The sequence below is a fragment of the Moschus berezovskii genome, chromosome 3, assembly GCF_049115385.1.
Source record: "Moschus berezovskii isolate FMDL1 chromosome 3, NW_MosBer_1.0, whole genome shotgun sequence".
NCBI lineage: Eukaryota > Metazoa > Chordata > Mammalia > Artiodactyla > Moschidae > Moschus > Moschus berezovskii.
Window position 1 is genome coordinate 55991783 of NC_142462.1, and position 72089 is coordinate 56063871.

Below are 72089 nucleotides of genomic sequence, written 5' to 3' on the forward strand. Positions count from 1 at the left end.
AACTTAGATACAGCAGACACTGTCAATGACCTAGTCATACACTCTTGCCCACCCCTGAGGTCTTCAGGAAATAGTTCCTACACACACACAACAGCTTCCAACCACAGGCACCTGTGTCTTTCTGCCCCAGAGCATGCTCACCCCAAACATAGCACAGGCCTGAAATGCCAAAGAACTTATGTGGCCAGGAGCAACCCTCAACCAATGAGGGATAAATAATCAACTTCCTCTCCTATCAGCAGGATGGCTTGGGGGCTTGTTCTATACATTTTCTTGGAGTAAGGGAAGGGAAGGCCAGTTGCCCTGTGTGTTGGCCTCTGGGGTCCTCTATGGTCTTTGCTGAGATGGACTCACCTGTTCACCAGCATCAAACTGGAGAGACAGTTTAAAATGCAGATTCCCAGTTTCTTTTTCTGGATGTTTTGATTCAGAGAGACTGGAGTGAAGCTAAGAACCCATATTTTGAACATGTCTCCCGGAGAGTTCTGATGTTGTCTGACCTTTGGGAAACACTAGCATAGCCCCTCCTGTTTCCTACCAAACACTGAACTTCCTGCTGTCCTGTGAGATAGGAAAGCCTCATGACCTACTGTCTCACACCGAGGTGGATGCACACAGCTTAGTATCGTCATCACTTTTGTTCATCATGAGGCATGTTGGGGCAGAGGATATAAGGCATCCGTGGTAAATCTTGGCACTGGTGGCGAACAGACTGATACAGCAATTTAAATACGGTAATCATAGAATTTTCAAAGCAGAACTGAGAAAGCAAAAGAAGAAAAAGATCTTTTGGTATTAATTCTAGTTATTTCAATACCATTAAAAAGGAGGAGGTTCTAAGAAAAGCCGCACAAAATCTCTGAGGGGAAAGAGGAACAGTAACATGAAAAAAGACAGAAAAGAATTACATGTAATCTTTTACTAAAATCTACATCTAAACCTCTGATAATTATCTTACTTTAAAACAGTTGGAAAAAGAAATTAGCAAGTATTTATCTATAACTGTGCACCTTAAACATTAGGTAAAATGTTTGCTCTTTGATGTTTTATATAATAATGCATTTTATAACATCACTTTTGAAGCATTTTCAAATTGAATATTGTATTTTAATGAATAAATGTGATTGATCTGTGTCACTTAAAGTTGATGTCAGCAAAATCTTCCACCCAAAGCAATTTTAGATTTCCAATCTCGTAAAGTTTAACTTCTTAAAATCTGATGTGAAATCTTATGTCAGCCTATTTTTTTCAAGAAGAACCTTTACCTGATGTAATAGTCAGAACATACCGGGTTGGACTGCAGTTACAAATCATTTCAAGATTTCAGCGGAACACATGTACACCCGGGACGGATTCATGTCAATGTATGGCAAAACCAATACAATATTGTAAAGTAATTAGCCTCCAATTAAAATAAATAAACTAAAAAATTATATTTAAAAAAAATCATTTCAAGATTTCAGCAGCTTGACCCACCATATACATGCTCATCACAAGTAACCAGGGGAGTTCTGCTCATCCCAGTCTTTCAGGGGCTGAGCTGACAAGGTTTCATCTCAACATGTCCTTCCAAGTTCTCCACAGCACAGGGAAGGAAATATGGGAACTTGTGACACACTCCTGCCCACATTTGATTGGTCAAAGCAAATCAGTGATCATCCTAACTTCAAAGGGGGTGGAAGTATTGTCTTACCATCCAGCTGGAGTGTTTGTCACCAGCCCTAATGACTATCATATCTAATTTTGCATTTTACCTCCTTTGGACTTTTGCACCACATAACAGTTGACTTTATCTATCCCCCTGTTTGAAATTCATAGTATCAATTCAATAAACTTATATTATCAGTCCAACAACAACAAAGCATTTCAGTCTTTTAGAACCACTGTATTCACTCAAGGTCTCCATTGTTTCTTAAAACCAGCGTCCCTAGTACATCTCCTTTTGGCAGACCCAGGGTGCTCTATGCAAGTTTAAAGAGAAGCTGGTAGCCCCACTGTGGCAGAGACAACTCACTCACCGACTGATGACTCTACTTACACCACATAGGAGAGAGTTGCTGAGTTGCTACAGAGCCTGTCTTTCTCAGACCCTTGCACTAGGTGTGGTTACTTGACTGAGTTCTGATCAAAGAAATGTAGATGGAAATGACCTTTACCACTTTCAGGTCCAACCCACAAATATGTTCTGCACCATCTGATGCGCTCATCTCCTGGCTGGATGTTGATGCCTAAGGCAACCTAAAAAGCCCCATGTTGGAGATGGCAGAGCCTCTGTCAGTCTGCTCTTCAAACGACTACATGACCCAGACCTTCCACCAATCCCCTACCCTGTTAATGATACATATAAACTTTTATTTAAAAATACTTTTCCTTTTGAAGTTTATACAAATAAACTTTTATTACGAGAAATAAGCTTTAACAGTGATGGGGTAGTAGGATAAATGGACAAAATACTTCAAACGTGAACTTTTTGGTTGTCCTCAACAATGACAAAGTCAGCTAATATAATTCCTTAGCAATCTATTAATCTCTGTTCTCTTCTGCATAACTGCAGGATTAGTGTGTAACTGCTGCCCTGTGTGATTACAAGAGAATTTCCCAGTCAGTAAAGGGGGTACTGAATTATTATAGAGAAATTTGGAGACAGCCAGAGGGAGAACTCCAGTTTCTGGTTTTGTAAAAGTCTTCAACTATCAGTAACCACACAACATCAGTGACTGCCTAAGGCTGACGGGCCATATTCTAAGCATCTCATGATAAAAATAACATATAACGCATGAAATTAGACACACGATAGCATTGAAGCTTTTTATCATGCTCATCAAATCCTAGCCTCTCTAATATGTCATTGCAAATGTAATGTTGTCTTGGCCAAACTTATGCTCCCCCTCACCCCACAACCTCCCCGGGCACAAGGATAGGCTGTATTTCCTAGCCACCCTTGGCATAAGGCGGGTCATGTGACAGAGTTCTGCCCAACGAAATATGGGCGCATGAGATGTGAGCCCTTCTCAGACCCAGTGGAGGACTCAAGACCCGAGAGGAAAGCAGAAACACTAATTGGAAGTAGCTGTGTCCTAAAGGAATGCTTAGAATATCCCCTCCCCACCCAACCAGCTCGGGGCTATGAAGTGAGAAAGAAGGAAGCCACTGAGGTTTTGTTGCAGCAATTAGGACACTTCAGTTCAGTTCAGTTGCTGTTGTGTCTGACTCTTTGCAAGTCCATGGACTGCAGCACAATAGGCTCCCTGTGTTAATTAGGACACAGCACACCTTGATGAACACATCAAGACTGTTGCATTTGCCTTAGAGAACCATGTGAATGGTTAAAACTGAAGAGCACGGTTTGCAAAGTAGCCTTTAATAAAGCTGTCAATCAAAATAAGAAAGCTTCAGTTCAGTTCAGTCGCTCAGTCATGTCTGACTCTCCCTGACCCCATGAATCACAGCATGCCAGGCCTCCCTGTCCATCACCAACTCACGGAGTTCACTCAAACTCATGTCCATCGAGTTGGTGATGCCATCCAGCCATCTCATTCTGTCGTCCCCTTCTCCTCCCACCCCCAATCCTTCCCAGCATGAGTCTTTTCCAGTGAGTCAACTCGTCACATGAGGTGCCCAAACTATTGGAGTTTCAGTTTTAGCATCAGTCCTTCCAATGAACACCCAGGACTGATCTCCTTTAGAATGGACTGGTTGGAGCTCCTTGCAGTCCAAGGGACTCTCAAGAGTCTTCTCCAGCACCACAGTTCAAAAGCATCAGTTCTTCGGCGATCAGCTTTCTTCACAGTCCAACTCTCACATCCATACATGACCACGGGAAAAATCATAGCCTTGACTAGACAGACCTTTGTTGGCAAAGTAATGTCTCTGCTTTTTAATATACTATCTAGGTTGGTCATCACTTTCCTTCCAAGGAGTAAGCATCTTTTAATTTCATGGCTGCAATCAGCATCCGCAGTGATTTTGGAGCCCCCAAAAATAAACTCTGACACTGTTTCCACTGTTTTTCCGTCTATTTCCCATGAAGTGATGGGACCAGATGCCATGATCTTTGTTTTCTGAATGTTGAGCTTCAAGCCAACGTTTTCACTCTCCTCTTTCACTTTCATCAAGAGGCTTTTTAGTTCCTCTTCACTTTTCTGCCATAAGGGTGGTGTCATCTGCATATCTGAGGTTATTGATATTTCTCCCGGCAATCTTGATTCCAGCTTGTGCTTCTTCCAGCTCAGCATTCCTCATGATGTACTCTGCATAGAAGTTAAATAAGCAGGGTAGAAAGCCTAGGGGGCCCTAAAGATGTACTCTAATCCTGCCCCTACTCCCACCCCCCCTGTTCAGTTTGGCTCTTCCCAGTGGTTCAACAACTCCTCCAGAATGCTTCTTGCCAGTGTCCCGGCAGGAATACCGTGACTTGGTCACCACCCACCCTCTCTCGGCCTCTTCTCCCTTTCCGGACTATTTAAGGAAATCCCACTCTTCTGAGCTTTAACTGCTATATATTATTCCTTCTGCTAGACTGCTCTTGCCCCTATCTTTGTCTGTGAGCCCTACATGTTCTACCTGCCACCCCGATTGAGGCCATCCTTCTGGAAGGTTCAGTTGGAAAAGATTGCCTCCTGCTCTGAACTCCCATTCTTCTTTCCCTGTGTGACTCTGAGGGTCCAATTCATGTTCCTGCTGTGTGATGGTGACAAGTAGACATCTTCTCTGCTTGAAGGGTTGCAAGCTCCTTGCAGACAGGGATCCATGTGCCAATACTCAGATGATATTCAATAATAAATGTTAAATGAACTCCTGAATAAATGGCAATGAATGTACTAGTCAATGAATATTTAAGTAGAATTCCACACAGAAGCTTAGATCAGAGACCCCTTTCCCTCCAAATTAGTCCACATGAAAGTATGTTTCCTTTATGACATTCTGCCCAGCCTGATGGCCCTCCTATATAAAGATGGAGCATCTGGGCAGAGGTCACTGCTTGTGAGGAGCAGACTTGATGGTTCAGCACTGGCCTCCAACTGAAATATCAAGATTCAGATGGAGGTAAGAGTGTACAAGAATATGGGGGGGAAAGGGAAGAAACAAACAAAAAAAACATTTAAGAAAATAGAGGAAGTTGCTTAAATTTGTGACATTTTCAAGTAAAATTAACTTCAGGTAAATATTATTTTCTGAACTTTCATTGGCATACAACACACACACACACACAGAAAAGGGACCATTGAGCAGACACATGGTGACTGTTGACAAACTGGTCATAGCATATAGCCAGCAGCTCCTCAAAAAACAGACCGTTACCAGCAGCGCAGAAGCCCCTCCCCCTCGAGTCAGTATATACTATTTTAAAAGAAAAGGAAGGAAGGAGAGAAGGGAGGGGTGACCAGGCATCTACTTGAAAACAAGAAACCCAGCGCTGGCAGGCAGGGAGAGGAGGGGACAGCCCAGGGGAACTCACAGCCTCACTGAGATACACCCATTAGGGCTTCCGATCTGCCGAAAATGCTCATGGTACTGAACAAACCCACATCATGGGTAACTGCAGCAAAGGTGGCCCAAGCTTTGGAGGTGATGAGGATTCCTACCAGGTACAGAGCAAGGAAATGCATGTGCTGAACCCCGGCCTGGGAAAACCTGGCTCAGGCCCAGTGCCCCCCAACCCTTTCCCACTCCCAACCCATGCCCCTGGGCCCTTTCTCTACACCCGAGTGGCAGAGAATCCTCTGTGCTTCCTTCCAGTGGGATGTGATTCCTGCCACACTCTGGCCAGAATCCTTGGCTTGGAAAGGAACAACCTCTAGGGTAATGGCCTCCGCAGCAGCTTCTATTGTACTTTGTCACTTCTGGGGTCTCGGGACCAGGGCTCTGAGAGCAAGTTCCATCCAAGCTGGTCCACTAAGTCTTACTCTCTCCCAGAACACTCTGCTCTGCCCCTGAATAGGAAAAATCTCAGGAGTGCAGGATCTATCTTTGGCTTGGAAACTTCACTCCATCTTTATTATAAGCAACTTTGTTTCTGTCAGGATCCTGGGATGTGTGTAAGAGGCAGATGGAGATAGGTAGGTGACTAGACAGAGGTCTAGGTAGATAGATACAAATACTAGACAGTCTGCAGGTGATCTGGAAGGCAGGGTCCCAGGAATGGGCCTCATATCCATTATATGGGAGGATTTCTTGCTCACAAGGATGTACAGGCAGTTTTTGGTCTTATATTTCTGTTCACTATTAATAAGGGAACTACAAAGAGAACTAATACATTGGATCAGCCAGAGGGGCTATAAAGAGCCCCTACAGCACTGTCGTTCATGAAAATAAATGTTAGTCAAAATTGGGTCCATCCCAAGTCCTACACATGTCATTATGTCTACACGTCATTATCCTTACACGTCATTATCCTTACACGTCATTATCCTCTGAAGATTTCTGTGCTGAGGTTTTAAGAGGCTGTAGACTTCAGGGCTTTGGGTTAGGTGGTTCCATGAGAGGGAGGGGATGCCTTGGTTTGGTTGCTCTGGGAGGCTTTAGGGTAGCATCCAATATTCCTGTTGCTCCCTTTAAATGCAAGGGAATCCACTGACTTTGAAAAAATAGTTCATACAAATGATCCATTCAACATTTACTGAAGCCCTTGCTTTGCCAAGCACTGTGTTAGGTCCCAAGGAATTCAGTGATAAACAGAACATTCACTGTCCCCAAGAACTCAGACTCATGGAGGAGGCAGCCTAGAGGGGATAGTAGTAATACCCTTCTCCTCAGAGGCATCTCCTTGGGATGTTGTGAGAATTAAATGAATGAATATATTAAAGTGCTTATGCTTAGTCACTCAGTCATGTCTGACTCTTTACAACCCTTTGGACTTTAGCCCACCAGGCTGTCCATGGGATTTTTCATGGCAGAATACTGGAGTGGATTGATATTTCATACTCCAGGGGATCTTCCCAACCCAAGGATCAAACCCACATCTCCTGTGTTTCCTGCATTGGCAGGTGACTGAACAACAATAGTAATTAAAGTGCTTAGAATAATTAAGACACCTGGAAAGTGCCACGGAAGAATTTGTTCTTGGTGGTGGCGAAACGACTATTACTTTTGTTCTGATCCCTAATGGAGGAAAGCTTTCCTCAGTCAGCCTGTCACTTCAGTCACTCAGTTGTGTCCGACTCTTTGCGACCCCATGGACCGCAGCATGCCAGGCTTCCCTGTCTATCACCAACTCCTGGAGCCTGCTCAAATTCATGTTAATAGACTCAGTGATGCCATCCAACCATCTCATCCTCTGTCATCCCCTTCTCCTCCCGCCTTCAATCTTTCTCAGCATCAGGGTCTTTTCAAATGAGTCAGTTCTTCGCATCAGGTGGCCAGAGTGTTGGAGTTTCAGCTTTAGCATCAGTCCTTCCAATGAATATTCAGGATTGATCTCCCTTAGGATTGACTGGTTTGATCTCCTTGCAGTCCAAGGGACTCTCAAGAGTCTTCCCCAACACCACAATTCAAAAGCATCAATTCTTCGGTGCTCAGCTTTCTTTATGGTCCAACTCTCACATCTATACATGACTACTGGAAAAACCATAGCCTTGACTAGACTGACCTTTGTTGGCAAAGTAGTGTCTCTGCTTTTTAAAATGCTGTCTAGGTTTGTTAGAGGTTTTCTTCCAAGGAGCAGTGTCTTTTAATTTCATGGCTGTAGTCACCATCTGCAGTGATTTTGGAGCCCAAGAAAATAAAGTCCCATGCTGTTTCCATTGTTTCCTCATCTATTTGTCATGAAGTGATGGAACCAGATACGATGATCTTAGTTTTTTGAATGTTGAGTTTTACACCAGTTTTTTCACTCTCCTCTTTCATTTTCATCAAGAGGCTCTTTAGTTCCTCTTTGCTTTCTGCCAGAATGTGGTGTCATCTGCATATCTGAGGTTATTAATATTTCTCCCCACAATCTTGATTCCAGCATGTGCTTTCTCCAGCCTGGTATTTCGCATGATGTACTCTGCATAGAAGTTAAATAAGCAGGGTGACACTATACAACCTTGATGTACTCTTTTCCCAACTTGGAACCAGTCTATTGTTCCATGTCCAGTTCTAACTGTTGCTTCTTGACCTGCATACAGATTTCTCAGGAGGCAGGTAAGGTGGTCTGGTATTTCCATCTCTTTCAGAATTTTCCACAGTTTGTTGTGATCCACACAGTCAAAGACTTTGCCATAGTCAATGAAGCAGCATAGCAGTGAAGTTGCTTAGTCATGTCCGACTCTTTGTGACTCCATGGACTGTAACCTACCAGGCTCCTCCATCCGTGGGATTTTCCAGACAAGAGTACTGGAGTGGGTTCCCATTTCCCTATCCAGGAGATCTTTCCAACCCAAGAATCGAACCCACGTCTCCTGCATTACAGGCAGATGCTTTACCGTCTGAGCCACAAGGGAAGCCCTAGTCAATGAAGCAGAAGTAGATGTTTTTCTGGAATTCTCTTACTTTGGCTATGATCCAAAAGATGTTGGCAATTTGATCTCTGGTTCCTCTTCCTTTCCTAAATCCATCTTGAACATTTGAAAGTTCTTGGTTCAGGTACTACTGAAGCCTTGCTTGGAGAATTATGAGCATTACTTTGCTAGCATGTGAGATGAGTGCAATTGTGTGGTAGTTTGAACATTCTTTGGTATTGCCTTTCTTTGAAATTAGAATGAAACCTGATCTTTTCCAGTCCTGTGACCACAGCTGAGTTTTTCAAATTTGCTGGCATATTGAATGCAGCACTTTCACAGCATCATCTTTCAGGATTTGAATTCCATCACCTCTACTAGTTTTGTTCATAGGGATGCTCCTAAGGCCCACTTGACTTTAGAATCCAGGATTTCTAGATGAGTGATCACACCATGGTGGTTATCTGGGTCATTAAGATCTTTTTTGTATAGTTCCTCAGTATTTTCTTGCCTCTTCTTAATATCTTCTGTTTCTGTTAGGTCCATACCATTTATGTCCTCTATTGTGCCCATCTTTGCATGAAATGTTCCCTTGATATCTCTAATTTTCTTGAAGAGCTCTCTAGTCTTTCCCATTCTATTGTTTTCATTCATTTCTTTGTATTGATTACTGAGGAAGCCTTTTTCATCTCTCCTTGCTATTCTTTGGAACTCTGCATTCAGATGGGTATATCTTTCCGTATCTCCTTTGCCTTTAGCTTCTCTCCTTTTCAAAGCTGTTTGTAAGGCCTCCTTAGACAACCACTTTCCCTTTTTGCATTTCTTTTTCTTGGGGATGGTCTTGATCCCTGCCTCCTGGGCAATGTCACGAACCTCTGTCCATAGTTCTTCAGGCACTCTGTCTATCAGATCTAATCCCTTGAATCTATTTGACACTTCCACTGTCGCAAAGAGTTGGACACAACTGAGCGACTGAACTGAACTGAACTGTATAATTGTAAGGGATTTGTTTTAGGTCATACCTGAATGGTCTAGTGGTTTTCCCTACTTTCCTCAATTTAAGTCTGAATTTTGCAATAAGGGGTTCTTGATCTGAGCCACAGTAAGCTCCTAGTCTTGTTCTTGCTAACTGTATAGAGCTTCTCCATCCTCGGCTGCAAAGAATATAATCAGTCTGATTTCAGTACTGACCATCTGGTGATGTCCATGTGCAGAGTCATCTCTTGTGTTGTTGGAAGAGGGTGTTAGCTATGGTCAGTGCCTTCTCTTGGCAAAACTCTGTTAGCCTTTGCCCTGCTTCATTTAGTACTCCAAGGCCAAACTTGCCTGTTACTCCAGGTATCTCTTGACTCCCTACTTTTGCAATCCAGTCCTCTATGATGAAAAGAACTTCATTTTTGGTGTTAGTTCTAGAAGGTCTTGTAGGTTCTCATAGAACTGTTCAGCTTCTTCAGCATTAGTGGTTGGGGCATAAACTTGGATTACTGTGATATTGAAAGGTTTGCCCTGAAGACAAGCTTTCCTAACCCTATTCTAGAAAGCCCTCCCATAGGAGGTTATGCAAACTGCATCCAGCGCTCTGTGGGTATCCTCAGGGGATTGGTTTAGAACCTGAGCAGGTACCAAACTCCAGGTATGTTCAAGTTCCTTACAGAAAATGTCTAGTACAATCATAGACCATAAGGGATAGATTATAAAGGGTCTGACATATCACACTAAGAAATTTGGACTTTTAAAACTCAATTTACAGAAAAATCTTTTCTGGAAATTTGCAGAGTGCTGACTAAACTATATCTGCTAAGATGAGTTGAACAAGAAAATTGAGAAAAGTGACCTCAGTGGTCAATTTCTGTTAAGAATGGAAGGTCCCCACAGACCCCTAGATCTGGCTGTGGATCCTTGGGTTTGTGTTGATTGTGATTTCCTGTGGCTTCTTTTTTCAGATCCTGGAATGATTCCCCTCTACCCACATAGCATGATGACATTCAAGGCTGCTACAAACTCTTCTGCTATCCTCCCCAGCACGTCAGAGCCTTCACATCTTGTTCTGGGGTCCACCCTTCTCTGCCAGTCAGGAATCCAGCAGGATTAACTTAAATACTCATGCAATTCTGTCCCCTTTCCCTGTGATTGGTTGAGGGAGAGATGTGCCAGCAGACAGGAAGGAACCCAGGAGGCTTCTGGGAAAGTTTTCCTCTCGGCAAAAGACAGACAAGCCTACTGTCTTCTCTTCCTTTGTACATTGTATTGGTGTGTGACACCTGGAATTGCCTGTCCTCTATAGCATCCAACACAATGTCTTGCATAGTATAGCTATATAAGTTTCTGTTTCATTGCAAATGTATAAAGACTTCCTATCAGTAGGATGGCTGCTATCTCTTCGGTAGATTAGGAAACTGAGAGAGATGTATTAGCATAGATTAGGCCTAGAGAATAAGTGGGAATAAACCCAGGTCTCATGATTGCTAGTGCTTCTACATTACAAGGATGCTTCTCTTTGATCAGATTCAGACCAAAAAGCTTCATAAAGATTGGCATTTATTAATTCAGACAGAGAAAGACAAATACTGTATAGTATCACTTATAGGTGGAATCTAGAACTACAATAAACTACTGCATATAACAAAAAAGAAGCAAATTTGCAGATATAGAGAACAAACTACTGGTTACCAGTGGGGGTGGGTAGGGATACAGAGGTGGGGGAGTGGGTGATACGAACTACTGAGTGCAAGACAGGCTACAAGGGTATATTTGTACGATATGGGGAATTTAGCCAATATTTTACAATAACTGCAAATGGAGTGTAGCCTTTAAAAACTGTATGCTGCTGCTGCTGCTGCTAAGTCACTTCAGTTGTGTCTGACTCTGCGACCCCATAGACAGCAGCCCACCAGGCTCCCCCGTCGCTGGGATTCTCCAGGCAAGAACACTGGAGTGGCTTGCCATTTCCTTCTCCAATGAAGGAAAGTGAAAAGTGAAAGTGAAGTCGCTCAGTCATGTCCGACCCTCAGCGACCCCATGGACTGCAGCCTACCAGGCTCCTCCATCCATGGGATTTTCCAGGCAAGAGTACTGGAGTGGGGTGCCATTGCCTTCTCTGTTAAAAACTGTATTACAATTTTTAAAATAAATTTTTAAAAAGATTAGCACTTGTACCTAGACAACAAAGCTAAGTATGAAGGTGAACTAAATTATTAGATGAGATTAAAATGACTTTAAATTGATTATATCATTATATAAACCATCTGAGGTTGATCTACAAAAATACGAAAAGATGGATTCCAGTGTTTTGTCAGGTTGAGAGATATGCACACATCTGAATCAGAGAGCTATCCTATCCAGGAGCAATAACCAATAAGAGCTCCCCAATCAGTGCGCCTCAAAGGTCCCTGGGGAATACAGACAATGTCTCATGCACTGAAGGACCTCTTCCCTTACCCCATGTCACAGTCAGTTCTGGCTGCTATAACAGAATATCACAGATGGGGCAGCCACATAAACAACAAATTTATTTCTCATAGTTCTGAAGGTTAGGTGCTTGAGATGAGGGTAGTTGCATGGTCAGGGTCTAGTGAGGGTCCTCTTCTGGTCTGCAAACTGCTGTCTTCTCACTGTGTCCTCACAAGGCAGAAAAATAGCAAGAGAATTCTTTGGAGTCCCCTTTATATGGACACAAATTCCATTCATAAGGGCACCACCCTCATGGCCTAATTATCTCCCAAAGGCCCCACCTCCTGATACTATCACATTGGGGGTTAGGATTTCAGTAGACAAATTAGGAGTGGAGGGGTACACAGACATTTAGTCCACAATACCCAACGTACCATACAAATACCATTACAATGTACATGTGCTGAGACATGAAAGAAGTTTGGGGACCACAGGCCTATCTTCCGTGTCTTTTCTGTATCTCCCATTGCTGTCTTTCACAAATCTTCCAGGTCAGAGAACTGATCAGTTCACTGTTGCCCAAATATTTTTTGGCTTGAAGGCTTCCCCCTCTGATTCCTCTTGCCTTACATCCTGTACCTCCCCTTGCATATTTGAAATGTTTGAAATCCCACTCAAAGTGACCTCCTCCAGTAAACTTTTGTATTATGGAAGGAACATAAAATATAAACCACTTGGCCTATACTATCACACTGCAGTTTTTTCATCTGCATATCTTTTCTCTCTAGGCTACAAATGATATCTCTAAAGCTTGTCTTAAAGAACCTTCTTCAAAGCAAAGAATTCATCTTCATCTATTTATTGACCATTGGCACACCTTACTGTGTTCTTACTTTCTAATCTGCTTGATCTTGTGGCTCCCGTAATGTTGAATGTGATAATAAGGTCAGACTATTTGATTATGTTTTTTCAATCACAATATAGTGTATGTCTACTCTATGGAAAACATAGTGCTGGATGTATGGAGATTCACAGAAGGGCCAAAAAGAAGAAAAGAGAAAAACATATTAATAAAATGGGATAGTGATAAGGCCAAGGGGGGTTCTACCCTGAAAAATCTGGAGATACAACTAGTAAAGAATTCCTCTGTGTGAAGGAAGTATCTACCTATAGGAAGGAGACACTGGCCATTATTTCTCCCCTGAAATAATGACTACATATAGTCAAATTTTAGGGGCTATATTAGGACTTGGGGAAGAGTAGGGTTCTTAATCTCAAACCACTAAAAAAGTCTGAAGTATTTTCAAGCTTAGTCATAGAACAGACAATATTTGCATAATTGGACTTAGCTGAGTAGTTCCTACAGAAGCAAGAAGATTCAAGAGGTGGAGTCTAATATTTCTGAAATAATGTATGTTTGTGTGTGTGTGTGCGTGTGACGTTGTCAGGACTTAGTCTCCTCTATCTATTGAATGATCTGGGGAACCGAGTTGGCCAAGCTTACAGTCCCTCTGTGGTCAGTCCTACAAGCCCCAAACTGCCACTCCTGCTCCACCCACCCACCCCTCCACACATTCTAGGTAAATCACAGCTTGCCAGCTCCTGTGGGGTGGCTTCCCTCAAACCAACCAAGAAGGCTAGCTTAGGAGCTCCAAAAGCCGCCAGGCTCCTATAGGAGTATTCCTTTATAGGAATACACTTTGGAAAGCTAATAAGATCCCTCTAAATATTTGAGAGGCAGCCCTTGAGTTAATGGCTTACCTGTTGATGTCAACTATTACAGAACTGTTTATAGAAAGCTAAGATCCAAGAGGCCTCTAGTGAAAGGAGACAGATTAGACAATCATTTATTTCTCAGAGTAACTAAGAGAAACTCTTAATTATCCATCTCCAAGGAACCTGTGAGGCCAAGGCTATGTTTACCGGTTGTCCCTGGGCCTCAGTGGAGTCCATGAGAGCCTAGGTTGAAGGGTGAACTCTGGGACAGGAAACCCTGGAATGGAGGAGAAGGGCCACTGTTTCAGGATCTAGAAGGAACTGAGGTTACTGGAATATACAGAGCTGCTATAAAAGTGACTGAGGATGGCTTTTCTACAAATTCTCCACTCCCCTGGGAATCAGGAGCCACCTCGCAGAGACCCTCTCGCTGATGGGGCAGTTCTCAGCTCCCAGTCCAGTGACACCAAGAAACCTATTTTGTCTGCAGTCAATCACTGCTCTCAAGAAGTCTCCACCCCCAACACACACACATGCACACACACACACATGCACACATACACACTGTACTTTCAGTCTGAGCTAGTGATATTTTGGAGCCTAAATGTTTTGAAAAATAGAAAACTGTCTCACCAACGTAAGAAAATGAACTTCCAGACCTTGTCTTTGAAAATGTTCAGCTTGATAACCAGTCCCCTGGATCACTAAGTTTCTCTTCCCTCATCCCTCAGTTACAGGGTATGAACAAGGGGTCATTTTCGTTTCCATGAGGGAAAATTCATTGAATGGGCTTTGCAGGACTAATGGGTTTCCTTTGGCTCTTTAAAATCTTCCCACCAGGCTGGCTCTCTAATACTGCAGCTAGGAGGCCTTTCTCTCCACTGAGAACTAACTAGAAAAATAGTTCACGTGTGCATGTCTCATGAATGCATATTTGGTTTGAATCTATGTTATTTTATAATATTTGGTTTGCACTCTCGAAATTAAAAAAAAACAGTTCATAGAGTAAAAAATACATACACTTTCATGCTTAGTTCTCTGTGTGTGCTTTAACAGGAAACGCATTTCTTACACTTTTAAAATGAGCAATCACACGTATAATCAACTTGGTTAAAACTTCCTTCCTGGTAACTGCAACACTTCCTCTGCATCTGGATGTGAAGGGGGACCCAGAAAAGCGGAAGAGTTTAGAAGCACACTGGGTACGTTTGAATTTGTTTTGTTTTTAGAAATTAAACAAATGATCCTTCAACACCGTCGCCTCTGCTGCTTTATCAGGTATTGCTTCCTTCTATTTTTTGCCCTTTGTTGGGTCTGACTCGGAATAGTGACACTTCCTTCTCGGCCAGAATATTTTTATCTGGAACTGCTGTCCTTCTGACGATGCTGCCACTGACTGTCTGCTTCACCGTCTAGTCCAACCCGTGTGTGTGGATATCCACAAGGTTCCGGCAATAGCTTTGCAGGTGCATCAGTCCTTTTTTGTTTTTGTTTGGGAGGAAGAGGGAGGGCCAGCCAGCCTTCAAGTTCTTACAAATGCATGATTCACGATTAGTGTGCTAAACAGTGTTTTTAACGTCTCTCTCTCGTAAAAGGAGAAAGCTTCACAGCCTCAACCATGAAGGAAAGCAGTGAGTATTTAGTCAGCCAGTTTTTTTCTGCATCTCTTATCTTGTAAGTCTGTTTGATGTCATGAAGGGAGAAGTAATTGCTGTGTATTTGCATGTTGCCTAAATTTGGACCTATTTTGTTTCAAGTTAGTGCCAGTATTCGCAGCTTACAGTTCTCTTCTTTGTCATTCTGTAGAGTAGCAAAAGACCAAATAGTGAAGGGCTTAAACTGCAAGAGACAGTTCTTTGGGACAGTTGGTTTCATGTATTTAGTAAGTGTAACTTCATAATATGTTGAGAGAGGGACTGTTGACTTTAAAAGTAAATTTAAGTCAAGATTTGAACAGAAGTTTGGATCTATTGAAACTTGCCTTTCTTACCTTTTAATCAAACTCTTCTTTTTGGTATATATCAAATGCTCCACTATTTCTTAAGGAAATAAATCATTACTTATATATTACACTAACATTAGTCCTTTAAGAATAATATTTTCTTAAACATTAATTTTTCTTTCACTAATTGATTCTTGTTTAGAATAAGAACTACTAAATAGTAAAATCAAAATACCTTATTTGTATTTCAATTTCAATATGTTAAGCAATTGAATCATTATTTGAAGAATTTCACACTGCAGTAAGTAACATTTATACTTAAATGCTTTGCAAAAGTAGGTCCTTATTAACTATTTGTGGAAAGAGTGGATAAATTATTGAGAATATATTGGTGAATTCTAGTTATAGAGATGAAAATACTAGAGCAAAAAGAAGTTAACTAGTCAATAGGGGTCCCGAAGCAGGTCCTTCCTTCCAACCTGTAGGTTCTCCAGAGGTAGATGAGATGAATTGGTACAAAGGTAACACTACCTGAAAGTTCATATTTGGAGAGTACAGACAGCCCTGGGAACTCCCCTGAGAAACTGCCCTCATGGAGCAATGACAGCCAAGACACATATTTCATGATTCACAGTTATAAATATCTGCAAATGTTCTTGAGAGGAGCTTCACCAATTCTGATCTTTTTGAGTTTTATCAATGAAATGACTACTTCCCCTCACTAGAAAAAAAAAAAATAGGAAGTTGACAAGGGCGCAGATACCTGATCCAGACAGTTTGAAAAGGGATCATGAGGCAACTTGGATAAAGTGTCTGAGTCCCCCAGGAGACATGTGAGACTGAACAAAGAGGAAAAAAGCCAAAGGTCTGCTTTCAAAGGGAGTTGTTTCAGCATCTGACATGGCACCTTGTAAACTAGGACTTGATGCTCTAACTGGATTATTTGACTCATCCATGCATTTCAATATGCTTAAAACAGTTACCACTTTGAGCCATTACAGTTCATCAGACAGCATGCTAGAACAGTGCTTTACCTCTCTCTTTTTTAAAATTAAAATTTAAAACATAAGAGAAGTAGAGAGAATAATCAATGAATCCCCATCTACCCATGGCCCACATTCAACAAGTTATTACCTTATTTAATGCTCCTGTCTACTCTCTGAAGTACTGCTAACACCATTTGATGGGTAGGAAACAGGCTCAGAGATTATTTAAGCAGCTCCTCCCCCAGTTTCCAAGTGATGGGGCCAGGATTCCTGGGCCCCTATGCCAAACCTCCTGTGTCCTCCTGTACACATCCCTGTCATTCGTCTACACCTTCTCCAGCTCACGGGCCACCATAAAAAGCAAGCACCTTCCCTCTGAAGAGCCCTCTCTTCCTCTCTCTGCTCCCAGGTCACGTAGGGCATGGAGCTGGAGAACCATGAACAGCCTGTGGTGCTGAGAGAGGACAACTGCCGCAGGCGCCGGAGGATGAAGCCACGCAGCACGGCGGCCAGCCTGTCCTCCATGGAGCTCATCCCCATTGAGTTCGTGCTGCCCACCAGCCAACGCAACACCAAGACCCCCGAAACGGCGCTGCTGCATGTGGCCGGCCACGGCAACGTGGAGCAGATGAAGGCCCAAGTGTGGCTGCGCGTGCTGGAGACCAGTGTGGCCGCCGACTTCTACCACCGGCTGGGCCCCGACCACTTCCTCCTGCTCTACCAGAAGAAGGGGCAGTGGTATGAGATCTATGACAAGTACCAGGTGGTGCAGACCCTGGACTGCCTGCACTACTGGAAGGTGGGGCACCGGAGCCCCGGGCAGATCCACCTGGTGCAGCGGCGCTCGCCCTCAGAGGAGACGCTGGCCTTCCAGCGCCAGCTCACTGCCCTCATCGGCTACGATGTCACAGATGTCAGCAACGTGCACGACGACGAGTTGGAGTTCACACGCCGCCGCCTGGTCACCCCGCGTATGGCCGAGGTGGCTGGCCGCAACCCCAAGCTCTACGCCATGCACCCCTGGGTGACGTCTAAGCCCCTCCCTGAGTACCTGCTGAAGAAGATCACCAACAACTGCATCTTCATCATCATTCACCGCAGCACCACCAGCCAGACCATCAAGGTCTCGGCTGATGATACCCCGGGCGCCATTCTCCAGAGCTTCTTTACCAAAATGGCCAAGAAGAAGTCCCTGATGGATATCCCTGAGAGCCAGAGCGAACAGGACTTCGTGCTGCGTGTCTGCGGCCGCGATGAGTACCTGGTGGGCGAGACGCCCATCAAAAACTTTCAGTGGGTGCGGCAGTGCCTTAAGAATGGTGAAGAGATTCACCTGGTGCTTGACGCTCCGCCGGACCCAGCCCTGGACGAGGTGAGGAAGGAAGAGTGGCCACTGGTGGATGACTGCACCGGAGTCACTGGCTACCATGAGCAGCTAACCATCCACGGGAAGGACCATGAGAGCGTGTTCACTGTGTCCCTGTGGGACTGTGACCGCAAGTTCAGGGTCAAGATCAGGGGTATTGATATCCCCGTCCTGCCCCGGAATGCAGATCTCACGGTTTTTGTGGAGGCAAACATCCAGTATGGGCAGCAAGTCCTCTGCCAAAGAAGAACCAGCCCCAAACCCTTCACGGAGGAGGTACTCTGGAATGTGTGGCTTGAGTTCAGTATCAAGATCAAAGACTTACCCAAAGGAGCTCTGCTCAACCTCCAGATCTACTGTGGGAAAGCGCCAGCTCTGTCTGGTAAGGCCTCTGCAGAGACTCCCAGTCCCGAGTCCAGAGGCAAAGCTCAGCTTCTCTACTACGTGAACTTGCTGCTCATCGACCACCGGTTCCTCCTGCGCCACGGCGAGTATGTGCTCCACATGTGGCAGTTATCTGGGAAGGGGGAAGACCAAGGGAGCTTCAATGCAGACAAGCTCACATCTGCCACCAACCCCGACAAGGAAAACTCAATGTCCATCTCCATTCTCCTGGACAACTACTGTCACCCCATAGCCTTGCCTAAGCATCAGCCCACCCCTGACCCGGAAGGGGACCGGGTCCGAGCAGAAATGCCCAACCAACTTCGGAAGCAACTGGAGGCAATCATAGCTACTGATCCACTTAACCCTCTCACTGCAGAAGACAAAGAATTGCTTTGGCATTTCAGATATGAAAGCCTTAAGGATCCCAAAGCATACCCTAAGCTCTTTAGCTCAGTGAAATGGGGACAGCAAGAAATTGTGGCCAAAACATATCAATTGTTAGCCAGAAGGGAGGTCTGGGATCAAAGTGCTTTGGATGTTGGATTAACGATGCAACTCCTAGACTGCAACTTTTCGGATGAAAACGTAAGAGCCATTGCAGTTCAGAAACTGGAGAGCTTGGAAGACGATGACGTTCTGCATTACCTGCTCCAACTGGTCCAGGTAGGGGAGGCACTCATCTCAAGGAATTTATCTGCATATGCAGACAGGAGCCATATTAAGCCATCTTCCAGTGTGCATTGTCCAAAGAGAATCAAAGATCAGTCAAAGTAGATCTACTTTTTTACTACTCAAAGAGTAGTAAACGTTCCCTTTTACTTTTTGTCTGTCTTTGAGGGCTTTCTGACCAGCATTTTGATGACATGAATAATTCCATTTTTTAGGAGAATTGGCCCAGTGGGAATGAGAGTTTACTCTTGTTAATGATAGACTTGACTTATTGAATGCTCCCTTATGCCAAGGCTCCAAGTGATCTACGTATTTTTCATGTATTATCACATTTAACTCTCCCAACAATGTTGATAGCAGTCCAGTTAATATTTGCATTTTATATATAAGGAAACTGAGGCATTGGGAGGTTAAGTAATGTGTCCAAGGTCACATATTTTGAAAGGCAAATTCAAACCCAGAGGCCCGACAACAGGTCTGCTCTTTTTATTGCCTCCCAATACCTACATGTATGCAGGATAGTATGTCCTAGAGAGAAATGGTCATACTCTCTGATCATGTTTGTCACAATTCATAGAGTAACATCTCAATTCTGGATGGGACCTTGGAAGCCCCTCTCTTTAGACAGGTTGGTACTCTGTTTCCACTCTTCTTCATATGCCTTTCTCTGTGTCCAGAGAGACTAAATCATTTGTCAAAGGAAGTTAAATAAAGGAGAACCGGTTCTCTTGCTCACTATAGACATTCTCATAGTATATTGTGCGGCTTGGCAAGGAAGAGGGAAGACAGAAATTGGAAGAGAATTCTATTCTGCAGAGCAGATGTGTTCATTCATTAATTCAACAACTCAGACTGAGTGCTTCCCCTTTTCTGGTTGCTGAATATGGAGAAGTGATCAAAACACAGCCGGACTCTGCCCTATTGTAGCCTGTAGTTCATGGAGAAAGACATCAAATGAGTACACATACAGGCAGATACTGAATAACATATTATGACAAATGCTTTGAGGAAAAGCTATAGAATGTTATGAGAAAATAGTCAGGGGTCCTGAGGACACTTAATTATATTGAAGAAGCCAAGGACAATTCTGAGTAGGTGGTGTTTGTCAGGCTAACTGTTGGACACCAAACTGTCTAATCATTATCTATATTTATAGACAGTTTGTGGAGTTTTCTGATGCAAATTTTGGATAGTCTAAACTTTGAATCTTCACCTTCACATTACTCAGATACTTGAAACATATTTGGCCTTTGTCTTTATCTAATCAAATATAACCAAAGTTTTTCTCTGCCCATGAGTTCAGAGGCTAGCCTAAACACTAATGAAAATTTAATAAAAAGTAAAGTATCCTCAGTTTTCTAGCTCTCCATAACAAAAAGAACATGAGGCAAATTTGCAAGGGATCTGTTTCAAGTCCCAAGGCCATCATGAATTATTTTACAGTGTCATTTTCACAAGTGAACTTTGCAGGCTTGGAAAATGAATAGTATTCTTCTTAGAAACGTGTAAATAAAAGAGGTCAGTGATATTAACATTGAGTTTGTGGTCCTAAATTTGAAGAAGAGTAGTCATTTGCAGATATGGCCAAATGACTCATTCATTCCTGATTAAAATGGTCTCCTGGTTGAGACCTGCATCATCTTTACAGAAGTGAAACACAAAGAAGGTCAAAAAGACTCACGTTTGGGTTAAAAACTTAGTAACATTTCTGAAGTGACTACTGGTGGCTAAATAACCACATTCTCAGAATTAAGATCTTAACTACAGTTATAGTGGCACCAATTTGAGCGTATGTCATCTTTAAAAGCATGGGGATAATTGAAATATTATCAAGTCAGTATTGATCATTTCCAAACTGGAAAACCAAAGAAAGGACTAGAAATCATATCCAAAAGTTCCCAGGCCCTAAAACATAAAGTGAATGGAAATTTCTCCTGTTTCTTAGGGAAAAGGATAGACCATGTCTATTTATAAAGGAAATACTCCTGAGATATTTAATTTTAAGCTTCTTTTTATCCTTATTTATCCCATCTATCCTGTAACTTTGTATATGCACCTCTAATAATTAAACAGTATTTGTGAGTCTTACTGCATTTAAAATTATGATCTATTGCACACATGCGGAAAAGTACAGAAAATGATGTAATAAATATCCATGCACCCACTAGAATTTAATTATTTTTCAGGTTTTTTATTTTGGCCGAGTAGCATGTGGGATCTTAGTTCCCCCACTAAGGACGAACGCGTGACCTCTGAATTGGAAGCACAGAGTCTTAACCACTAGACCATCAGGGAAGCCCCTACATTTTATATTTTAATTGCCCAGGCTGCCCTGGGGAAGCAGTTGGGGTGGGGGGTTGGGGTTGGCGCACAGAGTTTGGGGCAGCCACCCACCTGGGCCCTATATGGCTGCCACCTATGTAAATATCTCCATATTAGTCAAGTGATGTGAAAACTACTAAACACTGCTAAACCTAAGGAAGTAGATAAAGCAAGAGATTTTCAGGCAAAAAACCCTGTATACTCTGAATCGTAGAAGGCAGTGATGATTACTCTGTTGCAGTAAGAACCTGGGAGGCAGTTCACTGACTTGCTAGTGAGATCCAAAGCACATATCTTGAGCAGAAGAGGAGCTACATAATTTTTAGGATCTTCATATCCAACAGATATTTTTCTCCCCAAGTGTACAATATCCCCACTGTCTATTTTCTTCCCAACAACCTTTCTTTACTTCCACTTTTATAGATTTGTCTCCATCTTTCTCTTCTATCCTTCCAATAAAAATCAGGTAAACCCTTCATGGGAACAAAAGCCCTCACCTCTTCATTTTTAAAGTTATCAAAAGCACATTATTGTGAGTCAAGAGTTCTGGCTTCTAATCCTGGTCCTTAAGCAAGTGGTTCACTCAGGCCCAAAGTGTCCTTGAAGAGAAAGGGCTGAACTTAAGTGACTGGTCAGATTCTCATCCTTCTATCCACACAAACCCGCTAAGGCAGAGACCAATTTTTCTCCATTTTCTGTTTCCTGATTAACCAGTGGAGAACGCAGTCCTACAAATGCCAATGTGTTCTTTCCTTAGGCTGTGAAATTTGAACCATACCATGACAGTGCCCTTGCCAGATTTCTGCTGAAGCGTGGTTTAAGAGTAAGTACTTCCATTTTGATAAGAGCATGACATTTAAAAAGTTATCAAGAATTGACTGATCGATCTGGAGCATTAGTCATAATAATTTTAACCTTCTTTTTTCCACCCTCAGAACAAAAGAATTGGTCACTTCTTGTTTTGGTTCTTGAGAAGTGAGATTGCCCAGTCGAGACACTATCAGCAGAGGTTTGCAGTGATCCTGGAGGCCTACCTGAGGGGCTGTGGCACGGCCATGCTACGGGACTTCACTCAGCAAGTCCAAGTAATCGACATGTTACAAAAAGTCACCATTGATATTAAATCACTGTCTGCCGAAAAGTATGACGTCAGCTCCCAAGGTACAGGTGGCTCGATTTTCATGGTGCTCTTTCCAAGTGCGTTTATCCCCAGATACCATCCCTGGGATCCTTCTTCCTTCTGGAAGGCAAGTCACACCTTCCTCAGGGTAGCCAAGAATACATTTTTAAATCTGTCTTTCTTCAGTAAGCAAATTTCAAATTCTCCCTTTACAAGTTAATAAGCTTTGAAGTTACTTTTATATTCTAATGATGAATGTATGATAATAGATGTTAAACTCTTTGAAAAATTAAAACTGCATTTTGCAGATGTAAGATGTATTTTTAAAGAGCAATTGTGCACGTACTCACACACAAAGGTGAGTTATTTCCTAATATTTACCCCTTCTGCCCCATCTTTCAAAACATGTAGATAATTTTCAAGTCTTCAGTCTTTCAAAGTAACGAATTATTGATAATTTTTTCAATTTTTTTAATACATATGTATACATCATATGTTGCAAGATGTATATATATTTATTTGTATATGTGCTTCTTATAAAATATACATATCACCCCCTTTATGTTCCAGTGTTGTCTTATCTCTAAGAAATTCTAAATGAATCACTATCTATATTCCCATTGGTTTTGGTTGATACTACATTAAATCAAAGCTATTAACAAGTTTTTCTGGTCTATTGAGCTGTATGAGCCTTGAGCTAGGAATTCTCTCTTATCATGCTTGTATACCTAGATTCAGCATTATAACTCATAATGGACCCTCACTAACATCCTCAACCAATTTCAAGCTTTTTAGTATTTCAATTTTCCATTTTTCCCTTTGATTCTTTCCCAATACACCAATAATCTCTCTCCTAAAAATAACGGTGATAATAATCTTACCTTTTACATTGTTGTAAGAAAGAAAGGGAAAAATTTGTACCAACCTCCAGTCTATCTGTTACCTAGGCAGTAATTTTCCATTTATATATTTGCCTTTAGAATTTTGAGGCTGTCATATTATTTCCTTACAACCTAACTTCCTCTTTTGAAAAGACTTTACCAAACCCTAACCAAATTCCATTTAATATGGTCTTCAGATACATTTCCTAAATCAGATGGCAGTTTAAAGTTTCACATGTTGGAAAGAAAGCTGCAGTAATTCCCTAGCATGATTCATAAATCATCCTTCTGTGTCTGTCTGGGTGTGCCATATATATTCAGATATTTCTGCCCCCTGTTGTAATGTGTGTGCATAGTTTGTTGCCCTCAGTAAGCCTGTCACCCTGAAAGGTTAGTTCCTCAAGGACAGAAACCTACTCCCTTTTCTCCTATTCTTCACCTTACCAAATGTATAGAATGTTGTGAATATGTGTGGTTTCAGGAAATGTTATAAGTGATACTGGTAATTTCTTGAACTCATATAACTCTTGTGTGCTTTTGACAATTACAGTTATTTTTCAACTAAAGCAAAAGCTTGAAATCCTGCAGAATTTGAATCTCCCCCAAAGCTTTCGAGTTCCATATGACCCTGGACTGAAGGCAGGCGCACTGGTGGTAGGTATCATCTTGATGTCTCCCTGTGGTCTTCATGTCTTGACAATGTCTCTGCCTGCTTCACCAGGCCTGAGTGGATAAAAGCTGACATTTACAGAGAAACAGGGAAGCTGGAAAGTCCCTGGATGGGCTTCTGTCAAGCCGTTCCTCAACTGCTAGATACTAAAAACCTCAGCACTGGGCAATCTCACATCCATTTTAAGTCAGCTTTCTTGAGGAACCTTTTGTATACAATAAAATGTATCCATTGCAAGTTTACAGTCCAGTGAGCTTTGCCAAATGTACACAACCAGATAGCCATCACCTCCAATTATTTTGGTCACTTGATGTGAAGGGCTGACTCGTTAGAAAAGACCGTTATGCTGGGAAAGATCGAAGGCAGGAGGAGAAGGGGATGACAGAGGACGAGATGGTTGGATGGCATCACCGACTCAATGGACATGAGTTTGAGCAAGCTCTGGATGTTGGTGAAGTACAGTGAAGCCTGGAATGCTGCAGTCCGTGGGGTTGCAAAGAGTCGGACATGACTGAGCGACTGAACCATCCAAGACATAGAATATTTTCATAGAAATTTGTAGAAAAAATTCTTTCATGTCCCTCTGTGATTAGTCCTTTCCTCCTTCCATACTTCATCCTGGATAACAGATCTGTTTTCCATCATGAAATTTTGCCCCTTCTAGAATGTCACAAAGTGGAATCATGCAATATGTAGTTTTTGTTATAATCAATCTTTTTAATTTTAACCATTCAAATGGGTATGAAGTAGTACTTCACTGTTATTTTTATTTTCATTTCCCTAATGATGTTGAGCATCTTATGATGTGTTTATTCTCCATTTTTTTTTGAGAAGCTTCTTTTCATATCTTCCATTCATTTTTAATTTGGGCTACCTTTTTATTCTTATTTACGAGTTACTTATCTATTCTAGATACAAATCCTTTATCAGCTATGTAGTTTACAAATATTTTCTCCCAGTCTATGTATTACTTTTTCATTTTCTCATTAATGTACTTCAAAGAGCAGAAGATTTTAATTCTGATTAAGTTCAATTTATCATTTTTTCTTTTATGGTTCACGCATTTTGTGTCCTAAGAAATATTTGCTTCATCCAGTGATTTTCAACCAGGGGTGAACCCCCACCTCTTCCACCAAGGGATGTTTGGTAATGTCTGGAGACATTTTTGATTGTTCCAACTGGGACAATGCTATCAGCATCCAGTGGGCAGAGACCAGAGATGCTGCTAAATATCCTACAATACACAGGACAGCCTCCCCCTACCCCCCACAAGCAAAAAATTATGCAGTCCAAAATGTTAGTAGTGCCAAAGTAGAGAAACACCTCCTAATTCAATGTGACAAATTTTTTCCCTAAAGTTTTAATTCTCATATTTCAGTCTTTAATCCATGTTTAATTGTATATACAATTAGCAGTAAGTGGCTCTTTAGCAAAAGCACACACTACCTACTGTCCTTTTGAAGTTAGAAACTGGTGCATGCTCCATCACTTCAGTCCTATCTCTTTGCCAGGCTCCTCTGTCCATGGGTTTTCCTGGCAAGAATAGGGGAGTGGGTTGCCATGCCTTTCTCCAAGGGATCTTCCCCACCCAGGGATAAAATCTGCATCTCTTGCATTGCAGGTGGACTCTTTACTGCTGAGCCACTGGGGAAGCCCTAGAACTTGGTAGGAATAATGATATAGTAATACAGCTTCATATCACTTGCTTTTTTTTTAAGATCACATTTTTGATCCATAATGAATTTACTCTTAGGCTAAAACTCCTAAGATTTTCTATTTGGAAAGAGTGGCTGCTAAATCACCTTTCTCCCACCTTGAATTCATTTCGATGTTACGTTGGCTATTTGGAGGGGAAAGGCATTGCATAATATCTGAGTGCAAGAGTTTCATTTATTGCTGTTAAATTTCATCTTGTTAGATTTGGCCTAGAATTAGATTGCATCTAATTTTGCAACAACCATGTTTAGATACTATGGTAGCAACAGAACTCTTTTTTCAAATTAATTCTTAGACTGAGGCCAAATATATAAATAAATAACGGCAAAATTGCTCTGCGTTAGAGGGAACATAAAAGTAGTATGAGGACATAAGAGTCCTATGAGAGTGGAATATCAGAAGACAGGATATGCAATGCCCCTTAGGCATTCCATAGATGCTTGGGTTTCCTGGGAACGCACTTTGAGAACCACTGGTTTAAGCGCTGTGAATTGCTTTCACTAGCATTTTTGGATTTGGTGAAAATGCCATGCACATTTTTACCCAAATCACTGAAATCCTTCTCCAACTGAAAACTTTTTCCTAGGTGTTTATAGTGATGCTTTGCAGGAAGATGTATGTCTCCACAATGTATTTTCAATTGTGTGTAGGAAACACGTGGCTGTTTTCTTACAGATTGAAAAATGTAAAGTGATGGCCTCTAAGAAAAAACCCCTGTGGCTTGAGTTTAAACGTGCCGACCCTACAGCTCTATCAAATGAAACAATTGGAATTATCTTTAAACACGGCGATGATCTACGCCAAGACATGCTTATTTTACAGGTATACTGATGTTAAGGATTTTTTTTTCAGTTGCTCAAAAAAAGAAGTCTGTACTAGTTGTAAAAAAAATACCTTCTACTGACCCTGTTCCATTCTCCTATTTTGTATAATGAACAGTGATCAAAGTTAACATAATAGAGTATTCACTGGGGACTCATGGCCACAGACCATTAGATATGAATCTAATGAGCCTCATGGTTCTGTCCACTCCTGAAGAGATACATATCCAGCATTCCCAAATAACCTGAAACACATCCCTTACCTAACTTCTTCTCTATACACCCATTCCTAGTGTGGTAACACGGAATAGAAATACACTGACCCCCAAGCATCCACTTTATTCACATTCATGGATTCATTCACATTCATTCATTACACACTCAATGGACATGAATTTGAGCAAACTCCAGGAGACAGTAAAGAACAGAAAGACTAGCTGCAGTCCATGGAGTTACAAAGAGTTGGACACGACTTAGCGACTGAACAACGAACAACACACACTCACAGATGTTCTCCTTACATACATCACCTTTAATATACATCCACCTACACAAGTTCAAGTGAGCGGATAGGATGGAGAGAGAAGATGAATAAGGAGGTGCCTGGAGAATTCATGCAGTTTACATAACAAGAGTGAACAGATTTTTAGAACAGAAGGTGGATGACGAAGGTATCAATGTTGATCATTTTCATATTTTTGAACATAAATTTTAGCTTTGCAGATTTGTAAAGTAATATTTGCTGTACCCTAGTTGTTCAATACTGTAGAAGTAAAATAATTTCTAATATGTCATGTAGTTTATTTAAAATAGGCAAGCCATGGAATCAAAAATATGGTACAAATGAACTTATTTACAAAACAGAAATAGACTCACAGATATAGAAAGCAAAACTATGGTTACCAAAGGGGAAAGGATGAGGGGGATAAGGTAGGAGTTTGGAATTAACAGATACACACTACTATATATAAAATAGATAAGCAAGGACCTACTGTGTAGCACAGGGAACTCTACTCGGTATCTTGTAATAACCTATAATGGAAAAGAATCTGAAAAATAATGGGAATAATAATCTAACCCACAATAGAGGGTTAATGCAAAGGATCAACATAAAACAGCCTCAGTGAATGTCAGTTATCATTATTGTCACTGTCACTGTTGCCCTGGTTGGAGCCCAAGAGTGTCTTATGGATAAAAATGTGTAAAGATGTTAGAATGGAACTAATATTTATTATGGCAAAATATACATAACTAGGAAAATAGATGAATCATGGCTAAAACCTACCCCCAAAGATATCCAACTTAGGAAGGGAAACATTAGAGTACCAGGTTGACAAATAAAAGTACATTCATTACTTATATATTTTACATTCACTTCAATATTTTGTGTTACCAGAAAAGACTGTTGTCATTTTTAATGGAGAAGAGAAATATATATTTGTAAGAGAAATATTTTTGTGTTTTGATGCCCAGATTCTACGAATCATGGAGTCCATTTGGGAGACTGAATCTTTGGATCTGTGCCTCCTGCCATATGGTTGCATTTCAACTGGTGACAAAATAGGTATGTAGGGACCTTGGGAGATGAATATACTGCTGAGCTCATTTGAAAGGCCATCATCCCATGGGACATCCCTGGTGGTCCAGTGGTTAAGACTCCCATTTCAGGGGCCATGAGTTCAATCTCTGGTTGGGAAACTAAGATTCTGCATACCAAATAGTGCCCCCAGAATTTTTAAAGACCGTCATCCCTTCAGTGTAGGCCTTTAATAAATGAAAAATTACAATCATAATCCATGTAAGAGGAAGAAGATGTTCCAAGGCTAGTGAATGTGACTCTCAGTTTAGTATGGACGTGTTGAAAATACATGAATGCATGATTTAATTCCTTGTGACTACATATGGAAATGATTTTAACAAGAACTTGTTCCCTCCTCTAAACTTTCACTCTTTTCATTGCACAGTAAACTTCTCTCTCACAAAAAAACATTCAAAAGTAGATGGAAAGATCTGCCACTTGTTTTACGAGCCTGACTTCACATTATCAAAGCTATTATATACTCTCCTCTTAGGTGCTTTTGTAGACATTTCACATTTTAATTTCAATTAAACAAATTTTTTATTCCAGTTTCCAATTTGAGAAATTGGAAATTTATTCCATTTGACTCTGGAATTTTAAAATTAAAAAGGAAAAGTTGCAAAGTGAAGAAAGATGTGCTTGGCATATTAATGGTTTTGCTTATCAAAAACCAGCCCTTTCGTCTTTTCATTCATGGATACTGAAAGCAGATCCCACACAACTTCCCTATCCGCCTCCTTTTCTTTCTCTTCCTCATAAGGAAACCACCAGCATGAACCTGGAAAATAACCTTCTGGTTGAGAAAGTTCTCTGCCCTCCACTGAACAAAGACACAGCCATTTCTCCTTTGGGTCAGATGCTTGGCTACAGTTCACATCAGATCTGTGCATCTTCCCACAGGAATGATTGAGATTGTAAAAGATGCCACAACGATCGCCAAAATTCAGCAAAGCACAGTGGGCAACACGGGAGCCTTTAAAGATGAAGTGCTGAGTCACTGGCTCAAAGAAAAATGCCCTATTGAAGAGAAGGTGAGCTCCTGCTTCTCCCCACCCCGAAGGCTCCTGAGAAATTGTGAGATACGGGGGTCTAACGACACGTTTTCAAAGGGTCTGCATTGCCATGCTTCCTAACACACTGTGGAACACTTTCCTCCTGAGCTCATGGGGGTTTAAATGCTGGTGACATAGTAGATCTGTGCAAAACAGAGGTGCTCATTCAGACCTCACTGAGCATTTGCTTCTCTTTTGATTATCAGGCCTGCTTTGCATAAAATTTGGTCCTGGGACTTTTTGTTAGCACTTTTTCAGACCATCTATTTTTGTCTTTCAGCAGAAAAATTTAGTTACCACAGACAAACTCCTGATCTGGAAACACTCCAGATCATAAAAAGTAATTTGCAATCTACCCCTGCACCCTAATCTAAATGGTAAATTAGGGATGTTGAAAATGCTACTTCCATCCCTCAGGACATGTGCGAGTCCTTCACAAGCTGTGTGGTTAGTCTGCTTGGCTGCTGGTTAAAATTCTGCTGTACAGGATTAGCACTTCTCGTTTGCATGGGTAGCAGCCTTTTGGGGGAGGGAATATAATTAGCATTTATTAGTCTGTTATACGTGTGGATTTGTGAACCCATGCATACTAGAAGTGGTCACAAGCAAAGCATATGTTCACCAACAAAAGAGGAATCATTGTGGGGTCTGGATTGTTGTTGGCAAGTGATGCACGAAGAGGCAGTGAACCCTTTGATTATATTACTGTTGTCCTTTGACTATTGTTTCCTTCTCATGCTGTGAGTCACTGTATCTTCACCTAGAATATAAGGAGAGCAATGGAGAAAGTTGGCACCTCAAAGATGAAACTTTGATGAAACCAGGCACCACTGACTTGCCCCCTGAAAATGATTCCCAGAATAGCATCTTTTGGGAGCCTTTGTAATAGATTCATGCTGCTCTTTGTAGTAAGAACACAACTAATATTCAGATGCATTTTAATTAGTTTCAGGCAGCAGTGGAGAGATTTGTTTATTCCTGTGCTGGCTACTGTGTGGCAACCTTTGTTCTTGGGATAGGCGACAGACACAATGACAATATTATGATCTCAGAGACAGGTGAGTTTTGTTTAACACCAGTTTTAAGTGTCCATTTTGGTGGCATTGACTGCACTCACATTGTTGTACAACCATCACCACCATCCATCTCCAAAACTTTTCCATCTTACCTAATGCTGCTGCTGCTGCTGCTAAGTCACTTCAGTCATGTCCGACTCTGTGCGACCCCATAGACGGCAGCCCACCAGGCTCCCCTGTCCCTGGGATTCTCCAGGCAAGAATACTGGAGTGGGTTGCCATTGCCTTCTCCATCTTACCTAATGGGAACTCATTAAATACTAACTTCCCAGCCTCACCCTACCCACCTCCCCTCCCCCACCCAGTACAGAGTAATTTTTAAATGGAAGTCAAGGTTGGAGCACAGATCTAGAAGTCATTATTGTGTAGGGACACAGAGGCTGTGATCACCCTAGGGGGCACCCAGGAGTGATTAATGGAAGAAGATACAGGAAAGGAGACTTCAGAAGGATAAGCTGGACAGTAGCTGGAAAGCTAGGAAGGTGGATATGATCAACAATGTCAGACGGTACAGAGAAGCAACAAAAAAGTCACCAGTAAGGGACTTTGCTGGGGGTCCGGTGGTTGGACTCCACTCTTCCAATGCAGAGAGCACAGGTTTGATCCCAAGTAGGGGGACTAAGATCCCACATGCTGCTCAACCAAATAAAGAAGATGTTGTTAAAGTCACTGGTGCCCTTAAATCTAAAATGCTGTGCCTTCCTAGCTTACCCATCCTTTCTGGTTCACTGTCTAGCAGTGGTCAGTATTGGCGGCATGCCATGACATTTTTCTCCGAGAAATTTGATTCTTTACCATCTGAGCCACCAGGGAAACCCCTACTTAAGAGTGAAGCCTGGGGAAAAAGAAAAAAATAACAATAGCGTATTGGGGTAGATTGTTGATTATCTTTGGGAATCAAGAGATAATGCACTACGGACCATTCAGATGACAGAGGGCTGAATAAGTGAAAACAGATGAAGGGAGTTGTGATGGTGACAGTGGTAGACACTGACCCAAAGGAAATTCAAATGTTTTATTTGTAAGAGTGAGACATCTGTCTCTCCTGAGTTCCATAAAGGGTGTAAGAGAGTCTTGGGCATAATGATGACATATATACGCCAGAGCATTTGGATTTATATTTGTAAGAATAGTTCTGAGACAAGAATTTTTTTAATGGTATTTGGCTGTCATCTAAAGAGCATCAGAAGGATATCAAAACTATGCAAAGAGTGCTTTGTGGCTACTTACAGCACACACCTGCTAAGACAAAATTATCACAAGCCAAGAGTAAAAATAGCTCTCGCACCCAAGATAGCTCATTTTCAGTCAACTGCAAAATATGTCAAGAAATGAACAGACTAGTGTGTTGTTTGCAAGTACCATTGCCGGTATAATGACGTCAGACATTTTCTTTTCTTAAGGAAATCTATTTCATATTGACTTTGGGCACATTCTTGGGAATTATAAAAGTTTCCTGGGCATTAATAAAGAGAGAGTGCCATTCGTGCTAACTCCAGACTTTCTGTTTGTGATGGGGACTTCTGGAAAGAAGACAAGTCTACACTTCCAGAAATTTCAGGTAATTGCTTCCCTCTTGACTGCCTGCTGGGAACACCAACCAGATGGTGCTGCAGCCCTCACCTCTCACTTTGCTTTGAGTCTCCTCTTGCCTCTGCCCACCCGCTTCTCGCATGACTCCCTCTGCCCCCCATGCCCAACCTCCTCCTAGTCTCTTCTCGTCCTTCCCCAAGTGCAAAATAATGCTTCTCAGTCATCCCCTCCTAAAACCAAACAGCAAGTAGGAGTATTCCATCATCAATGGGACTGGTTAATATAGTCCCATTGATACATAGCAGGATGATGTGGCCCTGAAGAGAGGGCTTTTAGGAAGAACTCCTGGCAGGCAGGCTTAGCCTTTGAATATTTACCTAATCAAGATGCTGCCTAGAAGATCCAGATTTTGCATGTCTTTTCAGGACTCACCAATGATGGTGAGCTTCTCTTGATTTTTGCTCCAGGTGTATATTTATCAGTTACTATTAATAACACAAGGAATTCTTGCTTGTCTCTTTCTGTAAAGGAAGGTCCCTTCTCTCATTGGAAACCTTGTCAGCTCTGTTATAGATTGTCCCAAGAGCTTTGGGTTGTCGCTAACCTGTCCACCCACTCCTCCATGGGTCTCCCATCTCTCTAAGGGTGTCCACATTTCTCTTTTAGTCCTTCCTGGTCTACATCCACTTTTTGACTTTCAGATAGTATTTCAAATACCCGAGGAGTGAAATATTCGCTCTTTCAAATTTAACAACTGTGAATGAACTCAGAAAAGTTGTCATGGCTATCGCAATACACCTATTTTAAAGCCATCAAATCACAAACCAGACCAGCAGAGGCAACGAGTGATTACTTTATAAGCATGTTGGTCTCGAGCTCCCTTTAAATAGCCTCCCCCTTAACACCTTTGAAACATGGTTTGATTGGCATCCAGTATTTCAGGACTCACTCTCTTTTCTGAGTGTCTTCTTGAGGTTCATATTAACCTTGGGAGATGACATGGGCCTTGACATTCAGGGGAACAGGAACTGGAATATATTGTTTTGAAACCTGTCTGTGCTTGTTTGTTCTCCTGGCTGATTTTCGATGTGGTGGTTACTGGACTTCCCCTTCCACAACACCAGGGGTGTTGTCAGAGAAACTGAGATCTCTGTGGCCAGATGGTCTTAGGACTAGTGTTTTTCTGTGTAAAGTCAACTGGGTTGCAGACTATTTCCAGGGATTTGACACATTTCAGTCCTGTTTTTCTTTAAGGTTAAAAAAAATCACATATTGTGACAGCTTTCTGGAAGAGAAAAATGGTTACACACACACACACACACAACCTGGAAGAGTTTTACCATTTAAAGCGGGAGGGGCGGGAGGGGAGGGAATACTCATTTAGGGCTTCCCTGGTGGCTCAGCGGTAAAGAACCCACCTGCAGTGCTGGAGCTGCTGGTTCGATCCCTGGGTTAGGAAGATCCCCTAGAGAAGGAAATGGCAACCCACTCTAGTTTTCTTGCCTGGAGAATTCCATGCACAGAGGAGCCTGGCAGGCTAGAGTCCATGGGGTAGCAAAAAAGTTGGACGTGACTTAGAAACTAAACAAGAGCAACAAATAATAAAACCTCATTTCTCATCTCCTCATCTCCTGGAGATGGGGTTCATCTGCTTTGAACAAACACAGAGCAATAGTGCCATTTAAACACTCAGACTGACACGAGGATCTTGACCACACAGCAGTCTCTCCCTGTTTCTCTATGTATGTTCTCTTCCTTCTGGCCAGGGGTTGTCCCTAAAAGGACTGCTCATCTGAACTATTGTTGACAAAATTCCCATCCTATAGTGCCCGTATCACCCCACAAATCCTAGCAATACTTCCCCTTTAGTCTTCCTTGTTGTCATTTTTAAGTTTCAGAATATTATTTAATGAAAAGATTTGGGGTTTGGGAAGGCCACAAACAGGCTCACTCCCTGTCCGGACAGCCTCCTCCCAAAGCAACAGTTCTTTTCAGGGAGTCTGTCCCTTCAGTCTGGAAACATTTCTATCTCCTCTGTGACTGAAAGCTTGTTTTTTGAGCCATTATAACTGCTTTCATTAAAGCAACATTCTAGGTGCGTGTGTACTGCCAAAAACATACCTTTGTCAATTTTATTGTATGTATCTATGACTGTTTTACAGTACTGTTAAGTGCCTGTAAATGAACTTTAAACAGATCAGCATGGCATTGTAGCTGAAAGGATGGGCTTTGGAGTTGACCAACTTTAATGTGCATCTTGGCTCTGCTGATTAAAACCTACGAATATAATACAAATGACTTATCCTTTCAGAACCTCGGTTTCCTCCTCTGTGGGGTGGGAACTCTAAGACCCACCTCAAGTAGGGTTTTTAAGGATTATTTACATGAAATATGTAGAATGCTTGGCTCAGGACCCAGACTACAGCAGGAACTCAATCAACGAGGCCTCCATTGTCACAGATATAACAGCAGCTCTTCAAACTTTGAACACTGTTAGGATGAGAAGCCCTCTGTGAAATGAGATCTCAAGCAGCACTATAATACAGAAAACGAAAAATAGCATTGTTCCTGTTAAGGACCAAGTAGGGGTCTGAGGTCTGCTTGTTCTGCCTGCCCAGCCTGCCCTCTTCTCTGCTGGTCTCCCCGCATTTTCCTCTCCTCACTCTCAAGAGGAAAAAGGCTACACACTTATATTATATATGGATGTATACAGTGTTACATATGCAGAAGTTCTAAAATTTCCAGCTTGACAAAAATGAGCCGCAAGTTTTTTCATCATTTGACTCAGACCTGCTGACAGTTGTGTTTGTGTGTGCATGCGTGTGTGTGTGTGTGTTTTACATACTACTAAGCCTTCTAGAATATTTTCTGTTTCTCACCTTGAGCTGCTTTTTGAGATGAAGTCCTGCAAGGTCAGGGGAGGGAAGCAACTTCCAACTCTCTAAAGAGCATCCAAGGATCTTGTATGACAAAGCTGCCATTTGTAGGTTGGATAGGAAGCATCGTATATATTTATTCTTTGAAGGAAAGGTGTCCTTGGTTCCAGCGAACCACTACATTTGAATTGATAAGGTTCATGAATGCACGCAGCACATTTGAATCACCTTGAAGAGTTGACCCACTTTTGTCAAGGGTGAGGGGAGCCTGTTCCACAAAGATGGAAAAGCCTACTGAGTTTGAGATGAGAGGAGTGGACTCAGGGGAACTAAAAGAGGAAAGTGTGGCTCTGTTTCCTGCCCCCCCGCCCTTTCCGATGTAGCTGGTCGAACCTAGGACCAGATTCATGAGTCATTTCTAGAATAGGGCAGAGTTCAGGAACAAGCTGTAATAAGACACACCAAGGCCCACTGCTTAGACCCAAGATCATCTGTTTGCTTTCAGTAGCACCCTACACACAGGGTGCAAAATAGATATGTTGCAACGATGATGATTTTGATCAATAAATTCTCTGCATGGGGGGAAGTAACTCTCCCTTACTAAAGAGATTAAAAAAAAAAACAATGGTTTTCCCACTGGTGGTGTATTTGAGGATCACTTGATTCAAATGTCCCTGAACAATTATAGAACATACTCCCAAACAAATACATTGATATCACTGGAAAATGAAATTTGGCTTCCATTTCCTTTATGTAAGAATGTAGGGTTTTAATTTTAATTCTGTTTCTTTGTTTCTGTTTTAATTTTTCTAAATTTTAATTCTGTTTTTTGGTCCCATCACATAGCATGTGAGATCTTAGTTCCCCAACCCAGGATGGAACCCATGCCCCCTGCATTGGAAGTGTGGAGTCTTAACCAGTGGACTACCAGGGAAGTCCCCTAAATTTTAAAAGTAGTAAACATTTCCTTAAAAAAAAAGCCAATAAAATATTAAAAATATCAAGATATAAAATGCGGCCCACTATCCCACTTTCCAAAACCAACACTGCCAACATTTTAGTTGATGTTGTTGTTCAGGCACTCAGTCATGTCCGATTCTTTGCCACGACATGGACTCCAGCATGCCAGGCTTCCCTGTCCATCACCATCTCCTGAAGCTTGCTCAAACTAAAGTCCATTGCGTTGGTGATGCCATCCAACTATCTCATCCTCTGTCATCCTCTTCTCCTCCTGCTTTCAATCTTTCTCAGCATCAGAGTTTTTTGCAATGAGTCAGTTCTTCACATCAGGTGGCCAGTATATTGGAGCTTCAGCTTCAGCATCAGCCCTTCCAATGAATATTCAGGATTGATCTCCTTTAGGATTGACTGATTTGATCTCCTTGCAGTCCAAGGGACTCTCAAGAGTCTTCCCCAACACCACAGTTCAAAAGCATCAATTCTTCGGTGCTCAGCCTTCTTTATGGTCCAACTCTCACATCCATACATGACTACTGGAAAAACCCTAGCTTTGACTAGACAAACCTTTGTTGACAAAGTAATGTCTCTACTTTTTAATATGCCGTCTAGGTTAGCCATAGGTTTTCTTCCAAGGAGCAAGCGTCTTTTAATTTCATGGCTGCAGTCACCATCTTCAGTGATTTTGGAGCCCAAGAAAATAAAGACTCTCACTGTTTCCATTGGTTCCCCATCTATTTGTCATGAAGTGATGCAACCAGATGCCATGATCTTAGTTTTTTGAATGTTGAGTTTTATGCCAGCTTTTTCACTCTCCTCTTTCACTTTCATCAAGAGACTCTTTAGCTCCTCTTCACTTTCTGCCGTAAGGGTGGTGTCATTCGCACATCTGAGGTTATTGATATTTCTCCCAGCAATCTTAATTCTAGCCAGTACTTCTTCTAGCCTGGCCTTTCAACTTTCTATTGTTTCCTTTATTCTGTTAAGCATTTTGTCTTTTACCTAAATAAGCTCTTTCATCAATGGTATCATTGTAGCTTTAAATATTTCAAATTTTTACTTCTCTTTTGTCATTTGGATTAGGAAAAGAATGAGGAGAGAACATTGTAATTGGAAAAATGCTGAATTTGAGTTTGGATCTGACTTCTAATCCCATTTCAACCGCTATCACCTTCAAGACCAAATGAATCAGAATTTGGTTAAAAACTGAACCTAAGAACCAGACACAGTGTCACTCCCTTTCTTTAAACTGTTTAGTGGCTTCTCATCTCATTTTGAATTAAATCTGAACATCTAAGCTTGCCCTGCCAGACGCTGTTCCTCAGAGACCCTGCCCGCCTCCAGCCTCACCCTACGGCTCTCACCTGCCTTCTCTCACTGGGTCAAGAAGGCCTTCCTCTGCTTTTCCCCCCAGTTCAGCTGCCCCATGCTTGGGCCTCTTCCCTAGAACATCCTTCACTGCCCTTCTAGATGAGGTCCCTGGTGTTATCCTAGCCACAGCCCCCTGCCTGTTGCCTTCGGACGATTCATCAGAGCAGAACCACGTCCGACCTGCATCCTGCACGTGGTACCAGTTGGTAAAGGAGCAATTTCTGCCTCAGGAGGAGTCAGATGAGACTAGGGAACCCCTCAGGTTTCTTCCTTCCCCACAATTCATTGTATTTAGTGAGTTTATGAAGTGGGGACAGGCACAGATTCACAGGCTGCCATTGCCTGGATGTTAGTTAATAAGCCTTTACAATGCATTTTAAAACCATACATCCAGAGAGGAAGTAAGCCTAATTATGAAACCTAATGTTTTGGTAAATAATACAGACACGTAAATGTCATCTGATGCCTAATCACATTTGTAGAGATTTCCTTACTGACATGAAGATGACTACCCCCCATCCCCATCAGAGCATTCAGTTCAGTTCAGTTCAGTCGCTCAGTCGTGTCCGACTCTTTGCGACCCCATGAATCATAGCACGCCAGGCCTCCCTGTCCATCACTCAAACTCATGTCCATCGAGTCGGTGATGCCATCCAGCCATCTCATTCTCTGTCATCCCCGTCTCCTCCCACCCCCTAGTCACGCCAATGGGACACGCAGTATAGACCTAGAGTGTACATTCAATACCGTTTGCAAGGAGAATGAAACTTGGCCTTGTGGAGGCAAGCATTTTGAAGATGTTCTTTGCACACAATAGGCACTTAGCAAATGTGTGTCAGATGGAGCTGAAGAAGTCAAGGGAGTCAGATAACCTCTTCACATGCGCAGTTCACATACAGGTGGTGATGAGCATACTTAAAAGGCACTTGCCCCTAGGTGTCACTCTTCAGAAGGGTTTGATAAGAGAGAGGACTGGAGTCTATTCACGGTGTTGCTTTAATCTAGGAGGCCCTGCTGTGTCACCCCCACAGGCAGTGTTGTCCCCAAGCCGGGGCATCCCCAGGCCTCTCAACCATCAGGCTCAGCCCTGCACCAAGCCGCTACACAGAGTCCTAGCTCCAATGCCTAGGAACTTTTATTCAAAATCCATTTCTGCTGTGGTCTCACTCTTAGCTCAGATCCCAGGCTATCATAGGAAAAGCCTCAGCTTTTCCTATTAACGTGTTAGCCCTGCCTGTTTACTTGCCTCTAGAACTGGGACCATGCTCCCTCCTGCTGCTGCCTTGAAGGAGAGTCATGTGCTCTCCCTGACTCCAGTCGCAGGGACCAGGGCACCACGGAAGCCCCAGCATCCAACACTCCTCTGAGGACTGAGGCCGCCTCACCATCACTCCCCAGTCCTAGTTCCCGTTCCCTTCCTTGTGTGGTGACCCCTGCGTTTGTCTACACCTCTGACTGTCTACACCTGTTGCCTGCCAGGCCGGGCTTTCTCAGCCTCCTGCTCCATCCTGTTGGAGTCACCAGCCCTGTTTCTCCCAGTCCATGAGAATACACCCATTCAACACATGACTACCTTTTGGGATCTGTTCCAGGTCCAGGGAAGACTTGCACCTTTATAGTTTAACCCTCTTTATATATGACTGGTCCCTGATTCACCCTCATTTTATTATTTTTTAGGATTATTGTTTTTTTTAATGTGGACCATTTTTAAAAAATCTTTACCAAATTTGTTACAATATTGTTTCTGTTTTATGTTTTGGCTTTTTGGCCACATGACATGTGGGATCTTAGCTTCCCGAACAGGGACTGAACCCACACCTCCAGCATTGGAAAGTGAAGTCCTAACCACTGAACCACCAGGGAAGTCTCCACCCTAATGTTAAAGCAGTGAGTCTTGCCCCACACTGAACTTGGCTTTGGCACAGAAAGCATTCATTCATCATGCACTGGCAGATCATTAGCGGTGTGGCGGTAGCACTGCTGGGCCCAGCAGACATGAGCAGAGGTTCGGCCCACAGAGGTTCGGCCCAGTGCACCACAGAAGATATGCGCTCTCAGCTCTGTGGTTGAGGGTTTTACCCATGGTTTGCAGAGGGAGCAATGACTCCTGCCCTGGGGGGTAGAAGAGGGGTGTTGCAATGAAGGGAGTGCTTTATCTGAGGCCTTAAGATCTGACTTCACTTATATTTTGCCAAGCAGATGCAGGGAGGGGAAGAAACAGTCAGGCAGAAAGAAGAACATGAGAAAGTGCATGGAGTTATTATTTAGTATCAATATTTTATGAACGAAAAGTATAGTTGTCTGGAATGGGTGGAACCTAGGTATATGTGGGAGAGAATAGCAGAATTTGAGTCAAGAAGTGAACTTTTTGTCCAATTTGAAGCAGTGAATTGGCTGGATTGGGGTGTAGAGAGCCAAGCAAAGAAACCACTTGGAGCTCAACTGATTAATCACAAATTAATGTGATCAAGGCCTATTATAGCTCAACAGGGAGATGAGTTTATCTATTGAATTGCTCATACTATACTGAGTTCATAAAGGATCTGCATCCTCTCGAGGTTTGCACGCTGCCCCACTAACGACGTGGAGTTCAGACTCCTCCACCCAGGTCTGAAGCCTGAAGTTTCACCCTTTCTTCACGTTCTTCATGGAAAGATGCCCTCAGAGAAAGGTTTTCATCAGCCATGGGTAGGAGCTGGAATATGTTGGTGTGACTTTTCTGCCAGATACAGGCTTGCATGGGCTTGTAGAATTGCTGGAACTTTGCTGATAAGCTTTGGTGAATTTTATCACTTTTCTGGAAAAGATAGGAATACAAAACTGGAGAGATGGCCTTGGTTTGGATTTGTGCATTAATCCACCAGCATATGATGTCACTCCATTCCTAAGATCAGACCCCTGTTACTTCTAAACATTTATCAAGAGTAACCTTCAAACTGGCATCCTTCTCTGTGTTTAGTTTCTCTTAGAGAACTGTTTTGTCTACTATCAGAATATTATCAAGAACATTATTCATCATGTTACAAAGTGTACTCCTTATAAAGATCCTCTTGTAAAAGTTCTATCAGGTCTTGGTCTCCAGAAAAGCTGTGTTTCTTCTAAACAAATAGATTTTTTTTTTAATCTTCTGAGCATTGGATGAAGTAACAAATTCACCTTTCCTTTTGACTGAAGATTTATTTGAAGGCTGCCCTTAGCAAGTCTGTAGGATTTGTGATTTATAGTTTTAAATTAGTCTCTTTTCCAAACCCATTGTGGATCATTTCCTGTGTTATTCCCTTTGCTTTTACTACCCACTTCTAATTAATGTTATTGTGACTCTTATGTATCTAAATAATCCACCTTCAACCCTCTTTTGGAACAAAGCTAAAAGACAAACACACACACACACACACACCCCTACATACAGTCTATTTAGAATATTTAAAGTAGAACAGTTTAATTGTAACCTTTAGATTTCTAATGAGTGCCTAGCCAAGTACTTGAGAAGAAGGCAGTACAGCCCTTCCCCTGGTAGAGCTAGTCTGGGAATCATTTCTAAGTCCTTACAACACTCCTAAGTCAAATTCTGCAAATGCACAGCAAAGAGTTGGACATAGTCTTCTTTCAGATTTACCAGATTCCTACATTGTTAGGTCTGCTAATTAGTGACCTTCTCTATTTTGCCAAAATAACTTCTAAAGGCATTGCTGAGTCAAGTGATTGATTCTTATTGAAAGAAATGAAATCCTCTTCAAATGAAGTATCATTTCCCCCCTTATCTCCTTCCTCTAATAGAGGCCACATTACTAATTAGGAAAAATAGGTGGGTGAGAGCATTTCTTTGTCATTGATGAGCATTTGTGAGTGTTATTTTTCCCTCTCCTCTCAGCACTGAATTCTTTTCCTGGAGCTTCTTTTTATGGCCCTGAGGTTACTTCCTCATTCTTGTGGCTGTGTACAGTAGTATTTCACTTCCTCTTTGTTTCTAGTTGAGAATGGAGGCATTTGGTTTTAAGAAAAAACAGAACTATTCCACATGACATTGGACCATTTAAGCAGTCGTAGCTCACTGGTGGTTAAAAAATTAATAGATTATGCATAGAAAGAACTTTATTTTCAGCACAGTAAACTGATAAGTTGATGATGAATCAAGTCAAAGTATTGATTCTGAAATGGTTATGAATTCCTTTGTTCCTAAGACTTACAAGAAGGGTAGCTCTGTAAAGGAATCTTTCTTTTGGTTCTGGATGTTGTCAGTTAAGGTATTTGAGTCAACTCTGAAATAAAGAGCAGATGTAATATGTAGGTTCAATCTACTTATTCATGAATAGTGGTCCAGCCAATGACAGTAATAATGTTACACTGTCCCCCAGGCTCACATTTGTTAACAAGTGCCTTAAACCAAGTCCTCCAAATCAGGGTCTTCCCTTCCCCCTTCTCCTCCACTCAATAGTACAAAGCCTCAACCGACAGCTGAGCAGGATAGAATGAGGATGCCTGAGGTCAGTGCCCCACAGTCCTGGCACAAGGGAAAATTCTGTTGCTACAGCCAGCAATTTCTGTATTCTGTGCTTCCTCCTGAGTTCACCGAAGCCACATCCTCACAGCTGCTCAAACCAGAGGCCTGTGTTGAGACAGCATGGTCAGGATGCTGGGACAGACCCTTCATCTGAGTCTAAAATCAAACCCCTGGGGTTTGAGTGGAAGGAGCGAGTGTCCATCGGAGCCCCTGCTAGCTAGAGAACCTCCTATAGATGTAGCTGGGTGCCATAGGCTTCCATCATCCTGCCCACCTCGGGGGCCAGGACCAAGACACCCCATCCATAGACACTGGTGGGAGTGGGGCTCATCTCCCCAGCTCACCCCACCCCTAGGTCTCTGCTGTCAGAGGGATATCTTGGACAGGTCTAGCTGGCAAGGTGAACTCAGCATTGAGAAGTGTGTGCTCAGTTGGGCAATACCTCATCCTGTCAATAATAACAGACAACCGCTTACAACAGCACTTGCATCTCACCACAGTTGCATGGCATGGGATTATCATTGCTGTTATTCAGATTCTGAGATGAGGAAACAGGTCCAGCCTTGACATCCAGAATGAGAGCGACCTGACCCCCACTATCACTGCGATTACACCGCCCCATTCAGGCGACACAGACAAGACCATCTCTAAAGCCAAAAGGAAAAACTACTACTAACATTTTGGCCTGTAAACTTACATTCTTTTTTCCTATGTAAATATTTTGTGTCCACTTACCAAAATGGGATTATACTATATGTGTTGCTGTGTACCTGCTTTTTAACTCATTTTTACATGCTTATTATATACCCTTCTACAGAGTCATTCTAGTAGTTTCAGAGCATGAAGCCACAGAAACTTTCATAAACCCTTCCTATCAACCTCCAAGTGTAGGATATTTAGGTTGCTTTCAAGTTTCTACAATATTGAACAATGTTCTAATGAAAATCCTTATAGATAAATCACTGCAATATTAACCAAAAAAATTTAAGGTAAATTTCTACCCTGGAAATTGCTAACTAAAAAAAAGCTGACATTTTTTAAGTCAAGTTTTTATTGAAACATAATTGAGAGAACAGAATTCAGTCTTTTTAGGTGTATAATTCTATGAATTTTGACAAATGTATCAGTTATGTAACCATCACAATTAAGTTTTATAACATTTATAAGTATTTTAAAGCTTTTGATACATGTCAGCAAGTTGTCTCGGAGAAGGCAATGGCAAGCCACTCCAGTACTCTTGCCTAGAAAATCCCATGGATGGAGGAGCCTGGTAGGCTGCAGTGCGTGGGGTCGCTAAGGGTAGGACACAACTGAGCGACTTCACTTTCACTTTTCACTTTCACACGTTGGAGAAGGAAATGGCAACCCACTCCAGTGTTCTTGCCTGGAGAATCCCAGGGACGGGGAGCCTGGTGGGCTTCCGTCTATGGGGTCACACAGAGTCGGACACGACTGAAGTGACTTAGCAGCATCAGCAAGTTGTCTACTAGTGAAAGTATAACCATTCCCATCTACCATCAGCTTATGAAAGAGAACATTGGATATTATCCTTAAAATTAAAAAAAAAAAAAGACTTTTCAGTTTGGTAGGTGAATGTTTCCACCTCATCTTAAGTTACGTTTAGTTGATGGACTAACGAAGTTGCATGTTTTTTTCAAATGTTTATTATCTGGCTTTACATCTTGTAGTATGATATACCGTGGGTGGCACTAATGGTAAAGAACCCTCAAGCAGGAGACATAAGAGATGCGGGTTCAACCCTTGGGTTGGGAAGATCCCCTGGAGGAGGGCGTGGCAACCCACTCCAGTATTTCTGCCTGGAAAATCACATGAACAAAGGATCCTGGCGGCTTGCAGACCATGTTGTGAAGAGTCAGACGTGACTGAAGTAACTTGGCATGCATGCATGATCTACTGTAACCTTGGCCTACATTTCTAGCCAACTCTTTGTCTCTTTCTTACTGCTTTGTAAGAGCTATGGGGGGAGGCTAGGAATAAAAAAGTGATGTCATGTTGCAAATATGTTTTTTCTTGTTTTTTGCCTCTTTTAATAATGTTTATAGGTTTTTCCCTCAAAAATGTGAAGTGTCCATAATCTCTCCATCTTCCATTTGGATTCCACCTTGGAAATCATCTTCTTAAAGTCCTTCCTTTCTCATTTCTTGATTATTTATATAATATTTTCCCTTGTTACATTTTTTTCAAATTTTACTTTTTTTTAAAATATTTTTTTATTGGACTGCGCTGGGTCTTAGTTGTGGCATGCAGGATCTTCAGTCTTCTCTGTAGAATGTGGAAACTTGTAGCTGTGGCATTCAAACTCTAGCTGCAGCATGTGGGACCTACTTCCCTGATCAGGGATCGAACCCAGGCACCCCACATTGAGAGCATGGTGTTTTAGCCCCTGGACCACCAGATAAGTCTCCTCTTCTTATATTTAAATGTTTAATTCTTTTGGAATTTGTTTTGGTATATCATATGGAATCAACTTTATTTCTCCCCCACTCCAAATTATAGGTCAATTGTACCAGACTCATTGATCAAATAATAGATATTTCCCCCACTAATCTGAGAAGTAGCCTTTATTTTATGTTTACTATGTAATACATAATATTTAAAGTTAGATATCTCTGAACTTTCCCTACTGTCCCACAAAATTTATTATCTTTTTTGGAAAAGAATAGACACAGTTATAAATATCATAACCTTATAATGTGCTTTAATGGCAAAGCGCTGTTTTTTGTTACTATACTTTTTCAAAATGTTGTCTCAGGCCCTAATTATTCCAGATGAACTTAAAAGCTTATCTCAGTTTAAATATCCAATAAGAATTTTTATTCAATTTCATCATATTTATATATTAATCTGAGAACATTTATCTTTATTAATAAGCACTTTTATCAGTGAGGAATACGCCTTGACACGTCACATGTTCAAGTTTTTTTACACACTTCAGTGAATTTTCACAGTTTTAAAAAATGAGTTCTGCATGTTTTTTTATAGGTGTTTACCTCAGAAATCACGGGGTGGGCAATTGTTACCATTATTCATAGCATGTCTTTTCTCTTTACTTTCTAATTGGTAGCTCCTACTTACAGCATTCTATTTATTAATTTCATAAAAAGCTAGTTTAATAAAAACTAGTTTCAATAGTATTTTAGTTCTTCCCTCCTTCAATGTTCCAAGAAGACAATTGTTATCTCTTTACTAATGATTTTACCTTCACTTTTCTAATTTTATGCATTTATTTTCCCCAACTCATTATTCAAAGTGATCTTGACTGGTAATTTCATATAATTCTTCACATTATTACATGTTCATTATATATTAAGTTACATGTTACTTTTATAAAACTCAAAAGTGTATTTTATTCAGTACCTTATGATGAACTACCTTGCAATTTTGTGATAAACCCTAGTTGGCTATAGAGTGTTATTCCCTAACACTTTACCCAGTATTTTTTTTTAATATTTAAACCCATGGTCATTCCTTTCAGTTTTCTCTAACACACCATCTTTGTCAAATTATGATATAAAGGTTGGACTATCCTGATGTTGTGAAATTGGGAACCTTGTAGCTTTTCTTCACATTGGAACAATTTGACATGAGCATGCCTGCTGCTTCAGAAGTGAGTTTAAATCACCTGTGTCACCTACTCTAAGGCTTTTAGAGGAGGCAGCTGCCATGTCATTGTTGTAAACTCTCTCTCTCAGTATTCAGAGTTTATATTAAATTTCCAAATGTCATTCAACAAGTTTGAGAGTCGGACAATGAAAAGCTAATTCATGTTTTCTTGAAATAGGACACACTGGGAAATAAAGAAGAAAACTAGCTAAATCTCAAAAACCACGTTTCCATCTCTTCTTTGGATTCTGTTAGCTCTTGGCAAACATTATTTATGCTTACATAAACTTAATTGATTTCAGTATGGTGTTCAAAAACTGACTCATTCCTACTACAGAAATGTCCACCCTCAATTCCCTAGGAAAGAAATCGAAGTAAAAAGATAGAATAAGAAATAAGATGAAACTTTCTGTGTCGGTTTTCTTTGAGCATACCCTAGGGGTTTGTAACTACAGTGCTTCAGAGACTGTAAAAGCGGTCTATGTTCTTGTCAAGTGTTCTTCATCTGAGGCAGGGGACTGCCTTGCTTGTGATGATTTTCTCACAGGGACAGGATCAGTTCAATGCCATGTAAATTCCAAAACAGTCTGCTGGTCCTTACCCTACTTTGTTACTGTAACAAGTTAATAGCTTTTTCTTTTCCTTTATCCAGGATGTGTGCGTCAAGGCTTACCTAGCACTTCGTCATCACACAAATCTACTGATCATTCTGTTCTCCATGATGTTGATGACAGGAATGCCCCAGTTAACCAGCAAAGAAGATATCGAATACATTCGGGATGCCCTAACAGTAGGGAAGAACGAGGAGGATGCTAAAAAGTATTTTCTGGATCAGATTGAAGTTTGCAGGGACAAAGGATGGACTGTGCAGTTTAACTGGTTCCTACATCTTGTTCTTGGCATCAAACAAGGAGAGAAACATTCAGCCTAATACTTTGGGTTAGAATTAAAAAGCTTTAAGTAAGCATAACAGTCATTGGACTTGATTTAAAATGCCCTAGAACATTATGAAAGCCACCGTTTGAGAAGCGTAGTTCTTTTTCTAGCTGAACTCTTCACTGGATAAATATCGGCCTGATTGTTTGTTTAAGTGCTGTTCAGTTTTAGGTTTATTTGCAGGTTTGTTTGTTTCTCATTTGTCTCAGTGATGTTGGAGAACATTCTAAGTTTAAACAGCTTAATTACCCCCTCACTGTGACTGATGTTTTGACTATCATATTATATCGGGTGCTTCCCGAAATTCTTCAGAATCATTGGTAACATCTCTTCACCTGGGTTTCCTCTCAATTTTGGTTATCCTTGACTTTTTCAAATTCTTTATGGGAAAAAAAAAATGCTCATTGTAACCTTTGTCTCATTTCTCTAATGCTTCTAAACATCCCCTCTGTGACTGCAGATATTACTAACGTGCTAAAAGCGAAGAAAGCAAGCTCCTCTTTTCAGGGTCTTTTGTCATCACATTCTAGTACCACTGAGACTCACAAACACCAAATGGAAAATTGGAATCTTTATGCCCTGGCCCTCATATGCCGCTCTGGTTCCACGATTATGAATTGCAAAATTTTGTCTCAACTCTGCCCGCAGAGTAAACTCTAAAGTACAATTGTGATAGCCTGCTTCCCCACAGAAGCAGGAAATAACCAAAGGGACTCATCTGCGGCCTTTATATTCCTCCCCCTGAGCCCACCTTCCTCCCTGTCTCTCTTCTTCCTCACTTTCAACTTTCTCAAAGTTCTTTATGCAGAGTTGTGAAATTTTCAAGAACACCTTTACCCTAGAACTCAACAATCAGCTGAAAAACAATTTCTCCTCTAGAGATACTAGAATTGTAGGTACTTGTAGAGATGTTTGTTGGGGTTTTTGAAAGGTACATTATTAAAGGAGATAGTCTAGAAAATATGCATGAATTTGCAAATGCCTTAATTTTAAATTTTGGCCTGAGAAGTTTTTTCTTTCTTTTTTAATGGAAGAAGATATTTAATATCTAAAAAGATCTTCAGGTTAGGAAGAACACTACTTGCCCTATGCATCTCACAACTTAAAGGACCTTTACACTCTGACACAGTCTTCAGATTTCCTAAAAATAATTAAAATGTCTTATTTAAAAACTGTTTTCATCTCTTAAACATTTTACTATTTATTGGAAGTGTTAACAGAGAAAGATGATTATTTATAAAATATTTTAGAATTTTCTGTAGTTAATACTTGACATAGAAATAACTGTTAATGGTGTCTGTGTTTAAATATGCATGCATGATAAGTCACTTCAGTCATGTCCAACTCTTTGTGACCCCATGGACTGTAGCCCACCAGGCTCCTCTGTCCATAGGGTTCTCCAGGTGAAAATACTGGAGTGAGTTGCCATGCCCTCCTCCAGGGGGTCTTCCTGACCTAGGGATCAAACCTGCATCTTACATCTCCTGCATTAGCTGGTGGGTTCTTTACCACTAGTACCACCTGGGAAGCCCTATGGTTAAGTATCAGTTCAGTTTAGTTCAGTTCAGTCGCTCAGTCATGTCCGACTCTCTGCGACCCCATGAATCACAGCACGCCAGGCCTCCCTGTCCATCACCAACTCCCGGAGTTCACTCAAACTCATGTCCATCGAGTTGGTGATGCCATCCAGCCATCTCACTCTCTGTTGTCCCCTTCTCCTCCCGCCCCCAATTTTTCCCAGCATCAGAGTCTTTTCCAGTGAGTCAACTCTTCGCATGAGGTGGCCAAAGCATTGGAGTTTCATTGGAGGGACTGATGGTTAACTATACTGGGATATAAATAAATATTTAATTTTTAAATGTTCTAAATAGATATATGTTGGACTTTGGTGTAGACCAAAATTTTCTTTATGAGTACACAAAAGTCCAGTAGGTCTTAACTCTAGCTGCAAATCAGAATCACCAGGGATACTTTAAAAATACCCTGCCTGAGTGCCCATCTTGGGTTGTAATTAGTTTGGGAAGAGGCCCAGACATCACTGTTTTTCTAAATACCTCCAGGAGATTCTAACAAGCAACCAGTGTTCAAAAGCCCTGCATGACCTTTAAAGGTGCAGATAACACAGCTTCCTTGCCACCGAGCCTTTCCTTGATTCCTAAGGTATCTAGAAAATGTTCCTCTTCCTTGACAACTCATCCTTTTAAAATCACACTTATCACCCTGTACATAAGACCATACCTGTAATCAAATGTTTATTCCTCTGTGTTAATGGAGGATAGACATTTTATAGTATTCTCAAACCATCTATTCCCCACCATTCTTTCTTAATAACAGGAAGATTGATGCTTTCTCATTCAGAAGAGGATGTGTTATAAAGCATAGTCAAGCCCAGACCTTGCAAGGATTCCACTTATTTGCTTTGCTGAAGCAATCATCTAGATAAAAGAATTACAGAGGAATGTATTTATATTTATCCCATTGGTGCAGGTGTGGACAAATTTGCTCAAGTGAACAAATTCTTTAGTTATGCTGATTCTGTACCTATGCATATCACACTGAGCTTAATTTTTCCAGATTCCAATGAAGGTACAAGTTTAACTCTATAGACTTGCAAATAAACAAAAATCACCTTTGTGTGCTGCCTTCGTTGTCCCTAATGAATCACAGGACGCATAACTTTTATACCTTTGAAAATATGCTAGAACCTGAGTCATCTTTCTATGGAGCTGGCACCAGGCATATCTAAATAATGGCTTTGGTGCTCAGCTTACATTTAGAACACATCTGTATGAGTACCGATAACAATGTACCTGATAAAAATGTTGCTTCTGCTCTAATTGAAATACTTCATCTCTATGGCTGTACATGAGGTCTTTAAACACTGATCCATGGCTTTGGAACTGGGACTATGGCCACTAAAGTAAAGTAAAATATAGAGAATATTCTAGACCTTGTCCTGGCATTTGCCTGGCTTTGGTGATACTGGTGAGAGAAGGGAGACATTGTAATAAAATATATCAACTCCTAGAGCAAACTCTTGATTTAAAAAGTATTAACTTTGTTAAATAAATCCTTTACAAGAGATGAATTAGTTAAAAAAGAAAAGTTTAGATGTTGGAATTCTGCAGCATAATTTGGAGGCTGTTAGTTCTGTATAAATGGAAATTATTTTTTGAAATGAGTCTGAAAAGTAATTTAGAAAGTCAGTTTCTGGAGCAAATTCTGGCCTTTATTTGCTAAGTGAGGCTCCTTTGCCCTGTGAAATGAATTTTCAATTATACTTTGCTATATAAAGAAAAAAGAAATTTGGAATTTTAAAGGTTCTGGTGTATTATTTTCTGTTTAATCCAACCAAATAACTCTGGTCACAAAATCAAATGGTTTTATCCTAGATGCTTGTCTGCATTTTCTCAAAAATTCATTTTCAGGGATGCTAGGGATTCATTTCAAAGATGCTAGGGAACTAAAGCAAATACTTTGGCTTAAGTGAATCCAGAGAGCTCGTCCACTCCCTTTCCAGACAGCCCCATCCTCTCCACTTGAGTTTGTATTTCCATTGTAAATTTTTATATGTAAATTTAAATAAAAGAAGGAATCTTATATCTTGTGTTCTCTGTACACATTTTTTTAATGTCTGAAAGTTAAGATAGTCTAAAACTCAAATTCTTTCTTTCAGGAAATCTTTACTGAGTGCCCACTATCTGTGTTAAGTATTGGATATGAGCAAAGCTGACTAAGTCCCAGTCCTTAAAACATTTACAATTTGTTGGTGATAGCAGACACTTCATGATGTGGGTTTTTGTGGGTTGTGTGTCCCCCCAAAACATATGCTGAAGTCCTAACCCCTGATATCTGTGAATGAGTTCTTATTTGGAAATAGGGTCTATACATGTAATCAAGTTAAGATGAGGAGGGCCCTACATTTACCTGGACAAAACTATAATTCAAAAAGACACATATAATTCTATGTTCATTGCAGTACTATTCACAATATCCAAGACATGGAAGCAACCTAAACATCCATAGACAGATTAGAGGATAAAAAAAAGATATAGTATATATATGTGATGGAATACTACTTAGTCATAAAAAGAGTGAAATAATGCCATCTGCAGCAATATGGAAGGAACTAGAGATTATCATCTAAGTAAAGTCCGAAAGAGAAAGATATCATATGATATCACTTATATATGGAATCTAAAATATGGCTTAAATGAACCTATCTACAAAACAGACTAACAGACATAGAGAACAGACTTACCATTGCCAAGGAGGAGCAGGGAGGGAGAAGGATGGACTGGAAGTTTGGGGTTAGTTGATGTAAACTATTGCATTTACAATGTGTAAACCAAGTCAGGCTTCAACAGTACATGAACCATGAACTTCCAGATATTCAAGCTGGATTTAGAAAAGGCAGTGGAACCAGAGATCAAATTATCAACATCCGTTGGATCACCCAAAAAGCAAGAGAGTTCCAGAAACACATTTATTTCTGCTTTATTGACTATGTCAAAGCCTTTGGCTGAGTGGATCACAACAAACTGTGGAAAATTCTGAAAGAGATGGGAATACCAGACCACCTGACCTGCCTCTTGAGAAATCTGTATGCAGGTCAGGAAGCAACAGTTAGAACTGGACATGGAACAAAAGACTGGTTCCAAGTAGGAAAAGGAGTACATCAAGGCTGTATATTGTCGCCCTGCTTATTTAACTTACACGCAGAGTACATCATGGGAAATGCTGGGCTGGATGAAGGACAAGCTGGAATCAAGATTGCTGGGAGAATATCAATAACCTCAGATAAGGAGATGACACCACTCTTATGGCAGAAAGCAAAGAAGAACTAAAGAGCCTCTTGATGAAAGTGAAAGAGGAGAGTGAAAAGTTGGCTTAAAGCTCAACAGTCAGAAAACTAAGATCATGGCATCTGATCCCATTACTTCGTGGCAAATAGATGGGGAAACAGTAGAAACAGTGGCTGGCTTTATTTTGAGGGGCTCCAAAATCACTGCAGATGGTGACTGCAGCCATGAAATTAAAAGACACTTAGTCCTTGGAAGAAAGGCTACGGCTAACCTAGACAGCATAATAAAAAGCAGGGACGTTACTTTGTCAACAAAGGTCCGTCTAGTCAAGGCTATGGTTTTTCCAGTAGTCATGAATGGATGTGGAAGTTGGACTATAAAGAAAGCTGAGCACTGAAGAATTGATGCTTTTGAACTGTGGTGCTGGAGAAGACTCTTGAGAGTCCCTTGGACTGCAAGAAGATCCAACCAGTCCATCCTAAAGGAAATCAGTCTTGAATATTCATTGGAAGGACTGATGCTGAAGCTGAAACTCCAATACTTTGGCCACCTGATGCGAAGAACTGACTCATTTGAAGTGACCCTGACGCTGAGAAAGATTGAAGGCAGGAGGAGAAGGGGATGACAGAGGATGAGATAGTTGACTGGCATCACCAACGCAATGGACATTAGTTTGAGTGAACTCTGGAGTTGGTGATGGACAGGGAGGACTGGCGTGCTGCAGTCTATGGGGGTGCAAAGAATTGGATACGACTGAGTGACTGAACTGAACTGAAACAATGTCCTAATGTATAGCCCAGGTAACTATATTCAATATCCTGATATAAATCATAATGGAAAGGAATATACAAAAGAATATAAAATTTTTTAAATAAAAAGATGAAGTGGGCCCTAATCCATCATCTACTTAACAGAAGAGGAGGAAGAATGCCTTTTGAAGGAACTAGAGATTATAATGATGTATCTGCAAGCCAAGGAACTCCTGGGGCTATCAGAAACTAGAACAGGAAAGGAAGGATTTTCCCCTGGAAACTTTCAAAGGAGTATGGCCCTGCTAACACTTTGGTTTCAGCTTTATAGGCTCCAGAACTGAGAGAGAATACATTTTTATTGCTTTATGCCACCCAGGTTGTGATATTTTGTTATGGCATCCCTAGGAAACTAATACAGTATCAATAATGAAAAATTTGTGGGGTTTGGGGGACTAGGAGGATCACAGAATATAGGTAACTATATCTATTTATATTTTCTCCAAAGAGATTGACTGTGAGCAAAATATATGACAATGCGCTTATATTATTAATGCATTTTAAAAGCTCTAACAATTCACTAAGTGAAAGACCTCATTAGAAAATATTTAATTCATACACCAAAAAATGCATTATGGCTATTAAGCACATCACAGCAGAGTTCAAATTACTACTGATTAAACAAATGCAAATTAAAACCTAAGTTCCTTTTCACCATCCAATAAACAAATATTGGTAATGCCCAGAATTAGTGGTAATTTGAGAGAAAGAGCACTCTATTACAATGTTGAAAACAGAGCAAGTTGGTAAATTCACATATGGTATTTTGTCAAAATTAAGAACATGAAGAAGGAATATATTCTCTAGCCCAGTAAGTCCACATCCAAGAATTTATCTTTCAGAAATTCTTGGACAAGTACATAATGACTTTGGATAAAAACAGTTAACCAGCATTCTTTGTGATAACCAAAAATTGGAAACAACTGAAAATTCCCTCTCAGTAACAGACTGGTAAAATCACATCTTACAATGGACTGTTATGAACCCTTGAAAAAGTAGATCAGAGTCTATTGATAACCAGGTAGATCTATGACCTGCTGAGGAATGAAACAACGTGGTAATAAGACAGTGTTTCTTTAGTTATATTCAAGCTAAAATGTAGGTTTGTATATGCCTCAAAGACTGGGGGATATACTCATACCAAACCATTAGTAGTGACTTTATTTTTTACCTTGCAGTCATTTTTTTCTCTTGGATCTTGGGGAATTTGAGTTTCTGTTAGCTGGGTTTCTTAACGAGGGAAAAAAATTAAGTCATTCATTTTGTGAGGGAAAATGCAATCTGCATAATAATCTTATCCTATAGTTTACCATAGAGCCTCATTAAAAGCTAAGAAAATTTTGTTTTTCAGAGGGAAAATAATCATGTGAAGTCAATACTTATCAAGCACTAGTATCAAAGTTGTTGTTGAAACTTCTTGGCATGAAGAAGACAATGTCAAAGCCTTCTGCCTTACCTGACCCTGCCTGACTGTTATCTGCTCTATGCTAAGACATCCATCTCCTAAAATGTCAATGCTTTGGGAGGGAGGCCTCCAGGGATGCTCTCTTCAATCATTAAGTGAAGTCTTCCCCGACTGAGCTCTCAGCTCTGTAAACCTGTACAGCCAGTGCAGCCATGCTGAACTCTCTAGCTCACGGTTAAGGCTCCCCTCAGAGGTGCAAACTGCCTCATTTTCACTTCTCATGAATGTCAGATTTTTTTCTACACATTTGCTTATTAGTGTGGCTTAAATCTCACTGCCTACTGCTTTGGTAAGAATTTTCCTTTCTGGGAGCTGAGCTTTGAGTCTGGGTTCATCATGCACATGTTTTTCTGACTTGGAGGATGTAATGGAGATGTAAATAGACCTACTAAGGAACATAAAATCCCTTTGCAGCATCTCAGCAGCACTTCTCTCTGTCCTCACAGCAAACGGCCAGTCATCGAAGTTTTATACTCAGAGAATCATATTTAGAATTCTTTTGATGACACTCAGAGAGTTAAAATGGGTGCCTAGTGTCTGCAAATGCACCCACCACTACCCCTATCATTTCCAGCCACAAGCAAGGTTTGTGGCTAAACAGCATCTCCCACTGTCAGTCATATGACTCCAGCTATTAGGGACCAGTCTGGCCTCCGACCCAGCAGCTTGTGTTTGCGTCATCACCAAGCACCTGTGCTACACAACAACTGGCCTGTGACTACAGAGGCCTTCCATCGGAGAAATCTCATGCCCACAAACCACTGCCAAACCCCTGACCTTTCTCCAACTCACGGTTCTGGAAACCAGAGAAGGCCATTATTCATTTTGGAAGCACCTCCTTGCTGAGATAATCACTGTTCATGGTGACAGAGCACATTTTGCAGGGTTCACTGGTGGATGGTTTTGACTGCTTTAATCTATGCAGATTGAGAGGAGTCTGAGATCTGAGAGATCCTGGTAGAAGTGCTGGACCGTAAACCAGCATTTTGGCGATAATCTATGTAAGAGTCTGCAGCAGCAGTTTGGATTAGGTGGGGCAGTAAAGGGAGCAGTTAAGTGACTTTGGTATTAGATCATTCCACATTCAAGCGATGATTGTCTCTTGAAAGAACTATCTAATCTCTAAATTTCAACCCTCCCCTCTGGAAACTGAGAGGACAGTAGTTCCTCGTTTGCAGACTTGACTGTGCAGATTAAATGAAATAATGAAAATGAAGCATTAAGTAGAATGTCTGGCTCTATATTATTGCTATTGTTCAATAAACAGAAGCTGTCATTTCTTTTTCTTTTCAATGAAGGCTGAAGAATCTTGAGAAATGAAAATGAAAAGTTCAATGGCATCGTCCTTGGAGTGTGACCCTCCTCAGAGTATTTTCAATGATGGAAATCTTAACAACGTTCTAAGTGTGGTGTCTTCCAGAAAGGATTTCAAAGGAGAAATAATAGAAATAGAAAATATTTCTATTTTATGCCAACATCAGATACCAAAGAAATCTAAATAGCATCTTTCTCTGATAAGTTATTCCAATCAATATAAATTAGTCCCTGGGTTTTTCTGGGCCTAGGGCAAGTCAGATAAACTAGAATTAATTGACAAGGTTACTAATTTCTATTTACTTTTTTCCATCAGCTTTATTAAAAATCAATTTACATAAAATAAAATTCACCAATTTAAATGTGCAAATTGATTAGTTTTGACAAATGTATGTATCCATGTATCAACCACCACAATCAAAATATCAAACAGTTTCATCATTCAAAAATTTCCTCTCATGCCTCTTTGTAGTCAATACCCTCCCACAGAAATGCTTCCTATTACTATAGTTTTGTCTTTTTTAGAAATTCATATAAATGGAAACATAATATGTGGTCTTTTGTGCCTGGCTTCTTTCAGATGGCATAATACTTTTGAGATTCACCTATACTGACTAGTAAAATATAATTTAGGAAGGCTCACTTTCTGGGCAGATTTGCTGTAGTTCACTTGAGCCAAAAAATCTCTCCCTGCAAACCAGCTTTTCTCCTGATAGTTGAGCAGGTCACTAAGCAGAGCTACTTCTCAGCTCTCCTCTGGTATGTTCAGTTCAGTTCAGTCACTCAGTCGTGTCTGACTCTTTGCAACCCCATGAATCGCAGCACACCAGGCCTTCCTGTCCATCACCAACTCCCAGAGTTTATCCAAACTCATGTCCATCGAGTCGGTGATGCCATCCAGCCATCTCATTCTCTGTCGTCCCCTTCTCCTCCTGCCCCCAATCCCTCCCAGCATCAGGGTCTTTTCCAGTGAGTCAACTCTTCGCATGAGGTGGCCAAAGTATTGGAGTTTCAGCTTCAGCATCAGTCCTTCCAATGAACACCCAGGATTGATCTCCTTTAGGATGGACTGGTTGGATCTCCTTGCAGTCAAAGGGACTCTCAAGAGTCTTCTCCAGCACCACAGTTCAAAAGCATCAATTCTTCGGCAATCAGCTTTCTTCACAGTCCAACTCTCACATCCATACATGACCACGGGAAAAACCATAGCCTCGACTAGACGGACCTTGGTTGGCAAAGTAATGTCTCTGCTTTTTAATATGCTATCTAGGTTGGTCATAACTTTCCTTCCAAGGAGTAAGCATCTTTTAATTTCATGGCTGCAATCAGCATCTGCAGTGATTTTGGAGTCCAAAAAAATAAAGTCTGGCACTGTTTCCACTATTTCCCCGTCTATTTCCCATGAAGTGATGGAACCAGATGCCATGATCTTAGTTTTCTGAATGTTGAGCTTTAAACCAACTTTTTCACTCTCCTCTTAACCTCCAGCATATTTCAGATCCAATTAAATTGCACTTAAGGTTATGATTGACTCAGCTTTGGTTAGGTGTCCACCACAAGGCCAAGCAGTTATGACCAGGAAGGCACAATCACGTGGTGAAAACATGGCTACAAGGATTTACCACTACTACATGAAATTAAAAGACGCGTGCTCCTTGGAAGGAAAGTTATGACCAACCTTGATAGTATATTAAAAAGCAGAGACATTACTTTGCCAACCAAGGTCCGTCTAGTCAAGGCAATGGTTTTTCCCGTGGTCATGTATGGATGTGAGAGTTGGACTGTGAAGAAAGCTGATTGCCGAAGAATCGATGTTTTTGAACTGTGGTGTTGGAGAAGACTCTTGAGAGTCCCTTATACTGCAAGGAGATCCAGCCAGTCCATTCTAAAGGAGATCAATCCTGGGTGTTCATTGGAGGGACTGATGCTAAAGCTGAAACTGCAATATTTTGGCCACCTCATGCGACGAGTTGACCCACTGGAAAAGACTCTGATGCTGGGAAAGGTTGGGGGTGGGAGGAGAAGGGGACGACGGAGAATGAAATGGCTGGATGGCATCACCGACTCTGTGGACATGAGTTTGAGTGTACTCCGGGAGTTGGTGATGGACAGGGAGGCCTGGCGTGCTGTGATTCATGGGGTCGTGGAGAGTCGGACACGACTGAGCGACTGAACTGAACTGAACTGACACTGGAAACAAGGGCAGGGTAACAGGCTATGTTTCTGAAAGAGTTTGACCTTGAATGAAGATATGTAAGTATAGAAACATTTTGGTCAAGTTTTCTGATTTTCTTGCTTGAATATTTCTTTGAATATTAAAAAATATACGTAAAGAGATGCTATTATATTCAAATATTGTACATAGCCTAATATAGAATCTAACTGGTAGGACACAACTGCTGAATGCAAACATCACTGTGTATCATTCATTAGTAACTATCACAATAACATGGAACAGAGGCAATTCAACCAAGCGAAGTTAGTCTTCTTTACATTTTACCCTACAAATGAACCCAGGTCATTTACTTCTCACCAGCTAAGTATGCACTGACATTTAGTACAGGAAACATAAAAAATGATTTCTGGCTATGTGGGTGTGTTTCACGCACTTTTCTTCAGCAGTTTCTGACTTCAAATAAGAACTCCAGACACTAGAAGGCACGTTTAGTTCTTAATATATTAAAGAAAAAGAATAGAAGTCATATCATTAACCTGAAAACCTTTTCTCAAGAAACTTGCACCTGCACATTCTCAAGAAACAGGCGTCACAGCCTGAGAATTCTATCTGTCCCCCACCCCACTGAGGTCATATATTAAAGGGTCAAGTCCAGGCTTCTCAGCTGTAGTTCCAGGAACAGTGATTGGTCTTGCTTATTTTGCTTAAGGTTATTGTAGTATCAAGGGGCTTCCCAGGTGGCCCAGACAGGAAAGAATCTTCCCGAAATGCAGGAGACCCAGTTTTGACCCCTGGGTCAGGAAGATCCCCGGCAGAAGGAAATGGCTACCCACTCCAGTATTCTTGCCTGGAGAATCGCATGGACAGAGGAGCCTGAAGGGCTACAGTCCATGAGGGTCACAAAGAGTTGGACATGACTGAATGACTAACACTCACTCACTGTAGTATTAAGTCTTTCTTTACCAGTTGGTTCTATAAGAAAAGTTTTCCCAGGTAGCTTTTGGAATCTTCTGAAGCATTTGCAAGTTCTGACTTACTGAAGGGAAGTAGAAGTTCTGTAGTATGTATCAGAATGGGTGGTGGGGATTCCTCCTCTTCCTCAAGCTACCTCATGGATTATTATTAGCTATTTGAATCTGAATTCTCAATCCTCTCATGTTCAAGTTAGAATAAAAATGACTTGAAAAGAGCTATGCATATTTGGTATCAGTTCTATAACTTTTTTCAATAGCTATGACCTTATAGAGTTCTTGGGTAAACTTACAAAAACAAACCCAACCTATCAGATTTTACATAATTTTAGGAAATCACTGCAGATGCTGATTGCAGCCATGAAATTAAAAGACGCTTGCTCCTTGGAAGGAAAGTTATGACCAACCTTGATAGTATATTAAAAAGCAGAGACATTACTTTGCCAACCAAGGTCCGTCTAGTCAAGGCAATGGTTTTTCCCGTGGTCATGTATGGATGTGAGAGTTGGACTGTGAAGAAGGCTGATCGCCAAAGAATCGATGCTTTTGAACTGTGGTGTTGGAGAAGACTCTTGAGAGTCCCTTATACTGCAAGGAGATCCAACCAGTCCATTCTAGAGGAGATCAATCCTGGATGTTCATTGGAGGGACTGATGCTAAAGCTGAAACCGCAATACTTTGGCCACCTCATGCGACGAGTTGACTCACTGGAAAAGACTCTGATGCTGGGAAAGGTTGGGGGCGGGAGGAGAAGGGGACGACAGAGAATGAGATGGCTGGATGGCATCACCGACTCTGTGGACATGAGTTTGAGTGTACTCTGGGAGTTGGTGATGGATAGGGAGGCCTGGCGTGCTGTGATTCATGGGGTCGCGGAGAGTCAGACACGACTGAGCAACCGAACTGAACTGAACTGAACTGAGGAAATTATTGAGACCTTGATTCCCAAAGTGCCACAGGATCAAGGTTGAGAATGAGTCTCACTTGGCGCAAAAGAATATATTACAAATCATGAGGTTTATATAAGTAACTTCTTCTCCTGCTGCAACACTTCACAATTCTCTTCCTGTTTCCTCCCCTTCCCATGTTCATAATAATCAGGGTTTTTATCTAGGAGAAGTTAGCCTGCCTCTCCAAACTTTGCCTCTAATTCATGGATGTTTATCTTGAGAGGTCCATGTTATTTCTTCCTTGAGAACTCTTGACATTTTAAGGCATCAGCTCAATATCTTGGTTTTAAGGTCCTCTCCCATGTTTAAAGCAAGAGAAAAAAAAAATGAAAATCAAGCAAATCACATAGGAAAAGAGAGTATCATTCTAAGATATGGAAGAGACTGCTTGATTCTAGCTAATAGATCAGGAGCAAAAGTTTAACACTGATTAGTTTTGGATGGATAAAAGAAAGAAATATTAGGACAGCACTTACAACAGATCCCTTACTAAGCAAGGCCTCCAAGACAATAGCCCTGTTTCCACTGGAAGTCATCCTTACCACTTAGGATGCCAAGAAGCCAAGGCTGAAAGCATCCAACTTACTTTCAAGATAATGTCCTTGTTCTTTCAATGTGATTATCAAACATATATGTATCAGGAACCATGGGCAATCTTTGAAATTCAGAATTGACAACAGGCAATTGCTTCAGAGACAGAGTAATTAAGTCTCCTGTCTATATATTTTCCTGGCTCAAATTTTTAGGGGAAAAAAATCACACTGCCTAATTAATCCTGATAAAACAGTATTCAGAAAAAACGTTCATGTATCAACTTGGCGTTTTAAATTTTCTAAAACCCAAGAGTTCAAGTTCTTCAAATGTTTATTACTGGTGAATGACTGTTATCTTTCCTGTCCCTGTTCTTCTTAGAAGGAAAATGGAGCAAGCAACCCAAATTAACATAGGATTTGTATAAGCAAAAACTACCACTACTCTCCTACAAAATTCAGTAAAGGCTCATCATTTTTCTAGTGGCTCTGCCCTTTAAATTCAATCCTCTATTTCTGCAAATCACAAGTGAAATATGCTGTTGATTCAAAACTAAAAGCTGTGCTCCCTTTTCCTCAAATTTCCTGGAACTCTCTTAAAATTTTATGTTTATCTTAGTAAAATATGTAGGGCATGTTTTGAATTCTTGGAATATTTTGTCTTCACCAAGTATGTCAATTGACTTAAGTCAATAGTTTGAAGTTACGCAGTGGAATAGAGAAACTGCAGAACAGAATCAAAGACTTCAGAATAATTGGACTAAATAATCAAAGGACTGATATTGTGACAACTAGAATTACTAGGATCTAAATGTATTTCAATTTTCAAAAAACTCATTTCAAACTTTCATGAGACAAGTGCAAAATACACCATGAAAACCTGCAGATCTAATATCCAGGAGTTCAACTACAGATGGGCAACTGTCAAGGTCCATCCATGGTATGCATTAACTGACTATTTTGTAGGAAACCAAGTTTGAACCCAAGCTTTGAGGCTCATGTAGAGTTGAGGCATTTAGCTCATCTAAATCAGCATTTGGTGAACTGTTAGGACCCATCGCATCCATATCTCTAATCCTTTTGGGTTTCCATGAAAAGCATACACAAATAAAGTAGCATCACATGCTTTGCATGTTTGGTAATGGTCTGCGTTATGCTTTTACAGTTGGAAAGTCCACTTATTCACTTGTGCATCAAAAATTATTATGAGTTAGTCATTGGGAATTCTGTAGTGAACAAATACAGGGAAAGTCCCTGTTCTCACAGACTTAAATCATATGGTAAAGATAGAAAGCAAACAAATGAGATAATTATAGATTGTAATCTGTGATTAAAAAAATAAGCTAGGTGATGTGTTACTAAGTAAATGCAGGAGGACAACCTTGTATAAATGGGTCAGGAAGGGCCTTCTCAGAAATTAACATCTGAGCCAAGACTTGAAGGAAGAGAATTAGGGTGCCAGCCCCTAATTAATCATTAGCTTTTGCTGGAGAAAACTAAGTACCTATAGAAACAGATGATGCCATTTACCTATTCCAGGGGTTCAGTTCAGTTCAGTTCAGTCGCTCAGTTGTGTCCGACTCTCCGTGACCCCATGAATCACAGCACGCCAGGCCTCCCTGTCCATCACCATCTCCCGGAGTTCACTCAAACTCATGTCTACAGAGTCGGTGATGCCATCCAGCCATCTCATTCTCCGTTGTCCCCTTCTCCTCCCGCCTCCAACCTTTCCTAGCATCAGAGTCTTTTCCACTGAGTCAACTCTTCGCATGAGGTGGTCAAAGTATTGCAGTTTCAGCTTTAGAATCAGTGCTTCCAATGAACACCCAGGATTGATCTCCTTTAGAATGGACTGGTTGGATCTCCCTGCAGTCCAAGGGACTCTCAAGAGTCTTCTCCAACACCACCGTTCAAAAGCATCAATTCTTCAGCGATCAGCTTTCTTCACAGTCCAACTCTCACATCCATACATGACCATGGGAAAAACCATAGCCTTGACTAGATGGACCTTACTTGAGTATCAAAAGCCATCTTGTGGAGAGAACAAGATGACAAAGGAGTAGGTGGATGAGGAGTACATCTCTCTCCATGGATACATCAGGAATACACCTTCAGACATAGAAGTACATGCAGAACACCAGCTGAGAGTGGACAGGAATATCTGACTAGCGGAAAAGAATGTATAGACCCATGCAAAACTCGGTAGGGTGAAGGAACTAGGAGGTAAAACAGGAGTGTCAGTAGGACTGGACCTGCCCTCGGCGGATGGGGGAACTGAAGCAGGGGTCTGATCCCTACATCAGGGCAATTGTCTAAGTCAGAGGAGAAACATTTAAGGTTGAGAGGGAAACAGCTGATCTGTGACAGCCTAAAATGGAATAAGAATCAGACAGTCCTTGCCTCAGCCATACATACCCCAGACAGGGATGCAGAACCCCTGGAAGACGCAGCAGCTGGGAACTGGAGCAATCCCAGGGCGAGGGCTGCTGTTGACTGCAGAGAGACAGATCCAGGGGATGTGAGGGAGGAGACTGTGGTGGGAAATGCCTGTGGAGGAAAGCCAGGCAGCCATGGAAGCAAGGAGATACTGCTGAGTCATGCGTAGGGGGTGGAGCCATCACCATAGCCTCTCTCCCCCAACATGCCAGCATCGGCAGCTGAACACTAGAGAGGCTGGCCCATCAAATGCCTGAAGCACTGAACTACAGAGTAGGACCCCACCCAGGGTGCCCCTTTAAGTGCCTGACTTGCTGACCTACAGAGTAAGACCCCAGCCAGGGGGCCCCCCTCTATGTACCTGACACAGGGAACAACAGAGAAGGACCCCAGGCAAGGGAGCCCTCTGAGTGCCTGAACAACAGAGAAGGACCCCAGGCAAGGGAGCCCTCTGAGTGCCTGAACCGTGGAGTTACAGACAAAGACTGGCCAAAAAGGCTTTCTGCTCACCAGCTGTAAGAGGCTTGAAAAAAAGATTCTGATAGGGCCATAACTCCTGCAGCAGAGGCAGTCCGTGTCCCTGCACACTTGGCACTGTCAGGGTCCCCACAAGCCAAGCAGCTGTGCCACCTTCACACTCAACTCTCACTGGGGCAGAGCTCCCACAGGCAAAAAAAAATGTCTTGAGTCTAGGCGTGCAGGGTCACTTTGGTAGTGTCCAACTCTTTGTCGGCTGTGGCCTGCCAGGCTCTCTGTCGGGGTGGGGGGGCTATGTTCTCCAGGCAAGAATACTGGAGCGTATTGGCCAATACTGGTTGCCATACCCTTCTAGAGCACTATATTTCCTACTGCCCTAACTGCCAACTACCCTGGTACCTGGTGCTGCTAGAACCCCTGCAACCCAAGCAGCTGCACCACCTGCACATCTGGCCCTCACAGGGGCAAACCCAAGTCCTCCAGGGCAGCCTCAGGAACAAACCCCAGTGGATGACCCACATGCAGAGGTGGAAATAAAACCACAGTTGAAACCCAGAGGCAGTTGACTATGGAAGAAGACCCAAAACTTTCCCACCAGCTGTAAAAGCTGCAGATTAAATCCACACGATCAACTAGGCACTCTGGGTCTATGGAATACATAAAACATAACTGAAAGCTTCCACAAAAGAAAACGCACTGGTTCTGGTAGCTGTGGACACCGGAGGCAAGAACACAGAGGAGTAGGAACAGGTTAGAATCTGAGCTACCCCACAACAGGTCCAAGGATCCACAAAATGTTGGAGGGCATCCTAGGGAGGTGAGGTGGACTGTGACTCCCAGCAATGGAAAGGACTCTGACAGCAGTGACTCAAGAAAAACATTTATTATCCCTATGTTTTGATTTGTTCTGTAGATTCTGTTAGATTTCTTTTTCTTTTTTTTCCCCCTTTTCCTCCCCTCTCTGTTGTAGTTGTTGGTTTTATTGACACTATGAAATCCAATTAAGCTTTTGAGTTTGTTTTTTTTTTCTCAGTCACATTTTTTTTGTTGTTGTTATAAACCTCTGCCTCTATGTTGGGCCTTTGCAGTTCTGGGGAGATTTCCTTTTTTTTTTTTTTTTCTTTTCTCTTTTTTAATTTTTTAAGCCTATTATTATTTTTTCTAATTTAGTCCTTTGTTTGCTTTTCCTGTTGTTCTGTTCCCCTTGCAGTTAATCTTTAATGTATACAAATCTTTTTATCTACCACTATTAAACTTTGCATATCTATTCTTTCTTTTTTTTCTTTCCTTTCCTCTCAACATATTTGTTCTATTTTCATTGCTTTTTTCCCCACTTGGCACCTTGCTTTAGTTTTGTTTTACAGTTTGTGCTTTAGTTAGTTTTGTTCTTAACTGGTAAATATAATTATGATTTTGTTTGTTCACCAGATCTATTGTACTTTATTTCTGTTTGTTTTGTCTTTGCTCATGGGTGTATATGTATATGTGTATATTCCATTATTTTAATTAATATTTTCCTGATTTTTCAACTGCCATTTGTCTGAGATTCATCTTTGGTTTCTTGTTTTTGAATATTTGTTTTAATCTCATTTAATGCCATAACATGGAGAAGGCAATGGCAAGCCACTCCAGTACTATTGCCTAGAAAATCCCATGGATGGAGGAGCCTGGTAGGCTGCAGTCCGTGGGGTCGCTAAGGGTCGGACACAACTGAGCGACTCCACTTTCACTTTTCACTTTCACACATTGGAGAAGGAAATGGCAACCCACTCCAGTGTTCTTGCCTGGAGAATCCCAGGGACGGGGGAGCCTGGTGAGCTTCCGTCTATGGGGTCACACAGAGTCGGACACGACTGAAGTGACTTAGCAGCAGCAATGCCATAACAAACTAGTTGTGGAAACTACGTTCCTGACTAGAGACCAAGCCCTGATCCTTTGGAGTGGGAACACTGACTCCAAGACCCTAGACTACCACAGAACTAACCCTAGGGAGTATCGAATAGTGAGAACTCACACAAAGGTAACCACTGGAATACAAGATCTGACATCACCCAACCACCACTAGCACCCTGTGCAGGACACCTCATCTTAACAACAAACAAAACAAAAATATAAGCCCAATCATCAGCAGACAGGATTACCACTTCACTCAGCCTTACCCATCAGAGGACAAACAAACAAACAAACAAAAACCCAGCACAAATCTCACCCTATACTAAGGTTACACAAACCACTGGACCAACCTTAGTAGGGAAGAATCCAGAAGGAAGAAAGAATTCAACCTTGAAGACTGGGAAAAGGAAACCTCAAACACAATAAGCTAAAATAATAATAATAATAATGAAAACGCAGAAAAATACTACACAAATGAAGGAACAAACTAGAAACACAGAAGTCCAAATAAATTAAGAGGAAATAGGCAAACTATCTGAAAAAGAATTCAGAATAATGATAGTAAAAATGACCAAAAACCTTGAAAACAAAAAGAAGAAAATGCAAGAATCAATTACAAAGACCTGGAAGAATTAAAGAATAACATACAGAGACAAACAACACAATTACTGAAACTAAAAATACTCTAGAAGGAATCAATAGCAGAATATCTGAAACAGAAGAAAGAATCAGTGAGCTGGAAGATAAAATGTGCAAATAATTTCTAAAGAGCAGGTTAAAGTAAAAAGAATGAAAAGAACTGAGGATAGCCTCAGAGATCTCTGGGACAATATAAAACACACCAACATTAGAATTATAGGTGTCCCAGAAGAAGAAGAGAAAAAGAAAGGTCTTGAGAAATTTTTTGAAGAGATTATAGTTGAAAATTTCCCCAACATAGAAAAGGAAATAGTCAATCAAGTCCAAGAGGCACAAAGAGTTCCATACAGTATTAACTCAAGGAGAAACAACCCAAGACACATACTAATCAAACTAACAAAGACTAAACACAAAGAAAGAATATTAAAAGCAGCAAGGGAGAAGCAACAAGTAACATACAAAGGAAACCCCGTATGCTTAAGAGCTGATCTATCAGCAGAAACTCTGCAGGCCAGAAGGGAATGGCAGGATATATTTAAAATACTGGAAGGGAAAAATCTACAACCAAGATTACTGTACCCAGCAAGGATCTCATTCAAAATTGATGGAGAAATCAAAAGCTTTTCAGAAAAGGAAAAGTTAAGAGAATTCAGTACCACCAAATCAGCTTTACAACAAACGTTAAAGGGACTTATATAGTCAAAATATACAACGGGAGAAAAAAGATCTACAAAATCAACCCCAAACAATTAAGAAAATGGCAATAGGAACATATATATCAATAATTATTTTAAATGTAAATGGATTAAATGCTCCAAGCAAAAGACCAAGAGTGGCTGAATGAATAAAAAAAAAAAACAAGACCCATATATCTGCTGTCTATAAGAAACCCACTTCAGACTGCAAGACACCTATAGATCGAAAGTGACAGGATGGAAAAATATATTCCATGCAAATGGGAAGCAAAAGAGAGCTGGAGTAGAAATCCTCATATCAGACAAAATAGACCTTAAAATAAAGATTACAAGAGGTAGATAGGGAAAGGAGTACGTCAAGGCTGTATACTGTCACCCTGCTTATTTAACTTATAAGCAGAGTACATCATGAGAAACTCTGAAATTAGACTGATTATATTATTTATTCTGATTTCGGTGTTGACCATCTGGTGATGTCCATGTGTAGAGTCTTCTCCTGTGTTGTTGGAAGAGGGTGTTTGCTATGACCCGTGCGTTCTCTTGGCAAAACACTATTAACCTTTTCCCTGCTTCGTTCTGTACTCCAAGGCCAAATTTGCCTGTCACTCCAAGTATTTCTCGACTTCCTACTTTTGCATTCCAGTCCCCTATAATGAAAAGGACATCTTTTTTGGGTGTTAGTTCTAAAAGGTCTTGTAGGTTTTCACAGACCCATTCAAGTTCAGCTTCTTCAGCATTACTGGTCGGGGCATAGACTTGGATTACTGTAGTGTTGAATGGTTTCCCTTGGAAATGAAAAAAGATCATTCTGTCACTTTTGAGACTGCATGCAAGTACTGCATTTGAGACCCTTTTGTTGACTATGATGGCTACTCCATTTCTTCTAAGGGATTCCTGCCCACAGTAGTAGATATAATGGTCATCTGAGTTAAATTCACCCATTCCAGTCCGTTTTAGTTCGATGATTCCTAAAATGTCAATGGTCACTCATGCCATCTCCTGTTCGACCACTACCAATTTGCTTTGATTCATGGACTAACATTCCAGGTTCCTATGCCATATTGCTCTTTATAGCATCAGACTTACTTCCATCCCTCGTCACATCCACAACTAGGTGTTGGTTTGGCTTTGGCTCCATCTCTTCATTCTTTCTGCAGTTATTTCTCCACTGATCTCCAGTAGCATATTGGGCACCTACTGACCTGGGGAGTTCATTTTTCACTGTCCTAATTTTTTGCCTTTTCATACTGTTCATGGGGCTCTCAAGGCAAGAACACTGAAGTGGTTTGCCATTCCCTTCTCCAGTAGACCACGTTTTGTCAGCATCTCTACCATGACCTATCCATCTTGGGTGACCCTACATGGCATGGTTCATAGTTTCATTGCATTAGACAAGTTGTGGTCCTTGTGATCAGATTGATTAGTTTTCTATGATTTTGGTTTTCAGTCTGTCTGCTCACTAATAGAGAAGGATAAGAGGCTTATGGAAGCTTCCTGATGGGAGAGACTGACTGAGGGGGAAACTGGGTCATTTTCTGCTGGGCCATGTTCAGTAAATCTTTAATCCAATTTTCTTTTGATTGGGTGGGGCTGTGTTCCCTCCTTGTTACTGACCTAGGGCCAAGCTATGGTGGAGGTAATGAAGACGATGGCAACCTCCTTCAAAATGTTCCAAGCATGCACTGCTACACTCACTGCTGCTGGAGTGGCTGTGAGGAGATACCGCACGTTCAAGGGCAGAGAAGTCCCAGCTGGATAGTAGGTGCTGGAGCAGCAGCTGTATGGTGCTGCAGCAACTTTGAGGAGATACCCCACATCCAAGGGCAAAGAAGAAGCACAAGCAAGAGGGTCAGTTCAGTTCAGTCGCTCAGTCGTGTCCAACTCTGCGACCCCATGAATCACAGCACGCCAGGCCTCCCTGTCCATCACCAACTCCCAGAGTTCACTCAAACTCATGTCCATCGAGTTGGTGATGCCATCCAGCCATCTCATTCTCCGTCGTCCCCGTCTCCTCCCACCCCCATCCCTCCCAGCATCAGAGTCTTTTCCAGTGAGTCAACTCTTTGCATGAGGTGGCCAAAGTATTGGAGCTTCAGTTTTAGCATCAGTCCTTCCAATGAACACCCAGGATTGATCTCCTTTGGAATGGACTGGTTGGATCTCCTTGCAGTACAAGGGACTCTCAAGAGTCTTCTCCAGCACCATAGTTCAAAAGCATCAATTCTTCGGCGATCAGCTTTCTTCACAGTCCAACTTTCACATCCGTACATGACCACGGGAAAAACCATAGCCTTGACTAGACGGACCTTGGTTGGCAAAGTAATGTCTCTGATTTTCAATATGCTATCTAGGTTGGTCATAACTTTCCTTCCAAGGAGTAAGCGTCTTAATTTCCTGGCTGCAATCAGCATCTGCAGTGATTTTGGAGCCCAAAAAATAAAGTCTGACACTGTTTCCACTGTTTCCCCATCTATTTCCCATGAAGTGATGGGACCAGATGCCATGATCTTCATTTTCTGAATGTTGAACTTCAAGCTAAACTTTTCACTCTCCTCTTTCAGGAATCAGTGAACTAAAATGGACTGGAATGGGTGAATTTAACTCAGATGACCACTATACCTACTACTGTGGGCAGGAATCCCTTAGAAGAAATGGAGTAGCCATCACAGTCAACAAAAGAGTCTGAAATGCAGTACTTGGATGCAATCTTAAAAATGACAGAATGATTTCTGTTCGTTTCCAAGGCAAACCATTCAATATTACAGTAATCCAAGTCTATGCCCCAATCAGTAATGCTGAAGAAGCCGAGGTTGAACGGTTCTATGAAGACCTATAAGACCTTTTAGAACTAACACCCAAAAAAGATGTCCTTTTCATTATAGGGGACTGGAATGCAAAAGTAGGAAGTCAAGAAACACCTGGAGTAACAGGCAAATTTGGCCTTGGAGCACGAAATGAAGCAGGGCAAAGGCTAATTGAGTTTTGCCAAGAGAACGCACGGGTCATAGCAAACACCCTCTTCCAACAACACAAGAGAAGACTCTACACATGGACATCACACATGGTCAACACTGAAATCAGATTGATTATATTGTTTGCAGCCAAAGATGGAGAAGCTGTATACAGATAGCAAAAACAAGACCAGGAGCTGACTGTGGCTCAGATCATGAATTCCTTATTGCCAAATTCAGACTTAAATTGAAGAAAGTAGGGAAAACCACTGGACCATTCAGATATGACCTAAATCAAATCCCTTATGATTATACAGTGGAAGTAAGAAATAGATTAAGGGACTAGATCTGATAGATAGAGTGCCTGATGAACTCTGGATGGAGGTTTGTGACACTGTACAGGAGACAGGGACCAAGACCATACCCATGGAAAAGAAATGCAGAAAAGCAAAATGGCTGTCTGAGGAGGCCTTACAAATAGATGTGAAAAGAAGAGAAGCAAAAAGCAAAGGAGAAAAGGAAAGATATCTGAATGCAGAGTTCCAAAGAATAGCTAGGAGAGATAAGAAAACCTTCCTCAGCGATCAATGCAAAGAAATAGAGGAAAACAACAGAATAGGAAAAACAAGAGATCTTTTCAAGAAAATTAGAGATATCAAGGGAACTTTCATGCAAAGATGGGCTCGATAAAGGACAGAAATGGTATGGACCTAACAGAAGCAGAAGATATTAAGAAGAGGTGGCAAGAATACACAGAAGAACTGTACAAAAATGATCTTCATGACCAAGATAATCACGATGGCATGATCACTCACCTGGAACCAGACATCTTGGAATGTGAAGTCAAATGGGTCTTAGAGAGCATCATAACGAACAAAGCTAGTGGAGGTGATGGAATTCCAGTTGAGCTATTTCAAATCCTGAAAGATGATGCTGTGAAAGTGCTGCACTCAATATGCCAGCAAATTTGGAAAACTCAGCAGTGGCCACAGGACTGGAAAAGGTCAGTCTTCATTCCAATCCCAAAGAAAGGCAATGCCAAAGAATGCTCAAACTACCGCACAATTGCACTCATCTCACACGCTAGTAAAGTCATGCTCAAAATTTTCCAAGCATGTGAACCGTGAACTCCCAGATGTTCAAGCAGGTTTTAGAAAAGGCAGAGGAACCAGAGATCAAATCGCCAACATCTGCTGGATCATGGAGAAAGCAAGAGAGTTTCAGAAAAACATCTATTTCTGCTTCATTGACTATGCCAAAGCCTTTGACTGTGTGGATCACAATAAACTGTGGAAAATTCTGAAAGAGATGGGAATACCAGACCACCTGACCTGCCTCTTGAGAAACCTGTATGCAGGTCAGGAAGCAACAGTTAGAAGTGGACGTGGAACAACAGACTGGTTCCAAATAGGAAAAGGAGTACGTCAAGGTTATATATTGTCACCCTGTTTATTTAACTTACATGCAGAGTACATCATGAGAAACGCTGGTCTGGAAGAAGCACAAGCTGGAATCAAGATTGGCGGGAGAAATATCAATAACCTCAGATATGCAGATGACACCACCCTTATGGCAGAAAGTGAAGAGGAACTCAAAGCAAGAGGGTAGGAGGGGAGAAATCGCATTTAGAATCAAACCTCATACCTGCCAGAGCCACTCAGAGGCTCAAACAAGCCTTGTGAAAACCAGGACCCAGAGGCCCAGAGAGGCTGAGACGGAGCCATGAGTGTCTCCTGTGGAGTTGGGTCAGCTGTGGCCTGCTGCAGGGGCAGGGGCTCTGGGGCAGCAGACCTGGGTGTGGCATAAGCCCTCCTGGAGGAGGTCGCCATTAACCCCACCATAGAGCTGTGAGAATTTATACAGGACTGTGGAAACAGCCTCTTGGAGGGCACAAACAGAACCTTGTGTGCACCAGGACCCAGGAGAAAAGAGCAGTGACTCCACAAGAGACTTACCCAGACTTGCCCGTGAGTGTCCAGGAGTCTCCAACGGAGGTGTGGGTCGGCGGTGGGCTGCTGCAGGGTTGGGGGCACTGAGTGTAGCAGTGCGTGCATGGTATGTTTTGAAGGAAGCACCATTATCTTCATTACCTCCACCATAGTTTGGCCCCAGGTAAATAAAAGAAATCAAAGGATATCTAAATAAATGGAGAAGCATCCATGTTTGTGGATCAGAAAATAATTTTGTTAAGTTGGTAATACTCCCCAAACTGATCTACAGAATCAAGACAATGTTCAGGAAAATCCCGACTGGCTCTGTTGTAGTAATTGATGAGCTGATTCTAATATGGAAAGGCAAGGGTCCATAATAACTAAAGCGATTTCAAAAAAGAGAAACAAAGTTGGAGCACTCAACATTTCTCAATTTCAAAACTTAACTACAGAGCAGAAATAAATGAAAAAGAAATGAAGGAGACAATAATAAATGTCAATAAAACTAAAAGCTGGTTCTTTGAGAAGATAAACAAAATTGACAACCACTGGCCAGACTCATTAAGAAGAAAAGGGAGGAGATTCAAATCAATAAAATTAGAAATTAAAATGGAGAAGTTATAACAGAGAACAAAGGAATACAAAGGTTCATAAGAGACTACTAAAAGCAACGATATGCTGACAAAATGAAAACCTTGGAAGAAATGGACAAATTCTTAGGAAAGTATAACTTTCCAAAACTGAACCAGGAAGAAATAGAAAATATGGACAGACCAATCACAAGGACAGAAATCGAAACTGTAATAAAAAATCTTCCAACAAACAAAAGTCCAGGGCCAGATGGCTTCACAGATGAATTCTACCAAAAATTAGGGAAGAGCTAACACCTATACTGCTCAAACTCTCCCAGAAAATATTAATAGCAGGGGAAGGAAAACTCCTGACCTCATTCTACAAGGCTACCATTACCCTGATACCAAAACCAGACAAAGATGCCACAAAAAAAGAAAATTACAGGCCAGTGTCACTGATGAACATAGATGCAAAAGTACTCAACAAAATTCTGGCAAATAGAATCCAACAACACATAAAAAGAATCACACACCATGATCAAGTGGGCTTTATCCCAAAGATGGAAGGATTCTTCAATATAAACAAATAAATCAATGTGATGCACCATATTAATAAATTGAAAGATAAAAACTATATTATCATCTCAGTAGATGCAGAAGCTTTCAACAAAATTCAGCACTCATTTATGATAAAAATTCTCCAGAAAGTAGATATGGAAGGAGGACACCCTGACATAATAAAGGACACATATGACAATTCCACAGCAAACACCACTGTCAATGGAGAAAAACACGAACAAACCTACCTAAATAGACAAAAGACCTGTATGCTGAAAACTATAAGACATTGATGAAAAAAATCAAAGATGACACAGACAGATGTATGAATATTCCATGTTCTTGAATTCGAATAATCAATATTGTGAAAATAACTATACTATCCAAAGCAATCTACAGATTTAGTGCAATCGCTATCAAAATACCAATGGCAATTTTCATAGAACAAGAACAATTTCACAATTTGTATGGAAACACAAAGACCTCAAATAGCCAAAGCAGTCTTGAGAAAGAATAATGGAGCTGGAGGACTCAACCTTCCTGACTTCACACTATACTACAAAGCCACAGTCATCAAGACAGTATGGTACTAGCACCAAAACAGAAACATACACCAGTGGAACAAGATAGAAAGCCCAGGGACAAACAGATGCATCTATGGGCATTTTATCTTTGACAAAGGAGCCAAGAACATACAGTGGAGAAAAGACAGCCTCTTCAACCAGTGGTGCTGGGAAAACTGGACAACTACATGTAAAAGAATGAAACTAGAATACCTCCTAACACCATACACAAAAATAAACTCAAAATGGATTAAAGACTTAAATGTAAGGCCAGAAACTATAAAGCTCCTAGAGGACAACATAGGCAGGACACTCACTGACATAAATCACAGCAAGATCCTCTATGACCCACCTCCTAGAATAATGGAAATAAAAACAAAAGTAAACATGTGGGACCTAATTAAACTTAAAAGTTTTAACACAGCAAAGGAAACTATAAACAA

At 41.3% G+C, this 72089-nt stretch overlaps 1 protein-coding gene across 6 annotated transcripts; it reads left to right on the forward strand.

The window, feature by feature from the left end:
- The first annotated feature begins 14659 nt into the window (after positions 1 to 14659).
- Positions 14660 to 54629, forward strand: PIK3CG (phosphatidylinositol-4,5-bisphosphate 3-kinase catalytic subunit gamma). Of its 6 annotated transcripts, none has more exons than XM_055420768.2 (12): positions 14693 to 14992; positions 15122 to 15157; positions 16864 to 18870; positions 21956 to 22021; positions 22134 to 22359; positions 23750 to 23853; positions 26261 to 26407; positions 27880 to 27970; positions 28886 to 29016; positions 29984 to 30095; positions 31517 to 31674; positions 54289 to 54629. In XM_055420768.2, exons 3-12 carry the CDS (start codon positions 16876 to 16878, stop codon positions 54301 to 54303), a joined length of 3045 nt encoding a protein of 1014 aa, XP_055276743.2. In that variant the 5' UTR covers positions 14693 to 14992; positions 15122 to 15157; positions 16864 to 16875; the 3' UTR covers positions 54304 to 54629. The 6 variants fall into 6 exon arrangements, with proteins under 6 accessions (XP_055276742.2, XP_055276740.2, XP_055276743.2 ...); XM_055420763.2 differs by lacking the exon at positions 54289 to 54629 and adding an exon at positions 45628 to 49511 and having other exon boundaries at positions 14694 to 14992; XM_055420767.2 differs by lacking the exons at positions 15122 to 15157; positions 54289 to 54629 and adding an exon at positions 45628 to 49511 and having other exon boundaries at positions 14660 to 14728.
- The last annotated feature ends 17460 nt before the right edge of the window (positions 54630 to 72089 follow it).

Coding starts and splice junctions, on each gene's coding strand:
- PIK3CG (XM_055420767.2), top strand. CDS start 16,876: ATGGAGCTGGAGAACCATGAACAGCCTGTGGTGCTGAGAGAGGACAAC. Junction 27,971..28,885: donor TTCAACTGGTGACAAAATAG/GTATGTAGGGAC, acceptor ATCTTCCCACAG/GAATGATTGAGATTGTAAAA. Junction 29,017..29,983: donor AATGCCCTATTGAAGAGAAG/GTGAGCTCCTGC, acceptor CATTTTAATTAG/TTTCAGGCAGCAGTGGAGAG.